The 70,166-nt window shown below is 52.9% G+C and overlaps 2 protein-coding genes across 2 annotated transcripts; both read left to right on the plus strand.

The window, feature by feature from the left end:
- Positions 1-2,720: 2,720 nt before the first annotated feature.
- Positions 2,721-27,187, plus strand: TTLL6 (tubulin tyrosine ligase like 6). Its single transcript, XM_041000973.1, is given in 15 exon segments — positions 2,721-2,768; positions 10,073-10,299; positions 11,062-11,102; positions 12,169-12,287; positions 12,415-12,545; positions 14,564-14,720; positions 15,873-16,016; positions 16,560-16,645; positions 19,439-19,664; positions 20,837-21,012; positions 21,372-21,560; positions 22,351-22,525; positions 23,426-23,707; positions 26,010-26,394; positions 26,934-27,187. Coding segments are annotated over 15 exon segments (2,640 nt in total).
- A 28,597-nt stretch (positions 27,188-55,784) lies between these two features.
- On the plus strand, positions 55,785-57,752 carry HOXB13 (homeobox B13). Its single transcript, XM_041001293.1, has 2 exons — positions 55,785-56,487; positions 57,360-57,752. The coding sequence occupies exons 1-2, from the start codon at positions 55,887-55,889 to the stop codon at positions 57,611-57,613; spliced, it is 855 nt and encodes a 284-aa protein (XP_040857227.1). The 5' UTR covers positions 55,785-55,886; the 3' UTR covers positions 57,614-57,752.
- Positions 57,753-70,166: the final 12,414 nt, after the last annotated feature.

Raw genomic sequence — 70,166 nt, forward strand, 5'->3', positions numbered from 1 at the left:
AGGACATCCCTCGGTACTGGTCGTGTAGGTTTTACTGTTTCAGATCTGCCTGCCACAGCTCTCTGTCTAGGATTTCCTGTCACTATCCTGCAGCCCCACAGAGGGTGAAGCCTGTTTTACTCTTTAGTGTGTTGTAGGGACTGGTGGAGGAGCGAGCGAGGGGAAGCTGGGGGCGGGGTGAGGGACAGGGAGAGCAGCTTTCTGGTATACCCTTGCCCTGCTCTTGTCATTACCCCTGAAAAGGCAGTGCTGCCAGGTTCTGGCCTGTTAGCTCCTGGGCCAGCAGCCCGCTCTCCTCTCATAAATAACCAGTTGTCAGGGATTTTAATGGAAGCCGTAAATTTTGCTACTCCTTCTGCCTCTTCTCCCTTATTTGCATCATAATATCACTCCAGAGGGATTCCTGCGTGGACTGGAGCCTGGCAGAACAGATTGTTAGGACGCTAGGGGAAAGAAAGAGGCGGGGAGGTGGGGAGAGGAGCAGTTTTGGGACAGTTGGTCTTAGGAAGCATCTGCCGGGTGGCCGGTGGACAGTGGTCACCTGGGCCCTGAGGACCTTGGAGAGGAGGAGGGGCCATCAGAGGCACAGAGAACTAGGTAACACGGAGAGGTTTCTGGAAAAGTGGCAGATGGGCTGCCAGCTCCTCCTTAGACCCCAGAGTGAACACACGCACCTCACCAGCCAAGGTTTCTAGCACCTGCTAGGGGCCACCCAGCTACAGCCTCCAGCCTCGAGCAGCAGGCTTCGGTTTCCGCTGTTGGAGGACCCCAGGTGGGAAAGGTGACAAAGATTATTTACATGGATATCTGATACTTAATAGTGAGAGCTCACTAAACAGCAGGGGTGGGGGAGGGGACAAAGGTTTACACTTTATAAGGATGCAGGTGGGGGAGGGGGCTAAGGCTGCAAAGGGTTCACACAATATTTAAAGGATGCTGACAGAGACTCTCTGACCTTCCCAGAGACTGAGAGACCTTCCCCGGGGGACAGAAGGTTTGGGGCTACTGCTTTATTCAAGTCAGGGCAGCTCAGATAAGACCTCTCCCTGCACCTGCTACAGACATTCTCATTTTGACTTCACCGTCCCTGTTGAGCCGTCCCGCTCACAGCTTCTGTTTTTGTGACTGGCCTCCCCAGGATCATGCTGATCAATACTAGTACTTTCTTCCACAATGACTTCTTTGTGTCTCTAGGGCGACATCCTGAGAGCACATTTATTAGCACTGTTTGGTGGGAAAACCCTGATATTAGTAACACCTGCTTATCTACTTCTTTTTAAAGATTTACTTATTTTGAAGTGGGAGTTACAGAGAGAGGGAGGGAGAAAGAGAGAGTGAAGTGAGAAGTGTTCCATCGGCTTGTTTACTCCTAAAATAGTCACAAGGGTCAGGCCTGACCAGGAGCTTCCTCTGGGTCTCCCACACAGGTGGCAGGAGCCACAGCACTTAAGCCATTTTCCATTGCTTTGCCAGTAGGCACAAAAGCTGCCATCCCTATAGGATGCTGACATGTCAGGCTGCAGCTTTATCTGCAGCAACACCAGCTCCAGTGGAGTCTACTTTCACCTTGGAAAAAAGAAAAGTTCTCCCTTTGAAGTAACCTTTGTACTGCCCTGCTGGCGTTTTGCCTCCTAGACCCGCCACTTGGCATGTCCTTGATATCCATCACAGCTCAGCATGAAGTCCTGAGCACACGGATGGGCTAAACTCTTCGCGGAGGCCTCTTCTGCTCTCCACTGCAGGTTTCTCCTGCTGGTATACCTCCCCCTGCTTGCCCTGGAAAGCGCCCTGTTCTGCCTGAACAGTAGGGGTTTTCTTGTCTCTTGGAGACAGAACCATCCCTTCACAGGAGCTATGTGTGGGGTCCTCAGACTTGAAGATGGACACGTTGCGTCCTCTCCATTGGAATATATATATATGGTTCTCAGCTGAAAATGGACTCCTTGTTAGGTCTTTTCACCAAATTCTATATTAACCTATGAAAGAAACATGCTCTGCCTGCTAGTCCTTTTCCTGTAGTCTGGCAGGCAGAAGTCTGGGCAGAGACAAGTGCGAAGGGAAATTCCTGGAATCCGATTATTACCACCATTCCCTGAGAACAATCAAATGTTGGAGAAATCAACTCTCTTTCCCCTTAAGCCTTACTGACTCTTCAGTGGGTCTGGGCGGTCCTCTCATACTGGCTCGTGACTCAGTGAGCCAGCGAGGACCACCCAAGCTTCTGAGAGTCCAGGAAGGCCCAGCCGGCTTACCCAGGCAATTATACATCTGAGATCCCAAAGCAATCCAATGGCCTCACACTGCGCCTTCTGCTTCTGCTTTTGGATATTTACGCTCCCCCATGGTCTAAATTCCAGGCGCTCCACCTGTCCCGCAGCCCGAGCTGGGAGCCAGGCGTTGCGGATGCGCCCCGAAGGTCGGGGCCCGGGCAGCACCTCCCCAGCCCCGGGCGCACGGGGCAGGGCGGGGACCCGCAGCGGCCGAGCCCCTCGCGCCGGGAGCGCAGCAGGCGCGTCCCTCGCGTCTCCAGGGACAACCTGGAGCGCGGCCCTCGGCCGGCACTGGGGCGGTTAATCGGGTTCGGGGGCGGAGGGAAGGGGGCGCGGCCACCCGCTGCAGGGCCCAATCGAAGGCCTTGGCGCTCCTTTATGCAAATGTGAAGGCCGGCGGACCCCAAGTTAGGAGGAGCACGGGTTGGGTTAGGGGTTGCGTGGCAGCCAATGGGAGCGTGTGTCCTTAATCTGTCGACGAGGGGGTCCGCAGGTGTAGTCGCGGGGGAGACCGGGGACTAGGAATCGCGGGTAAGAGCGCCCCCAAACCTGGTATGACCCCAGCCCGAGGCCTCCTGGGACCCCCGAGAACCTGGCTCGACGCGTCCCCTTAGGCTACCTGGGAACGGATTCCCCAGGGCTGCCCTCTGCTCCCGCGGTGGCATTCCAAGTCATCAGCCCTTCACCCTTTTTGCGCCCGGGCCGCGTAGACCCCCGTTCTCCTCTGGACTTCTTTTTCACACTTCCCATCCTCCTCTCTAGCCAGCTGTCCCTTTCACATCAGCCGACTCTGGGACTCACACACAAACCCTCTCTTTCCCCCATCTTCGGGTCCTTCTCCCATCGCTTCTCTTTCTGGATCTGGACATGCCTTCCTGATAAGAAATTTCCCATTTTTCCCGGTCGCCTCTGCCGATGTCCTGCTCACTTCCAGCTTGTTGACCCGTCTGCTTTCTATTGTTTCTCAGCCCTCCGAAAGAACACACTTCTCAAAGTGTGTTTGGATTTTTGGATTTGGGATTTGGATCTGAGGTTATGTTTGGAAAAGGGAGTGACACAGGTGCTAAAGTTTATGAAGCATCTGCCTATGCCTGGCACTCCAAAACATATTCAGTATCTATACCGATCCTACCATTATATTTTTGTTTTATAAAAATGGCCTTTATTTTGATCCAAGTATTGCTTTTAGAACCTTAGAAATGTCAACTCTTTTTAATCTTTATTTGCTTGAAAGTTACACATAAAATGGGAGAGAGATCTTTTATCCTTTGGTTCACTCCCTAGATGGTTGTAAGGCCCTGGTTGGGCCAGGCTAAAGCTAGGAGCTTCATCCCGGGCCTCCCATGGGGGTGCAGGGGCTCAAGCAGGGAGGTTGTCTCCACTGCTTTCCTAGACACATTAGCAGGGAGCCGGATCAGAATATGAACCAGCTGATGTTGCAGGATCCAGCTTTATCTGCCCTTTCTTTAAACTTTAAAACAACCCCGTGAGATGAATGTTACTTAAGATGATTTTACTTAAGAAGAAACAGGTGCAGGGAGGCTAGGCCTCTCTGATTGCCTTCTGGAAAGTACTAGAGCGGGGCCTTGGCTGTGGACCCATCTGTCTTCGTTAGTAACGCACTGAGTGTTGCGGAGAATGGCTGGGCATGGGTCTGCCTTGAAAATGGCATCTTTCGATCTTACAGACTCGCTCGGTTTCTAGCAGGCTTAAGAGACAGCAAAATGAGTCTGAGTCAGCAAACATGCTTATTGTGCGCAGTAAATGCAGGCTCAGCGCTGCCTCTGGGCAGAGAACTTGCTCCAGGTGATGCCCCAGCCCCTCCTTGTGAATTCGTATTTGGCAAAGGACCCTGACAGGCCCTGTGCTGAATTCGAAGGCTTGTTAGAATGAACAACCAAAAGACCAGAAAGAGGAAATCTTCCTTTAATCCTGCACCAGCGCCATTTCTCTAAGACAAGAAGCTTTTATCCTCCTGATGGGAGAATGAGGAAGACAATAATTACCTGCCTTCCTTATTTACCTATATATTTAATTCATTTATTTGAAAGGTAGAGAGGTAGAGATCTTGGGCTCACTGATGCACTGATGCACTCTCCAAATACCCGCGGTAGCCAGAGCTGGATCAGACCAGAGCCAGGCACCAGACACTCAATGAAAGTCTCCTATGTACTGGAGCCATGACCTGTCGCCTCCCCAGGTTCACATTAGTAGGAAACTGGAACCGAGAACAGGGCAGGAACTTGAACCTGGGTCCTTGGATGTGGGATGTGGGTGCCTGCCCTTTGACTACCAGGTGTCTCAAGCCACACGGAGTCAGAGGGGCAAAGCTGAAAGCTAGTGCCAGAGGGCTGAGGGCCACAGCCACCTGGAACGTTTCCAAGAGCAAGCACTGGGGCGAGATGTGGACCAGAAGACTGAGAGGGGCGTGTGCGAAGGATATTTGTGAAAAGAGAAGGAAATGAAAGGCGGATGTGGTGGGAAAGCCCTTCAGAGCCAAGTACGCGCCTGGAGACTGGAAGCAAAGACAGCCGCGAAGGCCAAGGGTGAAAAAACTTGCCTAAAACTTACACTATGTTCCCTTATGATTCTTAATCAATCCTCAAATCATTCTTGCCTGTTATTTATGGGACACCTGTACTGATTCACTCTGTTTCCCACCCTCTGCCACCCCTCCTAGGGGAGGAGGGAGCTGTGTCATCCTTGTAAGAGTCCCTCTGACTTCCCAGGGGACCTGCTTCGAGTCCCCAGGGATCCTCCTGGGGCGGGTGCCTTCCATTGGGGTGGCCAGAGAAGGGCATGGTCAAGCTGAGGATCCGGGGCACAGAATATCTCAAGAGCAAACCTCACCTATGTTTCCCTGCTTCTCAGTGAAGGAAATGCTTCACGTGTAAGAAAATCCAAAGGTGCTTCTCACTGCATTGGTTACGGTTACATGGGTGGTACAACCTTACCTTAAAAAAACCAAAAACCCGACACCTTTGGGTAAATTTGTATTTATTAGTTTTGAAAGACAGAGTGACAGAGGAAGAGAGAGGAGAGAGGCTTTCATCTGCTAGTTCACCCCTAAATACATGTGAGAGCTGGAGCTGGGCTAGGCCCAAGCCAGGAGGCAGAAGCTCTGTCTGGGTCTCTGACATGGGTAGCAGGGACTGAAATACTGGCGCTTGCACTGGCTGCCACACTGGTGTGATAGTAGGAAGCAGGGTAGCTGGGACTCGAACCAGGCACTTTGATCATGGGGAGTAGATGTCCCAAGTCATGGCTTAATCTACTGTTCCACAGTGCACCCCCCACCCTTTGGCCCCCTCCCTTTAGTTTGAGAAACAGAGACCAACGGAGAAGGACAGATAAGGAGAACATTCCCATCCATCGGTCCACTTCTCAAGTCCTACAGTGGCTGGGGTTGGGCTGGGACCAGTCGCTCAGTCCCCCGTGTAGATGACAAGGACCCAACCACTTGAGCCATCACCTGCCACTGTCTGGGATATGTATTAGCAGAAAGCTGGTTTGAGGAGCCCAGCTGGGACAAAGTGTCAACACTACAGGATCAAACACCTGCCTCTTCTCTACTTTTTTAAACTCTCTAAATCACGTAGTACACTTCGCTTGCCCTCTAATCTTGAATCATGGGGAGATTACTCGGGGGCATGGGACTAGGAGGGTCCTGGCTGGGTGCACATCCTGCTTGTTCTCTGGTTGTGTGCATGTTCCTTCCCCTAGTCCAGCCCCTTGGGGCTGGGGTTGCCCTGCCTCTCACATGGGAGATCTGGATTGAGTTTTTGGCTCTGGCTTCTGGCTCTGGCTTGGCCTATCCAGCTGGGGCAATGGGTCAGCGGATGGTAGATCTCTCTGTCTCTCTCTTTCAAATAAAAGAAAATAAGAAATAAATAAATAAAATAGGGAAGCTCTGCTCATTGCTGACATAAAGGAACAAAGACCCATTTTTTTTTTTTCCAGAAGAAATAAAAACATCTGGACTTTTATGAGAAATCTGCATTTTCTAGTTACTGGCAGAGACTTGTATTGGACAACTGCCACAATAATAGTCCAGTGCTGGGGCCCCAGGGAAGGGCTCAGCAGGGTGGATTCAGGAAGCAGGCCACCCCTGGGAGAGGGAATTCTCCCTCGGGAGCCTGTGTGTGCTGGGCAGGTGGGTGGGGTGCGAGGTGGGGCGGGGAAGCCAGCGGGGATTCAGCACTGGGATTAAACAGGGAGGAGAGAGCTGGGGGAGAAGAAAGCAAGAGGACCCCAAAATGAAAGTAGTCGCCTGTGGCAAGGGCTATGGTCTGCCTTCAGGTGCCACCCAAGTGGTGCTCGTGTCCTGCGTGGCCCAGCGGAATACAGGAGAACTTGGGCAGAAATGACATGGCCAACCGATCCCTCTGAGGCCACGGATTCCTGCTCCTTGTGGCCGGGGCCCTCTCACACAAGCCTAACAGATTTTGACCGTGTTGTTTTTTGTTTTCTCTTTGAGGCAGATGAATATAAAGCAGCCATGACTCATTCTTACCATTTGGGCAAGGACTCGGAAAAGGGCAGAGACAACCTACAACTCGCAACTCCAGAGGTCAAGTTCAGGGTCAGTTTCTCCCCCAAGTTAACATTAACCTTTAGGTAAACCGTGCCACTCCTCCTTGAGGGTTTGGTAAACAGGAGCCATTGTGGAGGGCTGGGGGAGTGGAGCTGGTCGTTCACCTGCCAGGCAGAGAGCATTCCAAGGTCAAAATTTCACAGACCTTAGTTCTCCTGCACTTTGCCAAGAATATGCACGATTGCTTGGGGATGATCTACTCACCAGGCCCTGGTGTTCTCAGGTCACAGGGAGTGCAACTCCTTCTCCCTGCTGAACCGCCACTGCTGTGCAGGGACCTGGCTGTGTGCAGTCGCTCTCCCTGGCCAACCAAGCAATTCTGCCCTCCCTTTTGGGGAGCGGCTGCGAGTGAGCATTTGAGAGGAGCACATATGTGAACATTCTTTGAAGAGCTGGACTGTACCTGCACAAGAGCATGTAATTTTTTGTTTGAAAGACAGAGAGAGGAGAGAGATCTTCCATCTGCTGGTTCATTCCCCAAACGACCACAATGGCCAGGACTGGGCCACACTGCAGCCAGGCGCTTCGAGCTTGTTCTGGGTCTCCTATGTGGGTTCAAGGGCTCAGCTTCTTGAGCCATCTTCCATTGCCTGCCCAGGTTCATTAGCAGGGAGCTGGGTAGGAAGTGGGGTAGTCAGGACTCCAACCAGTGCCAAATGAGATGTCAACACTGCAGCTGGGGCTTAATCCCTCTGCCAGCCCAGGTTCATTAGCAGGGAGCTGGGTAGGAAGTGGGGTAGTCAGGACTCCAACCAGTGCCAAATGAGATGTCAACACTGCAGCTGGGGCTTAATCCCTCTGCCACAGTGGAGCCACCAGGGCCTGCTGTGAAGTTAGCTGTACGTAGCTCCAGAGTTGGAGGACACCATCACTACCAAATGTGGTTTGGGAAAGGGACAGATTGCTGGGGGGAGGGTACAGTGATGTTATAGACATGACTGTGGGGTTGTCTGGAATCAGCAAGTTTGAGTGAGGCGGAGAGGGCATCCATGAAGGTGCTGCAGCTCTGGGGAGCCTGCTACACTCACATATTGCTGGCAATAGTTGGTTCAAGTGGCTAGAATCCCTCTGGGAAGCAACTGAATGATCCTACACACACACAAGCAGAAGTTGTATAATTGTCATAGTCATTAGCCCTGTAATCCCCAAGGATTAAAAAAAGAAGAAGTAAAAACCCCTCTCCACATGAAAATGCATGTTCTAGAACTACGGATGTCACTCCAAATTGGAAGCCACTTACATTTCCAACAATAAGGGAACATTCAGTTATAATACTGGTATGTTCAGTGAAATATTACAGTCATTATCATCAAAAGAGGTTTATGACATGCTACGTGGGCCAAAGAGACAGAACGGACTTACAATCATTTAAGAAAAATTATGCTTAGAAATGAGTAGGAGAGAAATATATAAGTCAGTCAAAGCTGCTATGTGAAGCCAAGAGAGCTGATTCCACATGCTACCCCATCCTGAATGCTGCTTCTCCTGACGGTACTTTATTTTAATAATGATAAATTGCCATACAGAGAATGTATTTTAAAAATCCAAAGTTGTGAGGGAGGGACAGAGTATAAGCAGCAAGAAACCCAGAGGTACCAGAGGGGAAGGGTTTGTTTGATGTGGGGAGGAGGTTGGCAGGATGTCAGGAAAGAAGTCACCTGCCGATCATGGGGGCCTTGCGTGTGGGGAGGCTCAGAGAAGTTAAGTGGGCCTGACAGTGCTGGGCTACCCGAAGGCCAACTAAGCATGCTCCGTAACAAGTTGAGTGAAGCAGGGCCATGACCATTCATTTTTTTTTTCCAGTTATATTTTATTACTTATTTTATCACTTGTTTGACAGAAAAAGGGATGGAGAAATCTCCCATCTACTAGTTTGTTCCCCACATGCCCCCAACGGCAGCAGCTGGGATAGACTGAAGCTGGGAGTTGGGGACTCAGTCCCCGGCTCCCACGTGGGTGCCAGGGACCCAGTCACTGGAGTGGGATCTGCTCCTCCCACCCCCGGGTGTGCCCTGGCAGGACAAGCAGAGTGGGGAGCTGCAAGTGGGCAGGCATTGTATGTAGGCATCTCAGTCTGTCCATGCCTATGTGGGTTTCATTTTGTAAAATGACATGTAATATTTGCATTTATTTTGGGGGAGGGAATCCAGGATTATAGCTTGACATATGTGTATAACCTATGCTGATCCAAGCGGGATAATTAGCATTTCCATCTGCTCAAGTGTTAGTTTTGTGTGTTGGAGAACCTTCAAACTCCTCTCCTCTAGCTATGCAGACTTGTATAATGAGCTGAACCAGACCGCGATCAGCTCCAGTGCTGCAGAAACTTAGCACGAATTGCCTCCATCTAATCCTGTTTTGGTTTTCAGTATCCCCTCTCTTTTCCTTTCACCTTAATATTGATTTTTTCCCCCCACGCTGATATTTGAAATTGTAAGCAAGCATCAAGTCTCTTGGGGCTGTGGAGATTTGAACTTTACCAGACTTCCTTCCACGTTTTTTTGTGATCCAGTCTTGTGTTTATTTCAGAGTAGGTGTGGGGTGGGATCTCACAAAACCTGCACCTGGCCCTGGGCTCGACTCGGACACGTCAGTCAACTGCAGGCCAGTCCCATCCTGGCTGTGGTCCTGAACAGGCATGCTGTGTGCGAGGGCTGGTGCGGTGCTGAAGCAGTTAACCGACTTGCTCAGCACACCTCCACCTGCACCCTCTGGGACTGCTCCGTAGGCAAGGAGCTTGGTTCTGAGACTGCCTCTCCAGGCATCCACTCACCCTAACAATTAGACTGTTTACCAGGGAGCGCAGAGCACAGCATTTCAGCTAGCTCCTGAAATCCCCGCGGAAGGGGGTTAGGGGGAACCAAGGCCAGGATTGGCTGAGTGAGTCCCCAGCGTCCCAGCCAATGGCAAAAGGCAAAGTCACGCTCTTCCCTGAGCTTTCATCCACCGGTAAATGGGCAAGTTAGCCATCATAAACCCCTTGCTGAATTGGGAAGCAATGAGTACACCCAATTCTCCCTAAACCTCGATCCTTCCACCCTGATCCACCATGTAATCATTATAAAAAGATAAAAATTATTAAAAAAACAAAAACATAACAACGTGTTGCTGGGTCTTGGAACCCTGGTTCACTACACAGATGCGCAAGGGAGGGGGTCCCCCTACAGGTTGGTCCCCGTAACTGCGACTACCTCTGTCCTCTCTCTAGGGGAGCTGGTATTTCCCCAGGGCCTGCACCCTGACCAGGGAGATGTTGCATTGCCTGACTTCTGAACGGGAGCCAGTGACCCAATCTGAGGACCGAGAGCAGAAGCCCATGGAAGATCCTAAAGACATCATCACCCTGGCTTTTGTGAGAGAGAACACTGGGGTGTCAAACGGACCTCGGAACGCCCAGCACCAAGGCAAGAAGAAGAAGAAGAGGAAGAAAAAGAGGTTAGGATTGGAGGAGAAACGGGGATCTGTACCGGCAAGAACGGGAGGGGGCTGGAGCAAACAGGACCTTGGCAGACAATCAGAGAGCCAAGGACGATGAAAGGCAGTCCACACACTGGAAAAGAATCCACTTCCAGTGACCTGTTTTGTAGGACCCAGCAGGGGTGTGTGTATCCCAAAGCCACACTAGGTTCTAACTAAGCTTCATGCTGGTGATGTGTAGAAATGGCTTTGCCACACACATGCTCACACACACACACGCAAACAGGTGAGAAGATCTTGCAGTGGAGTGAGAAGGATGTAAATAGGAGAGACTGCTGCCTTGTCCTGGCCATTCGGGATGCTTTCAATGCAGACCCAAACTGACTGGTTAGAATTTGACCACAGCTTGTCCATCCTCATTCCCTTAGGCTTACTGGAGTTTGATTGTCCAGCTGCCCTGGTTGGGGCAGGAGGGAAAAGAGAATGAGATAAGATTTTTCACTTCCCATCCCAGTTGGGAGGAGAGGGGTTAAGGTGATGATGGTGGTGAGAAGCTACATGTAAAATTAGCCACGACTGGGACACAGAATGTCTGCGGCGATGTGCTCAGAGGCCACGTCTGCTGCCCCCTCTGTCCATGTTCAGATCCACAGCCTCGGGGCGCAGGGCAGACCTGGCTCTGTGTGGCAGCTCAGACGGCATGCTGCACTGCTAGGCATGGGTGTCCCTGCAAGGGTGCCTGCCTCTGCCTTGCTTTCCTTTTCCTCTTCTTTTTCCCAGATGATTGGTGATCAATCTATCCAGCTGCCGGTATGAGAGCGGTGAGTATTTTGCAGCGGATCCCCTACCTTTTCCCGGGAAGGGGCACTCCCGTGTGTGCCCAAGGATGCAAAGACCTGGTCCTCCCAGTCCAGTGAACTCTTTGAGGGAGTTGGGTATCTCGCTGTCGGAACCGTAGGTTCTGAGCACCATGTGTCTGATCATAGTGACATGGGGGGGTCTCATCCCAGAAGAGGCAGCTGTTGCTGCAGCCAGTGGCTCACTTTTATTTTTATTTGCTTTTAGAGATTTATTTATTTACAAGGCAGTTGCAGAGAGGGAAAGGCAGAAGCAAAGAGAGAGAAAGAGATCTTCCATCCATGGGGTCACTCCCCAAATGGCTGTAATGGTCAGAGCTGGGCCAGGACAAAATCAGGATCTTCTGAGTCTCCCACAGGCATACAAGGGCCCAAGGACTTGGGCTATCTTCCACTACTTTTCCAGATGCAAGGAGCTGGAGTGGAAGTGGAGCAGCTGGGACTTGAACCTGCAAGTAGCGCTGTTTTAGAACATAGGCTACGGCTGACCCGGCCTGCAGGCTGACTTCATGCCACAGAGCACAGACTTGTTGTTGTGCTGTTTGAAGTTCAAATCCAGTTGCCTGCAGCCGGTCTTGGCCTCAGCCTGTGACTGCCAACCCTTCTCGCTTTCCGGAGCTTGAAGGCATCAACTCCCAGCTCTTCACGCTAATGGGCAGAAGAACGTGAGGGCCACTCGAAGCTTTGGTTTTTCTGCTGATTTGTTCACTGGGTCAGTGTGGCTCTGGTTGATGTCAGGGACTGGCTTTATTCCCCGAGCCCAAAGAGCTTGAGAAAAAGTCAGAGGTGTGCTTTCCAACTGGAGGAAGCCAGGGCAGGCAACAAATTCATTCCGGCTCACTGCCATGGGAATTCCCAAGCACGGACATCAGCTTCCACAGCTTCAACCTCCCTGCATTTCCCTTTCTTGGAAGTGGTGTACTTGGACAGGGCGATCTGGCCTCCAACCCTGAGACATGAACCCCTTTACCCCACACTCCTTACCCACCTCCTGGGCTAACCTCCCATCCCTTCTTTCATGCCCGGGTAGTGCGCAGGGCAGCCGAGGAGTACGGGCTCAGGGAGGGAGGCGAAAATGATGACTGGACCCTCTACTGGACAGACTATGCCGTGTCGCTGGAACGGGTGATGGAAATGAAAAGCTACCAGGTAGCTCCCTCAACCCTCGAGCTGTGCACCTGCTGGGAGGAGGACGCCCCATTTCTGTCACTGTCCCCTAGGGGGAGCTCATCGCATTCCCCAGTCCTTTCTACCGCCCCGGCTTACTTCTCTGCAGAAAATCAACCATTTTCCTGGGATGAGTGAAATCTGCCGCAAGGACCTGCTGGCCAGGAACATGAGTCGCATGCTGAAGATGTTCCCAAAAGATTTCCACTTTTTCCCCAGGACCTGGTGTCTTCCTGCTGAGTGAGCGTCTCCCCTACCCAACCCTACCCCAACCCCGTTGTTACCCTGCCTCTGCTCCTGATTCTTGGTTGCAACCCTCCCTTCCCACATGGCCTCCCATCTCTCCCCTCTGTTCAGGAAGAGGAGGGATGAAGGGTGTGTCCAAGGTTGAGAAAACACAAGGCTCTCCCTATAAAATTAGATGACAATTAGGGGCTGGGTGTCCTGGAGGCTGCGCCTGCAGTCGGGGTGAGAGTTTGTTCTGACCCTGAAAACTGTTGATTTTGAACTTGTTCCAACCATTCAACTGTGCAGTCTCTGAATCTGTAAGGACCCTGAGTGGCTCCAGAGAGTGCTGGGTGCTGGTTGGAGCTCAGGGGAGGAGCGGGGACTGATGTCCCGACTCTGTCTCATGTGGTCAGTCCTTACTTTTTTCCGTACTCGCAGTTACCCCTCTCAGATGCATACACAACTCGCCAGTGTATAAAAGTGCTCCCTGGGCTATGCTGCCCAGAAGCAGGAGAAGTGAAATGTCACACGAACACGACTCCTCAGGGTTGAGGCAGGTGTGGGGTGTGGGAAAGAAATTACACCCTCTGAGTTACACTCATGGTAAGGGCATCAGGGGATCGCCCTCCGCTGTCCACTTAGGGCTTCTGGGTCCCCGGACTGTCCTTAGCATGTCTGGAACAGCTTTCAGGGCTTAGCAGCCACCCAGAAGGGTAAGAGTTTGCTGCTCACTCAGAGGAGTCTCCGACCTTCATGTTCCCTGGGCAACTCTGCAAATCAGTGACTTCTCCAATGGCTACAGAGTCCTTCCAGGTGAAAACCAGACCCACAAACATGACCAGTGTGAGACACAAAATCTGTTCATTCGATTCCCACTCTGTCTTCCTTCTGAAATACACCTGCTTCAAAGGTCTTGTCTGCATTCTCCTCCTCTGGCTGAGCTAGGGGGATCACAGCCGGCACACTGAAGCCCACTGTGTGGAACAGGTTGTTTGATCCATTGCTCGTGAGACCTTGGGCTGAATCCGAGACTTCAGGTCATCTCTCTGCAAACCTAGAAGGTCACCCTCCCAGGCCACAGCCACTGTGGTGGGGACATGGCACACCCATGCATTGCTGCTGACCCCAGTGGATGGGACAGGTTTCCTCATCCTTGTGAAGTTGAGGTTTAGTGAAGTGAGTTTTTGCAAATCATTACACAGCTGCCCAGGGGTGTTGCCTCCTTCCAAAACCCAGGCTCCCTGTGCACTGCACATGCTCTGCTGCTTCCTTCACGGCCAGCCCAGGGCTTTGCCACTCTTTATCATCATCAAGCGCTAGTTTTGGTGCACGCATTGGTGCAGGGGTTAAGATGCCAACATCCTGCATCAGAGGGCCTGGGTTTGATGCTGAACTCTATTTCTTCTTTTTTTTTTTTTTTAAGATTTATTTATTTTTGTTGCAAATTTAGATGTACAGAGGGGAGGAGAGACAGAAAGGAACATCTTCCTTCTGATGGTTCACTCTCCAGCTGACTGCAATGGCTGGAACTGAGCTGATCTGAAGCCAGGAGCCTCTTCTGGGTCTCCCATGTGGGTGCAGGGTCCCAAGGCTTTGGGCTATCCTTGACTGCTTTCCCAGGCCACAAGCAGGGAGCTGGATGGGAAGCGGGGCTGCCAGGTTTAGAACTGGCACACAAATGGGATCCTGGCGCATTCAAGGTAAGGACTTTAACGGCTAAGCTATCACACCGGGCCCCTATGCTGAGCTCTATTTCTGATACCAATGTCCTGCAAAGGAAGTCTCCAGGAGGCAGCAGCGATGGCTCAAGTAACTGGGTTCCTGCCATCCATGGTGGAGACCTGGATTGTGTCCCCAGATGCTGGCTTTGGCCCTGTCCCCACCCCACCTATTTGGGGCTTTTGCAGAGTGAACCGGTTGGGTGAGAGCCTGCCCTGTGTGTCTCTATCACTTTCTTCGTCTTTCTGATCAGTAAAGCCAGCCTCCTTTCACAGAGGTGCCTAACTCGTATTCCCTCCCGGCTCTGGCAGCTGGGGTGACTTGCAGGCCTACAGCAGGCTGAGAAAGAACAAGACATTCATTTGTAAGCCAGACTCAGGCTGCCAAGGGAGAGGAATATTTGTCACACGGACGGTGAAGGAGATCAAGCCGGGGGAGGACATGATCTGCCAGCTGTATATCTCAAAGGTACTTCCTCATTGCCATGCTTTTCCTGGGGCTCACAGCAAGCCAGCCTGTGCCTCCCACTGGACAGAAGGTGCAGCGGTGCCAAGGAGGGCAGAGGTGGGGTGGGGCGAGGGGGCACGCCAGGCTGTTCTCTGCCTTGGACTTTGTCAGAGACCAAACCTCTGATCAGGGGTGCTGCCATGGCCCTGGGCCAGAGTGGCCTCCACCCTTGCACCCTGGTTGCTCCATCTGGTCCCTCGTGTCCAACAGAGGAGAACCGCAGAGTGCCTGTGGCTTGGGGAGGGCCCACCTCACTCGGTGATAAACTGTTGTCCCTCCACGGCTAGAGCTCAGGGGTCCCAGTGCTGTGGCCCACCATGGGGCAGGGGAAGCCTCGGCCTGGCTAGGACAAAGTGGCCAGGAGGTAGCAGAGCAACTCACAGAGTTGCAAATGCAGTGTAATCCCACACAGAGACCCTGAGTCCTCTCCTTGGACAACTTTGTTTTATTGTTCTGTTCTTCAGACTCACTTTGCTTATCTGATGGGCAGAGTTACAGAGAGAAGGAAAGATGGAGGGAAATTTTCTATCAGCAGGTTCACTCCCTAAATGGCCACCATAGCTGAGGCTGGGTGAGATTGAAACCAGGAGCCAGGAGCTTCACACACGTCTTCCCTACTTGGTTGCAGGGGCTCAATCATTTGTGCAATCCTCAAATGCTTCCACAGTTGCATTTACAGGGAGCCGGTTTGGAAATAGAGCTGCTGGGATTTGAACTGGCACCCATCCAGGATACTGGCAGTGCAGGCAGAGGCTTAATTTGCTATACCACAGCTTCAGCCCCCACAGGACTCTTTAATGCAACCTGTTTTTGTCTCCAAGACCTCTCTTGGAGGTGATTCTTTGTGCCAATTGACAGGCCAGAAAACCAAGACGTGTTGTGGCTTAGTGACCTCCTGAAGCTCACCCTTTGGGTCACAAAGCAGCTCTAGTCTCTTATCAGCACCCCTCACTCCCAGCCCACAGACTCCTGGCCTGCCTGTCTACTCTAACCCGAGGCTGTGTGAGAGCTGACCCTGCAGTGGGGAGGGAGGGAGTGGGCAGAGATTTTCCAGCATGAAGTTGTCCTTCTTGGCCACCTCCGCCTGTGTGACTCCTGTCTGCCTCCTCCCAGCCCTTTATCATCGACGGGTTCAAGTTCGACCTGCGCATCTACGTGCTGATAACATCCTGTGACCCTCTTAGGATTTTCGTATACAATGAAGGGTTGGCCCGCTTTGCCACCACCTGCTACTCTCACCCTTGCATGGACAACCTGGTGAGCTAAGGGGAGATGCTTCCTCCCGCCATCCCCCTTCGCACCACCTAGACCCCTGAGTAAATCCAACTTCTCTATATGACCATCAGGGGCTGTGGCCAGGAGAGTTGAGCCCTCTGACCTAGGCAGCATTGTCCTCATGTTCCAGAAAAGACTGAAACCCGAGGGTACAGCAGACATAGACAAGGTCACATAGATAGGAAAAATGAGTCTGACTCCCCTGGTCAAATCCGCCCAGTGCCAAAGCCACACCAGGCTTGAGGGGGATCCAGGTGCTTGAGGGGGATCCAGGCCCATGTGAACCACCCCCAGGTCTGTCTTCTCTGCCCACCCACACACGTTGGAGGTTTACTGCAGGCAGCCTGGGTACCGGTACCCACGGCCCAACCTTTGGGGGAGTTGTGGGATAGCCCTTCTGACTCCCTGTTTTTGTTCCAAAGCCTCGCTTTTCTCTTCCATGCCCTTCAGTCCCAGGGGCCACGGGAGGTTGCAGAGTCAGGGATACTCCAGCCTGACCCCACAGCTCTCCTACCTCTTCCGCAGGATGATATCTGTATGCACCTGACTAATTACTCCATCAATAAGCACAGTTCAAATTTCATTGAAGATGCCCACTCAGGCAGCAAGAGGTAAGCAAGCAGCCTCACTTTTCTTCTTCCTGTGTCCCTGTCAGCCTCAGAGCCACCCTCACAGCTTCCTCCTGGATCCTGTGTGTGGGAGGGGTTGGGGGGGGCGGGGATGGCCATCTTGGGTCCCGTGATCTCAGCAGCGACCTCCTTGCCTCTCACCTTAGAGGAGACTCCATGGCCCTTGGGACTGTTAATCATTAAAAGGAGCTACATCGTAAACCCCCGGGAGGCTGGGAGGAAAAGAGATAAACAGGACCGGTTACCCCAGCACCCTACACACACCAGCACCAGCCCTGGTTGTACTTGGCCCTCTGCCTCTTCCACTGCACCAGGGGGAGGACTCGCCAGGCCCCAGTTCCTCGCCTGTGGGTCCCACCACCCCACCCTGGCTGCTGCTGTGAGAAGTGTCACCTGACCTGTGGCTCAGCTAGCTGGCTCTGGGATTCCCCAGAGAGGCGGGGAGCCATGAGAGGAATTCATGAGAGTGTCTTTACAAGCAGCTTTTTCATTCACCCTGTGTCTGGCCGGCTCTTAATTGAGGGCTGAGGAAAAAGGGAACTGAGCAATGAGTCTGCAAAGGGAAAGGAGCCAGCCAGCATTTCTGGGAGCCTGGGGTTTGTTGGTGCCAGGCCTGGTGCTCTGCTTGGACTAAAAAAAAAAAAAAAATACTACTTCTAGAGAGAGGGAGAGAGTTCCCCTATCCACTGGTTACTGTCCCAGATGCCCACAATGATTGAGATTGGGCCAGGTGGAAGCCAGGAACCAGGAGCACCATCTAGATCTCCCTCATGGGTGGCAGGAGCCAGGTTGCTTGAGGCAGCACCACCGCCTCCCAGGGTGTGTGTTAGCAGAAGCCAGAGCCAGGCATTGAACTCAGGCACCCTGAGATGGGAAGCAGGTGTCTCGAGCTGCATCTTAACTGCTGGGCTGGTCACCCTGGACAAAACATCTTCTGTTGCTAAATTTTCATGGCCGCACCAAGGCAAAAGCATCATCACCCACCCCGATGGACTACCATGAGTTAGGGGCCATCTCCACTTTATGGATTAGGATTGCCCACGGCCACGCAGCTGTAGCTGCTCGAGTGGGTGGAGAAGCTACAGTCTGCATCCCACAGTCAGTGGGCAGTCAGTGGGTCTGGCTTCCAGGCATCAGAAAGGCAGAGGGCCCTCATGGCTCCCACAGCAGCAGAATTCCAAAGGGCATGTGGAAACGCAGCAGGTTAAGGTCACGTGTGTGTGTGTGTGTGTGTGTGTGTGTGTGTGTGTGTGTGTGTGTGTGAAGATTGGGATGATTTCAGTGTCACCCCTTTGGCCACCATGTTGCCAGAAGTTCTCCCTCCTGGACTGTGAACCCCAGCTGGGCTTTTGGCATTGGTATGTGCTGAGCAACTATATTCAGGGGAGACCTGGCTCCCATCCACCCCCCACCTGCCAGTGGAGTCCGTGTGGGCAGGTTCCTTCCAGCTCTCTGTTTCTGGGTCTGTAAGATAAAGCCATTGTGAGGACCTGCTGTGCCTACCTCACAGGGTGTCTGGGAAGTTCAAGCAACCTGTAGTAGCCACACAGCCCGTGCTGCTGCCTGCTGTAATTCCTCCTGATCCTAAGGACATGGCCCAGAAGGGCCCTCATGCAAGGGCATCTGCATCCCTTGCCTTGTACCTCCCAGGCCTCCTCTCCATACTCAGGCCTGGGTAGTCATGTCAGCCTTCCCTACCTTTACCCTAACCCCAGGTGCAGCTACTGCACTTCTCCATCCTTCCGATTTCCCATCTTTAACACAGGACAGTTACAATGTGAACCCTGGGCTGGTCCACCCCACAGATGGGCCATGAAGCCCTAAAGAGATGATGTGTGCGAGTGGACCCCAGAAGCAGTAACTCCCACTGGTCTTAGGCATTCCATTAGGCACTCCACTCCACTCTTGGGTAACCCAGTGTGGCTCTCGAGTCTCTGAGCTCCTCTCACTTCTACTGTTGTCACTGCTACACTCACAGCCAACAGGCTTGCTGAGTACTTGCAGTAGAGCCCACCCTGCTCTTAGCGTCCTGTCTGCCCCACAGTGCTCTGGTCTGTGTACTTGGGAGCTGAGGCGTGAAGAAGTTAAGTGACGTGTCTGAGGTTATTGCGCTGCTGCTGGGAGCTGTCAGGGCTGGACCAGTTTATCGGAGCCTTCTCTTGGATGTGCCCTCATGAACCTCTCCACATGCCACAGGCAAACAGAATTCCTCCAAGATGCGTCTGCCTGCAGTTGAGGACTTTCTGTTCGAAAGTTGGGACAGTCCCGTCTGCCGTCCTGGGACCATTGGTGACCCTATCCGTGGAAGTGTGTCTTTGCCCTGTGGGCAGCCTGAAAACTAGATTTACGCATCTTTGATGTCCCTAGAATCCTCCACAATGGCGGAGGGGGGACCCGAGGATCAGTGTTCTTACAGGGCAACCCAGGGGCTTCTGATGACCTCTCAAGGCTAGGGGACCATTGCCGCTGAGGTCCAAGCATGACGCTAGGTGGGACTGCTTTTCCATCCACTAGCCCTATCCTGATCACTGGTGTTTTGTGGGTCACAGCGCATGTGCCCAAGTCCAGTGTGATGAGGCTGTATCTACCCACTCCAGGCCTCCAGGGTGTGACCCTGTGACTCCTGCAGGCCTCCGCCAGTACCAACACACGTCGCCTCCAACCCCCATCCCAGGTTGCCCTCGTTCCTGCTTCCCTAGAAGTTTCTGGGCCTTGCCCTTTGTGGTCAGGCCAGAGACTGGCCGCCCTGCCTCACAGCCTGTGGTTCCCTCCCAGGAAGCTCTCCACCTTCAACTTGTACATGGAAAGCCACGGCCACAACCTGAAGCAGATATGGGGGGACATTGAAGACATGATCATCAAGACGATCATCTCAGCCCACCCCATTATCAAGCATAACTACCACACGTGCTTCCCCAACCACACGCTCAACAGTGCCTGCTTTGAGATCCTGGGCTTCGACGTCCTGCTGGACCACAAACTCAAACCCTGGCTGCTGGAGGTAAGGGTGGTTAGCTTGTGGGGTCCGCTCCAACAGTATCCATCTCTTCGGGGATTCCACCTCCTGACTCACCTGGCTGGTTGAAATCAACTTCCGGTGCCCTGTCCTCCTCCTGCTCCCGGGCTTGCTGCCTGGGGCGGCTCGCTTAGCTGAGAAGTGGCCACCAGGGGGGGATAGACGGCTGGAAATGGGAGAAATCCTCGTGCCTCCCGGAGGTCTGCACAGACCGGGTTCACTGGAACCCTAGGACATCTCATCTCCCACCAAGCAGGTGCTTTTGGTCAAAGCTGGGTTGATACTTCCCACGTTAGGTAGGAGCCACCATGCCCAGCTCTCGAGGGGCGCCTGGACTACCCTGCTTCCGAGCATCCACAGACAGCTATCCCTGCTGGAAATGGGCAAGGGAGATGGGGGCGGGGGGAGGGAAGTGTTTCCTGCTTTCCCTAGAACCCCCCAACTCCCCTATCCTCTGGGGCTGGCTGCATCTGTTCCTGGTTCAGCTTGGCGTTCAGGAGTGCTCAAGCAGCCACACCATGAGGAAAAGGGGGTGCAAGGTGGGGTGAGAGTTACTCCTGCCAGTGTCAGGTTTGGGGGTGCGGTGGGGAGTTTCCTGGGGCCCTGCCCTCCCTGCATCCCCATCCCAGGCTCTCAGGGTGGGTGGGAAGGAAAAGACTGGCTGCTGTGAGCCAGCCCCAAAGAGCAGAAGGAACAGTGGGAGCAAGGCTTTGGAAGCTACCCAAAAATCTGCAAATTGCCTCTGGGTGAAACAGACATCTAGCGGAGTGGGTAAGGTGTGGGTCCTCTCCTTCCCCCCACCTGTTACCCCTCAACCTTGGCCAGGCTATAGCCCAAGGCCATCGCTCTTGCAAGCTCGTCCTTCCCCCATCCTCTGCCTATATGAGGGCAAACCAAGGCCACCCCTCAAGATTCTTCAACAGAGACTGAGGGGAAAACTGGTTAGACCAGAGGGGATTCCACTTCCTTCTCTCCTTACTGGGCTCTGGCCCAGACCCTCTCTCACGTCCCCTCCCCCAGGCCGCGTGCCAGGTCCTGAAAGTGGGTTGAGCTGGAGATGGCATCTCATGTGCCCTCTCCCCCACCCCAATACACACATCCCAAGCTCACTGAGGGGTGGTCCTGTTCCCAGCTGCCGTTTTTTTCTGCTCTCCCAGGTCAACCACTCTCCGAGCTTCTCCACCGACTCCAGGTTGGACAAAGAAGTGAAGGACAGTCTGCTGTACGACACCTTGGTCCTGATCAACTTGGGCAGCTGTGACAAGAAGAAGGTCCTGCAGGAGGAGAGGCAACGGGGGCGTTTCCTGCAGCAATGCCGGTCGCGGGAGATCAGGTAATCAGATACCTGGAGTGGAGGGGTCTGCTCTTCCAGCTCTTCCTGCCCGGCAGCCTGTGCAGGTCCAAGCCAGCAGCCCGCAGCTTACAAAGCCTTTGCATTGCTTCTCTGAGCCTGAGGGGTCCAGCCGTGACATGCACCTGATGGTTCTCCAGCTTATAATGATGAGAGGAGTGGAGCAGTTTGGGAGGGAGGATTAGATGAGGTGAGGCATGATCAGAGGAGAGGCCCAGTCCTGTGCTCAGCAGCCACTCTCCTGCCCAGGGCCTCCATGTGGCTGGCGATGCCATCCTGCTTAGGCGTGGTCCCCTCCAAGACAGCAACTAACCGTAGTCCTGTGTCCTGCTTCCCACTAGGATGGAGGAAGCCCGAAGCTTCCAAGCCATAAGGCTGGCAAAGACAGAGAAATACGAGAGGGAGAACCATGGTGGGTTCCGGCTGATCTACCCCAGTCTGAATTCGGAGAAGTATGAGAAGTTTTTCCAGGACAACAGCTCGCTTTTCCAGAATACTGTAGCTTCCAGGGCACGGGAGGTGTATGCCCGGTACGAGGGTGTTCTCCCCCGCCCCCCCCCCCGGACCCCTGCAACAGGTGGTGGGTACTTTAGGAATGCTCCTCGACCCTGCTGGGAGGGAGCACCTCTGAGTGGCAGCCCCGCCCCCAACTCGGAAGTTGTTGGAGGAACATTTGCTCTGCACTGCCTTCCCATGTAAGGTGCAAGAGCTGGAAGGTGACCTAGGGTGGAGCATTAGTAAACTGATGGGTGGCTGTTCCTGGAAACACAACCCTGAGACGGGCACCCCCACTGCACTCCCCAGTGCCTGTGGAGGTATGCAGGTATGAAGTCTAAGAGCTGGGTTCATCCCACAGAGCCCAATCCGTCCCGTCCATCCCCACCTCAGCTTATAGGAGGGCTCATGGAGATGATGACAGGAGGGAGGGGTGAGAGAGGGCCCAACTCCCTCTTGAGACTGAGTTGTTACCGCACAATTATGCCACTTTTATGCCACCTTCCGTCCATGTCTGGGACCCACTGGCCAGAGAGCCCCTGCAGAAGAGATGATCTAAAGGGGGAGCCCCGGGCTTTACCCTCCCACCCAGACCCTCTTCCCTGTACCTGCTAGGGACTGGGGAGGAGAGAGGATGTGTTGTTGAGGGACTAAGCATCCCTACTTGGAAGATGTACTGGAAGGATGATGGTCCTCACCATCCTGCCCTTGACCTTCAGTTCCTACTGAAGACATAGGGGGAGGTGAGTCTTGTGCATCCTTCAAGGACAGTATCTGCCTCTACAGTCTATTTCTAACCTCTGGAGACACGCCTTTGTTCCTCAGGCAGCTGATCCAGGAGCTGAGGCTGAAACAGGAGAGCAAAACTTTCCCACGGAAAGAGAAGAAGGTGGAGATGCAGGGGGAGTCAGCGGATGAACACACGAGGGGCAAGGGCACCAGGATATGGCAACAGAGACAGCCCTGGAAGTGCAAGACCACCCCTTGTGCCTCCAAACAAGTAAACCCTAAGGATGGGAGGGGAGCGTACGTGAGCACCCTGCCCTCGCTGGATCCCATCCGTGGTGGGAGAAGGGTGCTGCGAAAACCGCTGCTCCGAGCCCAGACCCACTGAGGGGGCTGCATGGAGGGCTGGGCCACAGAATGGGGAGCCCTGAAGACATACGGAACCCACCATCCATCAGACAGGGCCCCCTTTGCACTGGCAGGAGAGGGTCCTCACTAGCCCCATCTCATTGCTGCAGAAGGAAAGCAGCGGTGCTGTGCTGGTCCTTGTCTTACCCTCCAGGACTAAGGTCCTGATTGTCCTCAACCCCAGTCTTGGTGGGACTTCCCCTCTCTGCAGCAGGCCGCTGGCCGAAACTTGAAAGAGAGAGAGAGAGAAAGAAAGAGAGAGAGGCTGCTCAAAACATCATCTACAGGAGACTGGCCATGGCTCTTACGAATGGCCCAGCTCTGCACCTCTTCGCTCTGCAACAAGTGGGGGATTGGTGTCCCCATGTTCTGTATTCTAATCTTTGACTCTCTGGGTCCTGTGCTCTCTCCAAGCTCAGTGGAACAAATCTGTGGACTGTTCAATCCCTGTTTCTGTCCTGGAAGACACACAGGCAGGGGTGGGGTTGGAGCAGCTTTCTATTTGTTCACTGTTTCAGTCTGTTAGGGTCAGAGACCCTTTACGAATTGGATAACATCACACTTTTCAAATGGCAGCTTCAAATGGCTCAAAGGCACCTTGGTATGGGTCATGACAAGGCCCCAGGGTCCCAGCCTCAGGTTAGACTTAGGGAGACCTAATGTGCTCCTTCTCCCCTTCTTTGCACCCACCCTTGGGAGCACATGAGGCTGCAGGTGGACAGAGCTGGGTCCCCACGGGCTGTGTGTTTGATTTCTTCCTTCCTAGTCCTTCCAGCCTTTGTCGCTGGGGTCCTGTATCCCTGACCTGCTCTTGAATGTCGGAGATGTCAAGACAAACGAGCCAGACAGTGGTTCTCACGAGAAGACTCCCAAGAAGAAAGTTGGCCCTGCTGCCCACAAACCTACGTGTGCCCGGCACTACAGCTCCGTGCCCGACCTCAGGAATTCCAGTCTCAGCTGCTCTGGCCTGGAGCTTGATAAACCCAACAGTAGAACCAAGAAGGCCAAGTCTACTCCTGCCTTCGTGTGCATATTCCCGGGTACCAGAGTAAGTGGAGGACCACGCTTCAGGGCAGCGGGGGAGGGGAGGGGTGGAGTCTTGGCTCCTGCCCTCTTCTGTGGCCTTTGACTCAGCCCCTGGGGTTGCAACTTGTGGTGCCCAGGGTGTGGAATGATATACCTGCCATATATATGTTTCCAGAAAAGCAGAGATGTCTCCCATCTGTTTGTTCATTCCCTAAATGCCCGCAACAACTGAGACTGGGACAGACTGAAGCCATGAAGCAGGAATTCAAGTCAGGTCTCCAACCCAGGTGCTCCAATAAGACATGCAAGCCTCCTCAGCAGTGTCTTTGTCACTGTACCAAATGCCCATCCCATGGAATAATATTAGAAAGGCCATCCTAGGGGCCAGTGTAGTAATTCACAGGCTAATATTTTGCTTTCAGCACCAGCATCCCTTATAGGCGCTGAATCTAGTCCCAGCTGCTTCACTTCCCATTCAGCTCTCTGATGATGGCCTGGGAAAGCAGCAGAGGATGGCTCAAAGCCTTGGGCCTACTCCACTTCTGATCCAGCTCTTCTGCTTATGGCTTAGGAGAAGTAGCAGAGGACCGCCCAAGAGCTTGGCCTGCTGCTACCCACACAGGAGACCCAGATAAGGCTCTAGGCTATGAGCTTTGACCTGGATCAGTGCTGGCCATTGCAGCCATCTAAAGAGTGAACTAGCAGATGATTTTCTCTGACTTTGTACTTTCGTTCTTTTTTGTCTCTGACTTTCAAAATAAATACCTAAATCTTCATTAGAAATTTATGGTAAGGACCCGGTGCAGCAGTCTAGTGACTAAAATCCTTACCTTGCATGTGCTGGGATCCCATAGGGGCACCAGTTCATATCTCAGTTGCTCCACTTCCCTTTTAGCTTCTTATTGTGGCCTGGGAAAGCAGTAGAGGCTGGCCCAAAGCCTTGGGACCCTGCACCATGTGGGAGACCTGGAAGAGGCTCCTAGCTCCTGGCTTTGGATCGACTCAGCTCTGGCTGTGGTGGCCACTTGGGAAGTGACTCATTGGACGGAAGACCTTCCTCTCTGTGTCTTCTGCTCTCTGTATATCTGCCTTTCAAATTAAAAAAAAAAAAAAGAAAGAAGTGGGAGAGAATGAACAAATTACCAATATTAGGAGTAAAAGAAAGCCTGTCCCTATATACTCTGCAGATGTTAAACAAAAACTAGGAGATTCACATAAATATCATATGGATGTGACTCCTACTCCAGTGAAGTGGACCCACCCTCACAAGCTGAAATGCACCAAAACTCACTCAAGATGAAACCAGTGATCTATGTAGTCTTATTTATGGCTGTTACATAAGCTTTATTTGTATTCTAAAACATTCGGAAAAAGAGGAGTGAGCAGTTGGCACAGCAGTTAAGATGCCAAGTGGGGTGCCCAGGTCTCCTATCGGAGCGCCTGGGTTGAAGTGTCCGACTCTGCTTCCGAAGCAGTCTTCCGCTAACAGGCAGCAGATCGTGGCTCCAGGACTTGGATCCCTGCCACGCGTGTAGGAGACCTGGGTTGGGTTCCAGGGCCTGACTTCAGCCTGGCCCAGCCCCAGCTCCTGCAGGCGTCGGGGCACCAAACTCAGGCATCAGAATACAGCCTACGGGTGTCCCGACAGACGTATTAACTGCCGAGCCAAATGCCAACTTGTTTTCTGTTCTTTGACGCTGGACATGCTAACGAGTCTGAAATGATGTCTTGTGGTTCTGTTTTGCCTGTCCCTGGTAATTAATGAGGTTGAGCACCTTTGTCCATTTGTCAGCCATTTGTGAATCTTTAGACAAATATCCATTCGTGTCCTTTGCCCATTTGTAATGGAGTTATTTGGCTTTTGTAAAGTTGTTGTTCTTCATATTGTTTTTAAAAATTCATTTATGTTAAAGGCAGAGTTAAGAGAAAAATTGATTTTCCATTTGCTGGTTCAAAAAGAATAGAATGTGGGCCCAGCGCGGTGGCCTAGCAGCTAAAGTCCTTGCCTTGAATGCCCCCGGATCCCATATGGGTGCTGGTTTTAATCCTGGCAGCTCCACTTCCTGTCCAGCTCCCGGCTTGTGGCCTGAGAAAGCAGTCAAGGACGGCCCAAAGCCTTGGGACCCTGCGTCCGTGTGGGAGACCCAGAAAAGGCTCCATGGACAGATCTTCCTCTCTGTCTTTCCTCTTCTCTGTATATCTGACTTTGCAATAAAAATAAATAATAAATCTTTAAAATATATATATATATATTTTTTTAAGAATAGCATAGGAAAGACCTTTTTGCTGTGCACCTTCTCAGTATGGACTGTTCTCTCTTGCAGCCCCTAACCTCTGTAGAAACCTCACCAGAGCCCACTACCCCAGGCTCCACTTCCTCGGAATCTCTGGCCAACCTGACCTTGACCACCAGTTCTGAGTGCAGCAGCCCGGAGACAGTCAGGGCGATCTTCCAGAAAGACAAGCCACCACGCCACCACATCTCCCTGCCACTCCCCCAGGAGAAAACACCAAAACCTGTGCCAGCCACGAAACTTCACAGCTCCTCCAAGAATCAGGGCCCTAGCTGGTCTTGGCTGAAGCATGACCCAGAGAAGCAGCAACAGCAGCGCCTGAAGTGGGAGCTGTGTACCAAGGCTCCGCCCAGGAGGAAGCGCTTCTCAGGCCCAGCTCACCGCAACACCATGCTGGTGCTGGGCGCCCAGTCACGTGAGTGCCTTGAGGGACCAGGAGCTGAGGGGATGCAGGAACCTCACCCCCCGCCATCCCAGAGCCAGGCGTCCTCACAGCCCCTGCCCTCCCTGAGGCTGATGGAGATGAGTCTGAGCTCTTTAGGCATCTCTGGTCTGCTTGGGAAGAGAGTCTGAACTAGTAGGTGGGGAAGGGAAACGGAAAGGAGAGGCAATGATGCTTTGTTCATTTACTTTTTGAGATTGATTTATTTTTATTCGAAAGGCAGATATACACAGAGAAAAAGAGAAATAGAGAAAAAGATCTTCTTTCTGCTGGTTCACTCCCCAGATGGCCACAATGGCTGGAGCTAAGCCAATCCAAAGCCAGGAGCTTCTTCCGGGCCTCCCACACAGGCATGCAGGGTCCCAAGGCTTTGGAACGTCCCCGTTTGTCACAAGCAGGTCTTGCTGATGCTGCTTAAGGGCATCCCATCCAGTCAGGTCCTGGAACCCGAGTGGGAGGTGACCTCCGCCAGGCATTAGTGCTGACATTGCGCATGGCTGTTGCCTTTCCAGAAAACTCCTCCTGGTCCAGGGAGTGCCACTCCCACAGCAGCCGCAGCTCTGGAAAGAAGAAGCAGCTGGATACCTGCGCCCTCCCCTCCCTGCAGGGTCCTCAGAGTGACCTACGGGTAATCGCCACCCCAGCCCGACTAGATCCCAGGCCTGGACGAATCCATGCAAATGCTGTGAGGGACACATGTGTACAGGACCAGGAAGTGTGTAGTCCCTGCCTGGCCTCTGGTGTGAGAGGATGTGAGAAGAACTAGGTAGGTCAATCCACATATTGAGGTGTCACCAGGGGGCTCTTGGTTTTTCTGGAATGCTCTTCAGGTGAGAGGACAAGTGGATTCACAAAGTTACACAGGTAAGTTGGCAACTAGGAGGCCTCAGTCAAAACAGGACTCATCCAGTCCCACCTCAAGGAACACTTTGCCTTGTCTGGATGACTACAGCTGTGACCATAGTTAATGCAGGTCCTGGAGGCAGAACCATGGTTGGTTTTTACACCATTCAAGCTATGCCTATAGAGCTTAGGCATGTATCACTTGCCCCAAAAGCTGACTTTGTCATGGAACATACCAAAACAACAGCACCACGGAGCATGAGATGATTTGGAACCAAAGACTGTGGAGAGCCATGATTACACGGTGGAGGAAGGACATGATAACAGGAAAAAGGTCCTATCAGAAGCCCCTGGCACTGCCTGGTGGAAGGGCAGGAGCAAAACCCTAGCTAGGGCAACTCCCATGGAGTAGGGGGTATCTAGGGAGGCAAATCCCCCAGCCCCACTGCCTGAAGCAGGCTGTGCGCAGACACCATAGCTGAGTCCTTGGTGACCAGTGACTCGCTGGACGGGAGGACATCTCCTGGGGAGCTTGTAAAAATGCAGATTCCAGGGCCAGGGTACACTCCCAGGATTTTTGCCTCAGTGGAATGGGGACCTAGGAATCTGTGTAATATGAAGCTCTCACACTCAGGGAAGAGGTAGATCTGAGTGTTTCCTCAAGTTGCCCAGGGGGAAGGATGATGTGGGCGACCCTGCGAGGTCACACCCTTGGAGACTCAGACACGAGAGGGCCCCAGGAGGTTCATCTTTCGAATGTGCCTCTCGTGTGGGCAGGAAGGACTGTCTTACAGGAAGGATGAGATGTCAGCTTAGAATAGAAATGTTTATTCCTTAAACTTGTTGGAATAGAATAATGATCAGAAACCCCACCAAGAAAGGGAAGCTGGTGACACTGAGGATGTGAAAAAGGCCTTCTTGGATTGACTTTTGACCTTGGGTCTGAACCCTAGCAGAGAAGGCCAACCAAAGCACTTTGGGTTCTTTTTTTTTTTTTTCTGTCCCTTCAACCCCCCAATATATTCCCTTAATAATCTGTTTTGTCCCTGTAAACTCTGGCACTCACGTGATTGGGTGTCCAACCCCACCCTGGGGTGATAGTCTGCTGGCCACGAGGAATGCTGCTCCCAGCGGAACCTTGGTGACCAGTTACTGTTTTTCTTTTATCTCACAATTTTTTTTTTTAATCTGAAAGTCACAGTTACAGAGAGGAAAAGTCAGAAAGAGAGATCTTCCATCCATTGTTTTACTCCCTAGATGATCACAATGGCCACAGCTGGCTAATCCAAAGCTGGAAGCCAGGAGCTTCTTCCAGGTCTCCTATATGAGTGTAGGGAACCATCCTCCACTGGTTTCCCAGGCCACAACATCTCACAACATCTCAGACCAATTGAACCGATGCTACACTACTGAGCTGGTCTGTCTTTTCATTTCTTCCTTCCTTCCTCCCTCCTTCTCTCCCTTCTTTCCTTCCTATCTTCCTCCCTCCCTTCATTCCTCCTCCTTTCTTCCCTCCTTTACTTCCCTCCCTCCTTCTCTCCATTCTTCCTTCTTTTTAAAATATTTATTTATCTGAAAACAAGGGTTACAGAGAGAAGGGAAGGACAGAAAAAGATCTTCCATCATCTGGTTCACTCTCCACATAGCCTCAACAGCTAGGGCTGTGCCATGCTGAAGCCAGGAGCTAGAAGTTTTATCCAAGTTTCCCATGTAGGTCCATGGGCCCAGGCACCTAGACCACCCTCCTTTGCCTTCCTGGATGCATTAGCAGGGATCTGGATCGAAAGCAGAACAGTCAGGACTCAAACCATGTGCCCATATGGGATGCCAGTGTTAAAGGCAATGGCTTAACACCTTCACACAACTCCAGTCCCTTCCCTCCCCTTCCCTTCCCTTCCCTTCCCTCCCTTTCCCTTCCCTTCCCTTCCCTTCCCTTCCCTTCCCTTCCCTTCTTCTCCTCACCTCCTCTTCTCTTCTACTCTCCTCTCTCTCCTCTCCTTCCCTCCCCTCCCCTCTCCTTCCTAGTCTCCTTCCTTCTCCCCTCTCCTCTTTTTTTTTTTTTTTTTTTGAAGAAGGCAGAAAGAGAAATAATAGAGCTAGATGATAGAGAGCATTCTTCCATTGGCTCACTCCCCCAAGTACCTGCAGGGAACCCAGTTGTTCTCCCAGGCAGATAGCAGTGACCCAGTTACTGAAGCCATCGCTGTCAGCTCCCTTCAGCTCCCTAGATCCATGTTAATAGGAAGCTGGAATTAGGAACAGAGCCCAAACTCAACCCCAAGATGCTGACATGCGATGCAGGCATCCCAGGTGGTGTGCTAAATGCTACAGCAATACCTGATCTTATCTGAGAGAGAGAGAATCTTGTATCTGCTGGTTCACTCCCCCAAGTGACTGAAGCCAGGAGCCAGGAGCTCCTTCTAGTTCTTCCACATGAGTGCTGAGACCTAAGTAGTTGAGCCTTCACCTGCTGCCTCCCAGGGTGCCCACTAATAGGAAACTGGATGGAACATGGAGGTGGGGCTGAAGCTCAGACACTCCAGCGTGGGATAGTTGCTGCACCACAGCACTTGCTTGCAGTTATATATATATATTTTTTTCTAATTTAGTGCTAATCACAATAGTGCACTTTAGCAAAAGACAAAACAGAAGCTCAATGAACACAAAAGCACACATTCAGAAGCTTCCACTGGGTATGATTGGCAGAGCAAGGATTCATGTGAGATGTTGTGGACTGTCAAGCCCATGAGGCCCTGCTCCCAGACTCCCTGTGTACTGGGCTTGAGTAACAGCCCCAAGCAGTAAACCTGGCTCTTGGCCAAAGGTGCTCGTGTGCACAGCAGAGCCAGCAGAGACCATGCACGACCTAGAGTCTGGTATAGGGGACAGGGGTGTCTCTGGATTCCAGAGCTGGCCCCTGAGGGCTGCAAGCCAAATAATGCCTCCTAAAACTTCTCTCCAAGCCACAAAGGACTGACATAGAAGAAAGAAAGCTCAAAGGAGAAATTATACACAAGAGACTGCCCCGCTGTCAACACGTAGCTCCGCAGTTAGAGCAGGGTGCTGGGGGAGAACAGCTCTGTGTGTTGTGTGGCAAAGGATGATTGAGCAAAAGAAGGCAAGAACAGGACAGAGGCCCACGCCATGTGAACGTTCCTGCAGCGGGTTCTGGTAGTGGGACCTCCTGTACTTGGGGTCTGTACACCACATGTCATGGAATCCCCGCCGTGAGGCTGTGAGGCTGGCGAGGCCACGCCTGACCTCTCACAGGTGACAGACTCTGGTCACAGAGCCCAGCGTACATTCCTTGCTTCTCCTTTGCCAGGAAGGGGAGTCCTGCCAGAGTTCCCCAGCTGGCCTGCTGATGTCCCTGTAGTCCCCTGAGCCTTGCCATAGCCCCACCAGCTGCTGAGGCCAGGGTGCACATCTGAGTTCTGGAGAGTCCTAAAGATGGCTGAGGCCTGGTCAAGCGCAGGGGAGGCGGACCTAGCTTCTTGGGATGGTAGTAATGAGCCCCCCAGTGCACCCCTGACCAGGAGCTGGACCAAGACTTACTGGTGGGCACCGTGAGCTTCCCATACCTTAGCTCAGCCTGAGGGCACCTTTGTTCAAATAAGGACAGCAAAGCTTGTGCAAGGCACAAGGCTTCTTAACCACTTCCACCTGTTCTCCCAAGCCTGTCATCCTGGTTGCTCTGCAGTGATCAGCAACATGTGTTTGGGACCATAAGATTGCGGAGCTGAATGCTGGGAAAGGCAAAAGGAGTTTCACCCCAGAACTTCCTGACCCCATGTGTAGGAATAGTGATGATGATGTTGATGGTGTTGGTGGTGGTGATAATGAAGGTGATTTAATTGACTAACAGACTGGAGGCCGTTTTCAAGGAAAATCTTTTAAAAATCATTTTGTGTTTCAGAATCAGCCATTGCTGCTTCTGACTCCTAGGAAATGATCTCTGTCGCCCACAATTTCCACAGCAAGAAGTGGGAGTCTCATTTCCTCATCAACACCCTGGTCTGATAAATGCCCTCCTGTTGAGGGCAACAGTTGTACCCTCGCCGCCAGCCTGCTTAGCTCACAGTGCTACGAGCCCATGACATCCAGGACTCCATCGGTGGTGCTGTCCCAGGGGGCACACCCCAGCGGCCCTCCTCCAGAGCGCTGCCCAGAGTGAGCAACTGACAGGAACATGTGTTTCCAAGGCAACTCACATTTGTCAGGAGCCAGGGTCATCCCAGTCCCCGTCCTGACCTGTGTCAGCCATTCTTCCTTTCTAAAGATATAAGACGGGGGCAAGGCTGGGCAAGAGGGAGACCTCGCAGCCCTGGGTTAAGAGAACTGGGGCAGTTACAACTTCACCAGAAAACCAGAAAACCATCATACCTCTTTCCTGGCCCAGCCAGCCCAAAGCACCCCACCCCTGATTCCTGGGAGCCCACACTTCTCCTTGTCCTGCCCAACTCAACCTCATCAATGAAGACAGAGGTAAGGTGATGATGCCCAGCCTGCATGTGTCTTTTCTGTTGGCCTGCAGGAAGTCCACCCCTTCCCTTCTGGTGTACACTGATGAAATAAATTGCTATGTTCAAAGCCAGAAGAAGCCTTACTCAGAGAGAGAGGAAGGGAGATGGGAGAGACAGTTTCCCTGACAGCCCATCACTAAGACAGCTCCAAGCCTACCAACCATGCATCAGAGCCTCTGCAGAATGTCTTAGGGTAATTGGCCCTCAGTAAACCCTGCAGTCCTCACGGGGGGGGGGGGGGACCTGGTCCCTCTGGAACCCTGTGCCCAGCATGAGGCCCCAGCGGAGTTCTGGGTTAGCATTTTGTAGTTTCTACTAGGCCCCTCTCTGTGCTTTCCTGGGATGTGACCTCCGATTTGAGCGTCACTTGCCCACCCTGAGTTGATTGGTTGGATCCTTGGAGCGGGACGGGGTGGGGGGTGTTGGGGGAGGAGCATGGCAGGGCAAGCACCTGCTTCACAATGTTGACCAATTGGGCCCTTTGGGTTCCAGGACAATGAATGTCTGGCCTCAAGGATGCCGGAGGAGTCTGAGATCCTTGAACCTTACAGGACCTCTGTGGCAATAGACCTGCACTACCCATGGTATTGGATACACAAGCCCCTTGTGTGTAGCTGGAACACACACACATTTCTGGACCCGGTCTCTAGCATTCTGTGTGGAATGGTTTGCAGAAGGTGAAGTCTCAGTTACTGTGGACAGACCAAAAAAGCTTTAGTGCCCCCTTCATGCACGTTCCCCAGTTTCTTCCTGATGCTGCCCAGACCAGATTTCCCCCTAAATCTCCGTGGTTATCAGCTGCCACAGATGACCACCCAAAGATGTAAGACTGGCCCATTCATAGCTTTGTGGCAGCTCTACATCCCACTTATTTTCTCCCCTACTCACTAGTGCCAGCTGGTCAAGGATCATGAGCTAATAAAAAGGAAGTTTCGACGTACAGTGATGTCCAGGGCAGCCTGTGTGTGTGCAGGGGTTAGGTGACTGATTGCGATGACCATGTCCCACACCATCTGCTGGCATCCAGGATCTGCTAGAGCAGGAACAGGATTCTTGCTGTTGGATGCAGGTGTCCTCGCCAGGCTTTTCTTCTCGAGGCTGAAGCACCTGCTCCAGAAACAGTGTTAAAGATGTAAAGCCTGAGAAGCACAATGAGACCTCCCCATCTGCTGGTTCACTGCCCAAAGACCTGCAACAGCCAGGGCTGGACCCAGCTGAAGCTGGGAGACACAACTCAGTCTGGGTGTCCCTTGGGAGAGGCAGGGCTCCCTTCACCTATCACCTGTTGCCTTCTACAGTGATCCCCAACAAGGCACTGGAATCAGAAGGAATGGTGAAGTATTTCTTGTTTCTCTCTCTCCCTCTCTCTCCCTCTCTCTCTCTCTCTCTCTCTCTCTTTCTCTCTCTCTTTTAAGGTGGTAGGGAGTGGGTTGCTGATGCTGTGGCATGCAGATTAAGCCACCACCTGTGCAGCACCTGCATTCCATATAGGCATCACTTTAAGTTCCAGCTGCTCCTTTTCCAATTCACTTTTAAGTTCCAGCTGCTCCTTTTCTCTGCTAATGCACCTGGGAAAGCAGCAGAGGATGACCCAACCTGCACCCACATGGAAGACCCAAATAAAGTTCCTGGCACCTGGCTTCAATCCGGCCCATCCCTGGCTGTTGTGGTCGTTTGGGGGAGTGAACCAGCAGATGGAAGACTTTTCTCTCTGTAATTCTATGTTTCAGATAAATAGATACATCTTTAAAAAAAAAAAATCAGAAGGGCCTGGTGGCGTGGCCTAGCGGCTGGGGTCCTCACCCTGACCACTCCAGGATCCCATATGGGCACCAGTTCTAATCCCGACAGCTCCACTTCCCATCTGGCTCCCTGCTTGTGGCCTGGGAAAGCAGTTGAGGATGGCCCAAAGCCTTGGGACCCTGCACCTGCGTGGGAGACTCTGAGGAAGTTCCTGGATCCTGGCTTCGGATTGGCACAGCACCGGCCGTTGCAGTCACTTGGGGAGTGAGCCATCGGACAGAAGATCTTCCTCTCTGTCTCTCCTCCTCCTCTCTGTATATCTGACTTTCCAATAAAAATAAATAAATCTTTTTTAAAAAAATAGAAGTAAAAGGTCTGTATGAGGAACTGGCTTATGGCAAAATTTTGGAGCTGAATATCTGGTTGCTTTACCCTGGACACTGCACCCCTCCTCAAACAGACCAGTAACTCTTACTATCCTTAAATGGGTGATTTCAGTTTCCAGTCCCTTCCCACCCTGGCAGGGAGTGTGACTCAGGCAGATTTGCAGCTGTTGCAAGTCTCCGCCCCTGCACCCATGCAGCCTGATTACATAAGCCGCATGTAATGATTCACAGCCCGGTCTTTGCAGCTGGCCTGTCACTTAGCTTAATTACAGCACACAGTAGCATTTCAACTCAAGGAATCTAAATGAAGCAATAAAATGGGTTTTGCAAATTGTTAGGAAGGCCATGAAGACCTTGAAACTGCAATTTAGGAAGTGTTGCTATCAATTATTTTTGGCTTCTCTAGCCATGACTCCTAAGTTATTAACCAGCAGCCTGGGAAAGCCAAGTGGGCAACGTGTCATGCGCAGGCGCTTTGTGTGCCCTGAATGCAGACTGTGCCCTGGGAGTTCCCTGGCGCGGAGTGGAAGTGGATGAGGTAGTTCTCTGCACCCCTTCTTCTCACCAGGCACCTGCCAGTCCTACTCCCACCATCTGATCCCAACCCCAGGCTCTGATCACATTTATCTGAGGGGGCTTTCAGCAAGAGAGCCCCTTCCCCTTCCTCCCCAATATCCACTCCGAGCCCCAGAAAGCAGGGGGAGAAACGTGGGAGAAGGAAACATCAGGATGGGTCCCTCCTTTCTCTGGTTTATTTCTCTTTCCAGCTTGCTTCCTGATTCCTCTTTGACATGGGGGTATGTCTTCCTGGGGGTAGCAGCCATGTTAAAGCTTTTGCAAGCCAAGCATGGGGTAATGCCGAGAGACCCCATCCACCTGAGACCAGGGAAGGGAGGGGGCACAGAAGCAGCCGGAGGCCAGCAAGAGTGGGCCACGCTGACATGGCTTCCCTGTGCCAGGAACCACATTTGCCGGCATCAGGAGCAGAGTGCCAGCTGCCTGGGCTGCCATGCCAGGCGGGAGAGCAAACACTGAAATCCTGTTGGCAAAGTCAGTGAGGCCATCGCAGCACAGCCAAAGCAAACAGAGGCTGAGACAGGCCCCACTGCAGCAGACTCCCACTTCCCCCTGATTCTGGCCGGCATTGTGGCTGAGCCAGCCAAGCCCACGTGCCAGGGCATCCAAGTAGCCTGGGGCTGCTCCTTCCCGGCCCAGCCGAGCCCAAGCTGCACTCCTACCTTGCCTATTACGGTCTCCTTTCCCCCTGGCCAAGGAAAGTCCAATAATGATAGAGCATTTTCACATAGGTTGTCTCATTTATTCTTTTTTTTCAAAAAAGATTTATTTATTTTTATTGAAAGGCAGATATACAGAGAGGAGAAGAGACAGAGAGGAAGATCTTCTGTCCAATGATTCATTCCCCAAGCAGGCACAACAGCCAGAGCTGAGCTGATCCGAAGCCAGGAGCCAGAGCTCTTCCGGGTCTCCCACGCGGATACAGGGTCCCAAGACTTTGGGCTGTCCTCAACTGCTTTTCCAGGCCACAGGCACGGAGCTGGATGGAAAGTGGAGCAGCCGGGATTAGAACCGGCGCCCATTTGGGATCCCAGCACATGCAAGATGAGGATTTTAGGCAGTATGCTATCGCACCAGCCCTCGTTTATTCTTCGTGGCAGTTCTGTGAGATCAACATTATCCCCAGGTTCCCACCGTGGGACATCGGAACAATGAGAGCACACAGTACAGTCTCATTCCAAGCTGACCGTGTTCCCACTCCCTCCATCTTTCCATCTCTGCACCCCAAATGCTGCCATGTCAGTTCCCAGGCCCTTGGTAGGCAAAGTTCCCACAATCGAAACTGAACTGAACTTCTCAATTTTTTTAAAAACAGAAACTCAGAAAAGGGATGGGGAGCAATTATTTATAGCATTGTAAAACTAACAAACAGCTACTCACACCCTGATTCCATGGCAGTGCTAACATAAACCGGGACAAGAATATACTAATTTTTTAAAAGATGTATTCATTTTAATTGGATAGGCAGATTTACAGAGAGGAGGAGAGACAGAGAAAGATATTCCATTGAATGGTTCACTCTCCAAGTGCCACAATCGCCAGAGCTGAGCTGATCTGAAGCCAGAAGCCAGGAGCTTACTCCAGGTCTCCCATGCGAGTGCAGGGTCCCAAAGCTTTGGGCCATTCTCTACTGCCTTCCCATGCCACAAGCAGGGAGCTGGATGGAAAGTGGAGCAGACAGGACATGAACTGGATGCAAGGCAAGGATTTAGCAACTAGACTATCAAACCGGGCCCTATACTGAATACTGTCACATTTTCAATTATTGGAATTTTTCAACAGAGGTTGCCCTTCCCCTCCAACACCATCTCCACCCCCCTCCCCCATGTAAACAGGCGATTTTCCTGAGATTTACCTGGCCCTGTGTATGGACACAGCCTGAATCGGCACCCTTGGGGCTCCAGAGTCAGGTGCACCTGGGGATATCTGTACTCCCTGGGGTCCAGCTGTTACATTTCCCGGATGTACAGTATCTGGTGAAAGGACTGAGCTTCTGCTGAGACGGAAAAAAAAAAACAGCAGCTAAGACGTTCCCTTCCGGGTCTCCAGTTCTCAGAAGGACAGCAGGAGAGACGAAGTGAGGAAGGGGACTGGGAGCCAACTCGCCTCTGATTTTCCCCAGCTTTGTCCTTTGCTCAGGAGAACCCTGAAGGAAGCCAAGGTCCTAGCGGCCGGGGGAAGGCGCAGTAGGGTGAAGCGTGTGAGTGGAGCGCGGCTGGTTCGCTGAAGACGGGACCTAAGAGGGCGGCGGCGTGGGTGCGGGTGAGAGAAGCCAAGTCCCAGGCTGACTGGAGGCTGTGGTGGAGAAGGCACGCTGTCCCTGGTGTAAACTCGCCGAGAACTAGAGATCCGGACGCCCAGAGAAGTAAACCCTACCGTCCAGGCCCAATCGCTTTGCCTCGGTCCAAGATCCCGGGCTGTCCGTCCGATCACTCCCGGAGCGACTATTCCAGACGACGCCTCGCCGGCTGTGGCGCATCCCGCCTCGGGCGCCGGATCCTCGGCCGCGGGCAGCGGGGGGCCAAAGGGCTCCCCGTCCCGGCCAGTCCTGCCTTCGCCCCAGCGGGATCTCAGGGGCACCGCCCTAGCCTGGAAGAAGCTAGACAGAGGATCCAATAGAAGTTTACACGGGGCAAGGCACGGCTACCGCGGTTTCCAAGCGCTCCCCTCTCGCTCCTGCGCCCCCTCTTCGTCCTGAGAGCTTCGGCTCAGAGGCCCCTACAGCAGCCAAGGTGAAATCGGTTCCTGAGTCCAGCATCTCCTTAAGAAAGCGGGATCCTGCTGCTTGAGCCAGAGAGCGCGTACAGTGCGCAAGCGCTGGGGCAAAGCCCCTTCCCAATTTTGTGATCCTCCCCTCACAGCCTCATGTGGGGCACCGGAGCCCCATTCCCTGGTGCCAAAGCAGGATCCCAGAGGCTGCAAACCAGCAGGCGCGGCAGGCCCGGGGACGGACTCCTGTCAGGGACTGTACAGTCGCTGGACGGACTTGGGGTGGCCGTCCCGGCGGGTCACTTCTAGGTCTTCTTTGCCTTTTGGCTGGGACTGGAGAGAGGCCTGACTTGAGTTTCTCTGGGGAACAAGCAACTGGGTCTCTGAAAGGATGCCGAGGCACGCAGTGTGTTTTCTTGGACATCATTGCTGGCTCAGACACTGCATTGCCTTGACCTGATTCCAGTTTCAACTTCGCAGTTACTGCTAAGGGCGCGGGGAAGGAGAATGGCTTCGGTGCTTGGTCTCCTGCCACTCACGTGAGAGCCCCGATGGAGTGATGGAGTTCCAGGCTCCGGAGCTCGGGATGTGGGATTGGGAGCGGGGCGGGGGGTCTGTGCTGGCTTCTCCATGAACCTCACAGTTTGCTCTGCTCAGTCCATGACCCCAGAACCTGGAAATGAGAGTCTAACCCCCCACCGCCCACTACCACCACCACCAAACATGCCATCTTCAACATCATTTTCTTGAAGCTCTATAACTTTTCCTGAAAATAAGCAGGTCTCTTCTCCTGTCCTTAGGGAAGTTGCCAGCAGGACCCGTAACCCTTCACAGATCTGGGGGAGGGGAATCCTGCACAAGTGGGTAGCCAGGGCATGTCCAGTCTCTCCACTACCCCTCCTTCTCCCAACACCACATTCACACACACACACACACACACACACACACACAATGTTGCCGCTTAGGAAAACAAAACAAACCAAACCAACAAAACAAGGATGCTAATTCCTTGGGCATAAAGCAGGTGGTAGCTTAATTGCCTCCTTGGAAGACCCTCTAGCTCCCTGACCAGAGAGAGGCAGGATTTCAGAATCTCCCCTCCTCCCTCACACCCTCCCCCCTCGACTTTCTTGTCCCACCAGTTTCCGAAGTGCAAAGGATGTTTACTTGGTGACCTGGGAGGCTGGGATGTGGGATGGCACTGAGCTCAGAGCCTGATTCAGGCCAGGGAGGCAACATGCCCAGCCTGCTCCCCATCAGCCCTGGGCTCTGCCAAGGATGAGCAGGTGGGGGCTTGGCCACCCCACCCACCAGGCTAAGAGATGCCTCTGGGCTCCCAGCATCCCCACTGCTGTGGGGCTCAACCACACAGGGGCCCTGGGTGCTTCTCAACTCTGTATCACTAACGACACAGCCACTGCCACAGAGTGAGGTTGAGGACTGAGGAGGTGGTGTCCCCTGCCACCTGCTCATCCCATCCGCAATTCAAGAAAGCTCCTGGGATAATCCATGCTGGTTGACCAACCCCAAGTCATGCAGTGTAGCAGCTACACTCTCTTCTCACGCCCATTCTCCAAGAACCCCATGGGAGGTGATATTTTACCATTCATCCCTTCCTCTCCTTTCCCCCTGGGGCTTTGACAAGGTTCCTCGGGGGCCCAGCTGCCACAACTGTCCCTGCTGGGTTTGAGGAGCAGGCTAGCGTGCAGGAGCCCCTCCTGACCCGCACCCACCCACCCACACCCTGGCTGGCTGGCTGACGGCGGCCGCTGCCTGAGCCGTCACCTCGCCCCTTGCTTGACCCTGTCGCACTGATAAGTCCCCAGACGGCCAAACATCGTTAACTTCTTTGCTTTTCTAGGCTTCTCTGCCTGTCCTGTTTCCGACCTCCGGGCTGGGGTCTCCTGGGGGCGTACCTGCCCTTCCCTAGGCAGCTAAACCATGCTTCAGCTCTGCTTTTTGTTACACCCCTCTGTGCTTCCCCCAGGCTCCCAACCCCACCTCCTCCTGGAGACTGGGGCCAGGGAGTCAGTTTTTTGGTGATGTCCACCTGACCTCAGAGCACCCCCAACCTTCCGAGCTGCTTCTGCTGGTATTGCCCAAGCAGGCACTGTTCCAGGAAACAGTAGCAAACCGAAGCAAGAGAAGGGGAAATGGATGTGGGGGCGTGTCAACAGTGACTTTAGATGTGGGGGGCTTAAAATTCCTCCCTCCTCCTTCGGCTCAGTCCTGACTGTGGTGGAGGAAGGCAGGACCTGACCGCCTATGCAGATCGAAGTGCTCAGCCAAGAACTCCACTTCTCATCTTCCCTTTCTAGTTCTTGCTTACAAATGGATCACAGAGGAAAGGGACAGTGAAACACCAGGACGACCCAGGTTTCCCTTGGTGTCTGGGGTTTAGACGAAGTTTGGGTTAGGTTTGGAGACCATCTGTCTAGCGGGGCAGGAGCCACCAATAGAGATGTGGTCTTCGTGCCTCCCTCCATCATTAACCTCTGTGACTCTGTGTCCAGTCTTGGTTCCTCTGTCAACTCTTCTCCCATCCTTTCTCCCAGGCAAGGGAAGGTTCCAGAAAGAACCAACCTCTGCCAGGCAGACTCTGCCCAGAGAGGCAGGGTGGGGTTAAGGAAGTGGCACCCAGCGGGAAAGGCAGAAGGGTCCCAGGGGTGGGAATAGGGTGCATTCTGTAGACCAGGGCAGATGTCTGAAGTCCAAATGTGTGCACCTAGCGCTAACTCACGCACGCGCTTGGACTGTTTGGAACATTCTCTCGCTGTGAAACTATACAATTAAATGCCATCTGGTCAGCAATCAAGTGGGGAAGACCCTCAGACCACTCCTGGGAGGAGTCTGTTGAGATTTAAAAAAAATTTTTTTTTTTAGTAAGTCATGATCTGAATAAGTGACAAAAGTTTTAAACTATTTGCCAAGTTTATACCCGCTTTCCGCACTTCCAAGGCAAAGAACAGTCCTGGGACCTCAGCCACTGCCAACATGGGCTTAAAGCAGACAGAGCCCCCACCTTGGAGGTGGTGAGCTGGATCCTGGCACGGCATAGTAGGTGCTCAGGAAATGCCGGCGCTTTCCTCTCCTCTGTCTCCTAACCGCGGAGCTGCGTGAAGCCAGAGAGGTCTTCCTCGGTTCTGGGGGCGCCCACCGAGCACACGGAGCCACGGTGTTGGGGCGCGTCTCAGGCTCCCATCTCCTGCCTTGCAGCCTCATCTCAGCTCCTTCGATGACAGCACTCACCAGGTCCCGGAGAAGACAGGAGCCCGAAAAGATACACTTCTCTTTCTGCCCAAGTCTCAACCAAAAACAAACAAACCAAAAAACCTGCCAGATGCCTGGAGGGTCTGTATCTTGGCCCCTGGCCCCGTCCCAAGCTGAATTCCCTTCCAGCTCTTTCTTCTGAGGCTCTGGCCCGCGGAGGGTCTGGCGCCCCGCCGACCGGCGAATGCCGAAGGCGGAGATTTAGCCCGTAGGAAGCGGGGGAGTGGGGTGCAGGGGTCGAAATCTGGGTGCGACAGGCGCTGATGAGTTTCCCATCACATCCGGACCAAAAACTGCCGCTCCGGTCTTGTAACCATAGAGAGCGAAGGCCGGGAGATTTAAGAAACAACAACAAAAAAAGTCCTCTCCCCATTTTTTTTTTCAATAATCAGAATTCAAAGGTTAAAAAAAAAAATCTGAGTGAGCAATGGTCTTCATTCCACCCTCCCTTTTTTCCCTTCCATCTCCAAGAAACAGGTGTTGGAAACGTGCCTTAGAGAAAGATGGGAAACTCCCCCCACCCCCCTTTTTGTGTGTGTGAAAACCAAACTGTAAAATCAGTTCGTAGGAAATTAGATCAGCCAGCTGCGATGGAAAAATGGGAGGGAGGGGAAGGACAGATCCCTGAGCAAGGGCGCCAGCGTCAACCAGCAACCCCAACCAGCAAGAACCAACGTGAACCTCTGAAAACGAACAACCCCAACCCGCAAGTCCTTCCCTGCCAAGTTTGCTCAGACTCCGTCACCTAGCTCTCTTGCCTGTAAGCACCACACAGCCTGCGTGTGTGGGCCAGCAGAAGAAAGCGGAGCGGCTGGAAATGCAGCAACCCCTAACTCAACAGGTTATGGCGCATCCATACAACAAAGGAAGTCTTAGCAACCACGAAGCTATACGTTCTTGAGGATTTGTTGAGACCGCAAGTGTTGTGTGGGATCCGGCCACGGGTGCTGTCTGCATCCACAAAGCATCTCCCTGTGGGAGAAGGAACCCAGGAAAGAGGTGGAGGAAGCCCCACTTTGCTTTCTAATGTGCGTCCTGTTCTAACTTCTAACTCCCTTCCTTTTGCGTCTATTTCCTTTCAAAAAAAAAAAAAACTAAGAAGTTTTCTTTTTCTTAGTGGTGTTTATTTTAATTTGTTTAGGTCATAAAAACATACTTCAAACGACCTTGAAATAATAAAAAAATTTTTTCAGTGATGTTCTGTTTCTGTTTGTGGAGGTCTGGCCCATGTGCTTTTTGTAACAAGAACATGGACTTTTCTCAACGAATCACAGTGAACACAAACCAGATCAACTGCTTGATAATCGGTTTTTTTCCCCAAAAAACAAGTTAAAGTGTTTTTTGGGGGGGAGCAAATCTGCAGAGCTTAAATCGAGAAGACCAATGCCCAAGTACCTCTTGAGCTGGTAGTCCAGGTTAAAAAGATTTCAATTGGATGGAGAGCAGAAATACGAAAACTTTTTTTGTTTAAATTCTGGATACGTCTGCACAGCTGAGATCCCAAACAAACCCTCTTTTGCCCTCTTGACAGCGAAACGTCGGCCAGACGCTAAGGACTTTGGAACCTTTATCTGGGGTTTCCTCCAGCCCCTTCCGTCCCTGGGGACCCCGGGTTTCGATGACGACTTGTTCACTGGAGTCTAGGGATCCCGGCGGCGTTCGCCATCCCTGCGAGAAGAAACTCTCTCTGGAGGCGATGCCCTCTGTGCCCCTACCCACTCCAGGCGTGAGCTGAAGGCCCCAGAGGCTGCTGCGGCCGGGGCGAGCGGTTCCACGCCAAAGCCCGGCCTCAGGGGCCGGCTGCCCGCGGATGCGCGGAGGGAACCGGTGGGTCGTGGGGCTCATGGGGAGGGGAGACCACTCCCCCACGCCCAGCTGTGAGACTATTTCCCCTGGTTACTCTCCAGCTTACTCCGGACCACGGTGCCTGCAGCTCGCTCCCCACAGCCTCACCTAGACTAGACACGGCTGCCTGTGGAGTGGTTGGTGGAGAACTGGGGCACCCCGGGTAGGGAGCCTCTTGGGGCTCTTGAGAGGCGGACAGGCAGGAGAAGGTGGCTAGCGTGGATGCGAGGCGGGCATCTGTTCCTGGAGAGGGGCTGCGATGGTGGTGGACCTGTTACCCCTTTTTCCTGGAGCCCCAAAGGCAGGTCCGGGGAGGAGGCTCTGACTGGAGGAGCTGTGAGTGAGCCTCGTTAGAAGTGCAAAGAGCAACCAGGGGACTGGTAACTGGCGGATTTACCCCGCCAACGGCGGCGGGCAATCTCCTTTCTCCCATCACCTCTCTTCCTGGGAACGCTGCTTCCCCGGCAGATTGCCTAGAGACTGCAGAAGGAGGAAGAGCTGAGCCAGCCCCTTCGGGTTCTAGGTGTCCCCTCTCCCACCTTCCCGGACTCCCCTTGGCCATAGCTGTGCCTAAATTCCTGGTGAGCTGCTTTTCCATCTGAATATTCTGTCCCCAACGCACCCGCTTTCATATAAATGAAAACGAAATACAAATAAAAGCTGTTGGCCATTTAGGACTTCTAAGCGATGGGTGAGGGTCTGGGCTTGATCTGACAGTGGAAACCCTTAGAATCGCTCCTGGTTCTGTTTGGTTCTGTTTAGAAGCAATAAATCACACTTTGACTGTGACACTGTGCCTGCACTGGTTGGCACCAGGGGAGAGAATTCCCCACAGAAGCTCAGGGACTTTGGTGGGGATGGCTGGCAGTGTCCTCCTCTAGTTGAGGAGCCCAGAGCAGCTCCCTGCCAGCGCTAATAGCTCAGGAAAAGTGAACATTCCAGCCAGTCAACTCTTGGTGGAAGAGAATCCAAATACTGACTCTGGCTGATTGCTCCCCGGGCTTGGATGGGGGCTGGCCGGTGACTTTAGCCTTGGGGAAGGCCAGCCTTCCGGTGCAGAGCCCTGGCGGTCTGTAAGTGCATCAAAGCCAGGTGGACACAGTCCCAGCCACTCCAGCCACCACCGCCACCCCGCTATCCCGCTGGTGTGGACGTGTCCCCGGGTTCTGTGTGTCCTGGGATTGCTGTGCCTGTTTTACTCGGGTTTCCCTTCCTGCCATTGGTCTCCCGGTGTAGCCAGGCATCTGCCTTTCTAAGGTGGTTTCTTGGGATCCAGTGCCTCCAGTCAGGGGAGAGGAAATGGTAGCTATTGCTGGTCTAGGGCTGGAGCTCACGGTGGTCAGCCCGTGGAGGCGAGCAGTGGCTCCGGCTGCGGTGGTGGGCGCTGTTTTCAATGCCTTGTGGAGCAAATACATTTGTCTTCCAAGGGGAGAGGGCACTCTCACCACCTGCATTTGTAGAGTCCCACAGGTTTTGAAACTGCATCAGATTTCTCTCTTCCTGAAGCGGAAAATTCAAGTCAGCCAGAAAGAGAGACCATTTTATTGCATTTTGGTTTGGCGTCTCCACAGCCTGGGTAAGAAAAAAAAAAAACCGAAGCACAGAACTGCAGACTTGGAGGGGCGCCGAGAGCCCACCTGCAGGTGTCGATGGAAGGAGGGGACCTCAGGGAGCAGCTGGGACAGGGAGCCGAGAGCGGTGAAGAATCTAGATTTTGTTTTTCTCAAAGTCATTCCCTAGCCATCAGATCTAGCTTCCAGGCCAAGGAAGCTAAAGGAGGTAAAGGGGTAAGGTAAATTGAAAAGAATGAAAGAGAAGGCACAGAGCTTGCAAAAGCCAGCTCGAGCCCTAAGCACCACCAGGCCAGGGTTGCTTCCTGTACCCCTCAGTTTTTCCCCCTCCCTTCTCCTCTGGGACTGGGGGGGGGGGTTGGGGGAGTGGGGCAGGGGTCTCCTACTCCTTTTCTGAGTGAACCTCACTCTTCCTGGATCCTTTTCCCTCCTCCCTTGCTCTCCCACCCTCTTGCTTACCCAACCCCATGCCCGCTGGGCATTGCCTTGGTCTGCGTCTGGAACCTGGCACACGGGCAGTCGTGCCCAGACTTGCCAGCCATCTCCTTCTGTGTTTCCAGATTCTGCCTAAATGAACTCCAGCACCTTCCTGATGCCCTGGACCACAGGACCTGCTGCTGATGCTAACAATCTCCTGCCCATTTGGGACAGAAGCCTATTTTGTAGATGTGGGGCCTGAGCTGTCTTGAAAGAGCTTTTCAAGTTAGACAGGAGTACAAATCCCAGACAAAAACCATCCCACACCACATCACCGAGCCCGAGATGGGAGGCCCACCTGGGTCCTGGGTGGTAAAGAGAATTTCAGAGGAAAATAGGAAGAGCTTGAGCTGCGGCGCTCAAGCCCAACTGTTCACAAATATCTACTTTGCGGTGGCTTGGCTGCGTGTGTCCTCTGTGAGTACCACAAGAGGAGTGATGAAAATACATATACAGTCTGGTACTCCAAAGACCTTGTAGGGAAAGCATTAGTTCATTTTGAGGCAAACAGTTTGAAATGCACACATCCATGGACTTCCAGGGGCACACGGACTTCAAATTTTTTTCCATCAAAATTCCTAATTTTTTGGTTCAATTTTTTTTTTCTTGAGGTGCCCCCGTATGCATGACAGCAGATTCTTTGAGAAAGCTTGCCAAGCCAGCAGTGGAGGAGACAAGATCCAATCTGTTACTACCCTGAGTCACTTGGGTGAGTACTCCTTAAACCAAAGTCACACTAACATGTCACCCCAGGGCAAATGTTAAGTGCGGCTCTGGAGAAGCCAACAAGCAGCCCTTCGCTCAGTACGGGTCAGGTGACACTGTTTACAGTGCTAATTACACTTCACTCATGAGTCATCTCGAATAATCCTGTAATTAATTAAAACCGTGTCCCCTCAGGGGAGATTTATTACATTCTCTGGCTTTTTATGAGCTGGGTGGAGTTTGAAAATGCATAACGTGAAGATTCCTCAGTGATACCAGGATGCCGACGGCACTCACCCAGTTTTGGGAGAGCAAAGTAGGAGCGAGCTGGAGCAGGTGGAGCAGACAGGTGAAAGCCCATTTGGTCCCCTTTTAGCCTCTGCAACTGCGGTCACTGTTGCCTCTAGCAGCTCTTCTTGGAGAGAGAAGTTAGGGCTGCAGTGTGGCCCATGCAATATAGCTGGGAGTCCTCCAAAGAAGGAAGAGGTACGGGCAGTGGCAGAAGGAGGACTCAGGGACCAGATACACTGGGGCGCCAGGCTCCTGGGTATTTCCTGGGAAAGGGGAGGGTGCATGTATCCTGACACCCTTGTCCATGCTAGGAGATCACAGCTTCCCTGGCAGGTGCCATCCAGGCCAGGTCATCTCCTAGCTTTGCCGAGGGCAGCAGAGCTCTCTCATTTCTCCTTACAGGGGAGGTCAGAATAAGGTTGCCAGCCAGTCCTGCTTCCACTAGCAGAATCTTCTGCCTAGATTTTGCCAACTATAGGAGAAACAAGCTGTAGTTATATAGATAGTGTATTCATGGCCCATGGGAGCATCTGCCCTTCTTTCTTTTTGTTTACCTCTAAGCAGCCCTTGGAGGAAGTCTGGGCAGAGCCAGTGAGAGGATCAAGGGTCTGAGAGGAGCTGGCTGGTCCAGAGACAGAGAGAGCTAGTCACACAACCCAGGTCAGGGACAGAGATCCAAGCTCTCCGCCTCAGAGATTCCCTGGGGGCAGGAAGGAGAGGGAGGTGGTGCAGCCTGGCTGGCCACCCCAGCCCAGAAACATCCCATGGCTGCTCCTGGGTTCCCTCCTGGGGACCTCTGGGGACATCCTCCAGGCAACCATTGGCCAATCCTGCCGGCACAGCAGCCATCTTGCCTCTGGATGTGGAACTGTCTTTGACATCTACATAAATCCAAGATCCAGCAAAGATCCTCATTCTTGGCTGCCTAGACGGGGGAGTGTATGGGAGGGTTCCCCAGTCCCTGAACCACAAGGGAACCCAAGGGAGTCTGGCAGGGACCTGGAGAGGTGTGGAGGGCACTGCCTGATCCACTGCACTTTCTTCAGAAGGGCTGGAGGGAAGTGTGTAGCTGTCCCGACCATACCACACCTGGGGGGCTCCAGGACAAGGGGGTGCTGAATTCTAAAAGAAGAAATGGCCTGAGAGAACATAAAACTTCAAACTTTGGGGACTTGAATTGACCCAGGATTTTATATAAATAAATAGCATGAAAGGGGAGGAGGGAGTTCTTGTAGGCTATCAGAAAATTAAAAGATTGGCCAAACGGAATGTGTGGGCTTTAGATCTTGATTGAACTAAATTGTAAAAAGACATTTTTTAAGCCCTTGGGGAAATTCAAATATAGATAATATTAAGGGGGGTTATTGTTCATTTTTTTTAATATGTGCTGGTCAAGTGGAAGTTAGGTTAAAACAAACAAAATTTGTTACAGATTCAAGCTGAAGTATTTCGGGGATGATAACAGCTGGAATTACCTTAAAATCGCCCCAGGAAAAAAACAAACAAGGGATGAGGTGAGGAGGAGCTGCCCTTTAAAACTGGATTGTCGGCATGAGAAATCTTCCAAAAGTCCTTGGAAATGCGCCTTGTGAAAAATCAAGCCTGGAATTAAAAAGTACTTTGCATCGAAATAAACTTGCCTTTTGAATCCTTTGCACAAACATATTGACATACTTGCATACTTATGTAAAAAATTGGCCACTATGGGCCCGCCGCAGTGGCGCAAGTGGCTAAGGTCCTCACCTTGCACGCCCGGGATCCCATATGGGCGCCGGTTCTAATCCCGGCAGCCCCGCTTCCCTTCCAGCTCCCTGCTTGTGGCCTGGGAAAGCAGTCGAGGACGGCCCAAAGCCTTGGGACCCGTGGGAGTCCTGGCTTCGGATCGGCATAGTATCGGCCCGTTGCGCTCACTTGGGGAGTGAATCATCGGACGGAAGATCTTCCTCTCTGTCTCTCCTCTCTGTATATCCGCCTTTCCAATAAAAAAATAATAAAAATAAATCTTAAAAAAATTGGCCACTAGATAACCAATCAAGTTGCGGGTCTGCGGCCCAGAAATCCACACGGGCACATGCACTTTCACCATCTCTTGCAAGCAGAGGGCCGTTGACAGCCACTATGGAGTCAACCTCAGAATCGCCTGCCGTTCAGCCCTCATCCTCACCCTCCCCTTGGCCCCCAGAAGACAGAACTGGAAGGTGTTCTGGCACCTGGCAGATCCAACCAAGACTCTGTGCTCTGCCATGCATGCAGTAGGTGTGCGCCCAGAGCTAGCAGAAGCGTTTGAATCTCCCAGGACACAACCTTAGGTGCAGGTTTTCCAGGCTCAGTTCAAGGGTGCAGGGTGGAAGGGTGGGTAGCTGTGCTGGAAGCTGTGCGGACACTGCTCTGCAATTGGTGTTTATTTTACAGTCAGAGTTTTCACTTCCCTTCCATCCCTTTACTTCCCACCTTTCTCTGTAACAATTTCCCAACAATTTCTCACTGTTGTTGATACACATTTGAGAAACTACAAGAAATTTATTGGTGATTTTAAAGTTGGCAGGGACTTTGGGCGGGACAGATTGCCAAAGACTCGTGGTGGAATCCGGGCTGTACCGTGTGCTGGCCCCTGGGAACTGGGCAGATTCATTCCTTAACTTCTTTTCTCATCTACAGTAGGTAGAAGGTAACAGTTATCCCCTTCCCTACCCAATTCCATCGTGAGGATGAAATGAAAGGTACAAAAGAGAAACTTACAGCGTGAGGCAGGCGCACAATGAGGACCTGAGTACGAAAGAGGACTCCGTAGGAGAGCTGGATCCCAGGTCAGGCAAGCGGCTGTCAACCGCGCGCAGGCGCTGCCCTGGGCCGCACTAAGCGGGTTTTGCTCCAACTTGGATTTCCTTTTTGACGTGGAACTCTCTGTGTGGGTGGGCAGCCGCAGAAAGCAGGTGCACCGACCTGATAGGGACCATCTCCTGTGAGAGAACAGGCTGACAGGAGGCTCTCCCACTGCGCAGCGGGTTCTTACAAACCTCACCCTCGCGCCAAGGGGGAGGGGCGCAAACCCCCCGCAGGGCGCGCTGAGTTGAATCCTATTATTGTGAACTCTGCCCCCACACCGGGTGTTCCCGGACGGATGTGGGTGGGAGATAAGAAGCCTCTTGGATAAAGGGGGCAAACACGCACAGATCCCGAACATCGCTGGGCGGCCTCCAAACTTGGTGTAGGGGAAGCCGGCAGATTCCCCTTGGTACCCATGAACCTAACAGGCAGGACCCTGGACTATACAGGGCCTGGGATGTGGCGCTGGCCTGCCCACCTTCTGTGTCCCCCCCCCCCAAGTCCATAATTCCTGAGGTCAAGAAATCCCTAGGATGGGAACAAAGGACACAGAACCTGCAGGGAGAACCTTAAAGGGGTTCCTTTTCCAGGACAGAAAGCACCCCCATCCCTGTCTGTCCCACCCCCACTCCATGAGGACAGCAGGAAATCTGACATGCTTCTGAGCCCCATGGGGTTATTGCGAGGGTGTTTTCCCCTCTAAGCTCCTGGGGCTGAGCCCCATTTCCAGGTATGGTCTGACCTCAGGAGTAGGCAGCTGGAAGTCCTGGCCTTGTCCCATAGATGTGGCCTGTCCAAACCAGTAGTGTCTACACCGGGGAGGGGCTGCCCATGACCCTCTTTGAACTCCTTTTGTGGCCAGGGAAGCTGGGACAGAAACCCATCCTGCACTGGTGAACTTCCGCCTCTTGCATCTTATTCTGCCCCACTTTGTGGATGCTCCTGGGGGTAGGTGCCAAGGACCATTGGGGGCATGGCTGGAAGATCCAAATTGCATCGAGCTGCCCTAGCTGCTGTATCGCTTATGCCCCTTCCCCAGTCCCACTCCCCAACAGCAGTTCTAAGCTGCCTGAAATCAGTTCCTACTGACTTGGACCACACAGTTGAATGCCCTGGCACCTGCCACAGCCACTCCAAACACCAAGCAAGGAATGTAGAGCTTCCTGTCCCATGAAAGAAGAGAGGGGGAACGCCGCTGAGCCAGCCCTAAAGAAGGACTTCCATTGGAAGAAGTATTGCTGTCCTTGGACATTTCTGGATCCGGAGGCCCTGGTGATTGATTGTGCCACAGGCGCCTCCAAGGCTGGGCTCTCCTCCCAAGCCCCACCCCTGCCATCCAAGCAACAAACGGGAGGGGAGAGCAAAGATCTTTGAGTCTTTGAGGACAGATTGCAGGTATGAAGAGCCAACTGTGGTTACATTCCCTTCCATCATGGACAAAGCTACAGACTGTGCAGGAACTGAATAGACAAAAAGAAAAAAGAGTGGGGTGTTTGCTGAGTGACTTAGCTGTTACGGTGAAGGGTGTTTCACCTGCACTCTCAGGTGCCTGGCACTCTCAGGTGCAAGGGCTACAGACCCAGTGAAGCCCAAGCGATCCCCAGCCAAGGTGGTTGAAACCCACAGTCCCTCTTGTCAGCAGGGGGGCCTTTTGTGTGGTCACTACCAGCTCTGGACTGGTAGGGTCAGAGAAGACAGGTTGCAGACAATCAGCCAAACTCCTTCAGTCTCCGGATGTGTTAGACTCTAGGGTAAATGACTGGCCCAGGACTTGGGGGAACCTGGCAAAGATGGACTTTCCCCAGTTCAGAATTCTCGGGGCAAACACCAGGAACTGAGTTTCAGGCTGGAGAGCGGGGATGGATGGCTAGGGACAGAGAGGAAAAAGGCTGACCACAGGATGGCCAAGTTCTGGCCCTTTGAAATGGTACCAGGACTTTCGCTCTGGAGCATCCGAAATTCAGCACAAGAATCCAGATCTTCTGAAGTATTTGATACCTAAGTCTCAAATCTTTGGCTCTGCTTCAAGCTAAATGTGTGGGATTGGGACTGGAGGGGTCCAGGCCTTGGTGCTTAATTTCAGAAGTGACAACTGTATTTCCAGCAGCTTCTGCAGTAGCTGCCCTGAGAAACACTATCATTTGTGAGAGTAGAGGAGGTGGTCTGTGTCAGTTTGGCATCCTCTCACGCTTTGCTGTGTTTCACTCTTCGGGGCTGAGGCTTGAGTCAGCCCAAAACAGATACTTCACAAGCTGGGCTGGGGGCTGGGTTCCTCAAGTCCCCCAATAGCTGAATTCCATCCTAGACCTCTATGGGAAGGAAGATCGGTGACCCCCCCCCCGCCCCCTCCCTCACCGAGGACCTCTGTGTGGCTTTCAGGCCTGGGTGCACTTCCGTTGTCTGGTTGTCTGCTGCCTACCCTTCCCTTTCTGGCTCTCCAGGAAGCCAGGAGTGACTTGGAGGGCAGCCTGTGCAGCTCCCCTTGCTCACGCAGCACAGAGAAGGGGCATGGCTCCCCAAGCCCAGCAGGATAGAGACTTCATGCTGCACTGCCACTTGCCAGACCCAAAAATCCAACAGATTTGGGTCAGATCTGGGCGAACTTGTTTGGATTCCATGCCAGGGCTGGCTGGCCAGGATTCCACTCCCCAGGAAAGTTGGGGGAGGGGCTGGGCACTCAGTGTTCTGGTTGGTTCTGCACTGACACAGGTACCACACTGTTTGTTCCTGGCTGGCTCCCCTTCTCTACCTCTCCCCTCTCCACGCCCCAGAGCTGCAGGACAAGAGGGCCAGTGGCTCTTGGTTTCTGTTTAGGTGATCCTCAGCTATGGCCCCAGCTTGCTCCCCACTCTCCTCTCTCCCTCCCTCCTTCCTCTGCAGACCCCACTCATGGATTCTCTGGACTTGGCTAGGCACACTCCTAGGCTCCTCCAGTTCCACAGGTTATTGGGATCAGGAAGGTAGCAGCCAGCCAGGGGCTTGCCTCATGGGAAGAAGCCTCTCCCAGTAGCCTGTTCTCTGGTTTCTCCCCAGACCTGTTACTTCCTATCAGCTCTAATTTTGTGACCAGTTCTTCCAACCCTGGCCTCTGAGGCACTAAGGCTTGTGCTGGGAGAGTCCCAGTTCTGAGCCACTTGGCACAGCTGCCCAGGTTGGTGACAGACACTGCAGGTGACCACCGTGCCTCTGGCCTCTGGGCTCTTGCAGCTACTGGGTTCCCTGCTCCCTTTCACCCCTACTGCCATCAAATTATACAAAATTTTTTTCCTCTAACTTGGAGGAGGCCCCATCTGAGTTTATTTCAGAGAACAGAGCCCAAAGCACCCATCACCCCCTGCAAGGCTTGCCTGCACGCTGGTGCTCTGGGCTGCCAACTGCAAGGACTTTGTTGTCAGCAAGGCAAGGCCCTTTCCAGACCCCCTCCCCACCCCGGAGAAACAGTAGGAAATTGTGTGAGTTGAGCTATAAAGGGAAAACAAGTATGGTGGGGTGGGGTGGGGAGCATCAGGGGAGAAAGCAAAATCGAATGGGGAGGAAAAAAAGAGAGAGGAAAGAAATGACCGAAAAAGGAAGAGAAAACGAAAAAAAAATGCGAGGAAGAAAAAGCCAACACGAGAAAAGTTAGTGGGACACTTTCTCCTTATTCAGAAAAGAAGTAAAGGGAAAATAAAGTGCAAAAAGTGGCAAAGCCGGAAAGCAAACGATGGGGAGAAGAAGAAAGAAATCAAGATGGAACACACCACACTGAGGTCTCTGAAACGGGAGCAAAGATGGGCTGCAATCAAGAGAGAAGTATAGAAAGACCAGACGTACCACCGAGAGGCGACGAAGAAAACAGGCGACAGAAAAGAAGAGCGGGAGAAAAGGGCGCTCTCCGCTGAAGCTATTTCATAAAACCGAGGGAAAGGAGGGGACCTGAGCCCTTTGGCGAGCCAGGCCGGCGCGCACGAGGGTGCGACCTTTCGGAAGAAGCGTTCTTCTTACCCGGCGCAAAAAAAAAAAAAACCTTCTTACCCGGCGCGGCCGGCCTGGGGGACGTGGCAGTCGCCGCTTGTATTTTTCCAATTGGGAGAAGCAAGGCAGCGGGGTCTCCCCGTACATAAAATAGACCAAGATCCAACGAATGCTTCCCCTCCCTCTCCCCCACATACACTCCCCGCAGCGGTGCAGGTGGGCGCCTCTTGTCCCTTCTCCCCTTCTTGGAGGTTCGGAGCCGGGGAGGGGCGGGAGGCTGACACGGAGGTGCCAAGTCCCCTTGGCCGGAACCCCCCGGGGGTGCGGTGGCCGCACTCAAAGGCTGGGCTGTAAAGGTCGCAGGCGGTCTGCAGGGCCGTGCTAATGGGCTCCCGGAGGTAAACAGACTCTTAACTTTCAACTTGGCCTTGACCTTCCTGGAGGTGTCTGGCGGATATGTAAAGGAGCACGCTAAGGCTTTCAGCTGTTTGGCTGGCTCAGTCAAGAGGGTTGGGGGAGGCTGCTCTAGCTTGGTGTGCCTGGGGGTCTCCCAGCAGGACACAAAGAAGTCCAAAGAGCTGGGGAGAAGGGGCGGAGAAGGGCCGGCGGGAGCCGCCTGTGGAGACACTTGGGTGGCGCTGGGATTTCAGTTCTCAGTTCAGTCTCAGTATACATGGGAACTAGGGTGGCAATCTTAAGGGCAACTGCCCTTTCCTTTTCAAATAAAAGCAGGGAGCTGCATTAGAAGTAGACACACATCAAGGAACACGAAGAGAACTCACATTTGGTTTACAAAATGAATTCATGTACACAAACCTTGTTAAGTCATCAGGATGGGCATTCCTGCAAGGTAGGAATTGTCATGCCATTCTGCCGATGAAGAAACTTAATTCTAGCTTACCTGATCCGTCACAGACACACGCATTAGCCCATGTCCAGGGCACACAGCCACCTCTTGACAAATGTGACATCCAGAACTGTTCCCTGCAAACTGGCTGGTACTAAAGAAAGTGCACAGTAAACCAAACCGACATCAGTGCTTCTGTCTTGTGATGTGTTTGCCTAGGAGTCTGCACCACAGCCGGCAGCAAGTTCTCTGGGACCATTTCTGCATTGCACACCTGGAGCACTTAGCTGCTTCATTCTGGCAACCTGGGTGAGGATAGTTTATATCCAAAATGCTCAGAATGCTACATATTTCAAGAGTTCAGTAGTAAGCATGGTTGCTAGCAAATGTTTAAAGTTTTGATTTTCATTGTTTTTCCTTTTGAAAGTTGAGATGTAAGTTATGTGCATAAATTCCCAGTGTGCAGCTTATGAAGTTTCACAATGGACACACACCCACAGCACACACACCCATGCCATGCACACTTGTGCCACGCATACCCACACCACGCACACCCATATTGAAACCGAGAGGGTACGTAGCACCCCAGTTCAACTTCTGGGTGTACACTCCCTCTTAACAGACCCCTCCCAGAACAATTCCTATTCAAGAAAGTTCAATTCTAGAGCCACTTGTTTTTGCTTGTTCTTCCGTGGCAGGAAAATGAAATCAGCAAAAGCAAAAGTGACTAGGAAGTGAAAATCTGCTAATCTAGTTCATTATTTACTTACTTTAATTTTTAATTTAAAAATGCTTGAGATTTATTTCTTCAAAGTCAGAGCTACACACACAGAGAGAGAGAGAGAGAGAGAGAGAGAATCTTCCGTGTTTCGGATCTTCATCCTCCAAATGTCACAACGGTCAAGGCTGAGCTGATCTGCAGTAAGGAGCCAGAGGCTTCTGTGTTTCCCATGTGAGGCCCCAAATGATTCTTTCGTATCTGGTTCTTTCACCTCTGTATCTATATTGTGGTCGCTGTAGTTTGCTGTGCAGTCATCCAGCTTTAGTCATTTGGCTGTTGGTGGACATTTTGGCTGTTTCTGGTTTTGAGCTATTATGGATACAGGTCCTGTGTGCCCTCCGTACATGTCTTGTTTGGGGGACACTAATATTTCCTTTCCTGTTGGGTTTATGGCCAAGAATGGAATTGCTGTGTCTTAGGCTATGCCGTGATTATTATTTTTTAAATTTGAAATCTACTAACAGTAAAAACAAAAAGTTTTAGTGTTAAAATCCGGGCATATTTGCTTTTCATAATTGAACCAACAAGAGGTTCTGATGAGAACATATTGGACAGACATCATCTTCTTTTCCTTTGATGAAAAGTGAGGATTCTAGCTGGTTGTCCCAAATGGAGAGCACTCTGCCTTCGCCACCACAGCTCTGCTCTTTGAGGTGTTCCAGCTCTGCATGGGCCTTCTCCCACAAGGCAACTCTAGTTCGGATTGGTGAGAGAACAGGGGCTGAATTCACACATTGCCTAGTGTAAAGCAGAAAAGTTCCTGTCCTCTTTGGGGTCAAAAGGGGGGTGGGGAGGGGCCTAGGAAAAACTCACACAAGGGTTTGATTTGGGAATCGTGATGAAAGGAAACAGAAAACCACTAAAAACGGATTTGTGAAATAAACTTAGTTTTCTGACTTCTATTCCACAATAGGCCCCAACCTGGAGCAACTAGCGGCTGGAGCAACTCTGCCAGCGCCAGCCCTGGGGCACCCTCTGCCCCCCCCCTTTTTTTTTCCTTTATGCAAACTGAAATCTCAGAAGGGGCAGTGGGAGTCCCGGGCATTCTGGCATTTCGGTCACTCTGCCTGGTGGCATGGATGCTGGTGCCAGGGACAGTCGCCCAGGGCCTCCAACCATAGGGAAAGACCAGCCTCTGCACGGAGGCCAGGCCGTGGTGCAGCACTGGTGGGGCCTCGCATCGCTGCTGCCGCTGGTTGCCAGCCAACTCTCTTCAGGCCTGACTTCTCCAGTCGGCTGCAGATTCCAGAAATGGGGCACAAAGGGATTCAGGATTTTATAAGATTCTGTCCCATTGCCTACTTCAACCTTCTTTCCCTCTTCATGCTGCAGTTCCTGAATCGTCCCTCTCTGGGGGACCACCTTGCTGCTCCTTAGGTCCCTGTGCCTCTTTCTTCACCTTTAAATCCAGACCTCCTTTTCCAGGCCGCATCTAGAGGTTCCATTTCCCCTTGCTGGCCACTGGTTCCAGATCTCACTCCTGCTAGATCCCCGTTTGTCTCCTGCCCTCCCACTCCCCGCTCAGCCTTGCCGCAGTGAGACCTCCTGAATCAGGGGCTTCCTGGGCACTTCCCTGGGTCCCAGAGCAATGCATCTTGGAAGAACTTGGGACAAACTGTGTCCCCCATTTCCCACCTTCCTCTTTCTCAGGCAGGTTCCCAGCTTATCCTCGGTGTAAGGGAACGGCCTCCTAGCCCCACTCTCCTCCCCGCCCCCCCCCCCAGATGGACACTTTATAGGGAGAGGTTTTTGTTCTCTCGTTAAACCTGCCAAAGCGCAGGAGACAGGGAGAGAAAGAGAGAGGGAGAGAGAGAGAGAGATTGAGAGAGAGAGGGAGGCAAAGGAGGTGGGGCCCGGCTCCTTGTTCCCTGGCTCTCTGCAATTTCGACCCAGAGGGTTTTATGAGCGTCTCTCCCCCAAGGCGGCAGCCAATCAGCGCGCGTGCCCAGGTCCCAGCGTCGGCTGCGTCAGGACCGCCAGGCCCAGCGAAAGCTAGCGCCTGGCGAGCTGGGATCGATTTAAAACGCTTTAGATTCCCCGGGCCTGGGTGGGGAGAGCGTGCTGGGTACCCCCTAGATTCCCCGCCCCCCAGCATCCCATGAGCCGCCCCTCGGCCCAATGGAGCCCGGCAATTATGCCACCTTGGACGGGGCCAAGGATATCGAAGGCTTGCTGGGAGCGGGAGGGGGTCGGAATCTAGTGGCCCACTCCCCGCTGAGCAGCCACCCAACAACGCCCGCGCTGGTGCCGGCTGCCAACTATGCGCCTCTGGATCTGCCGGGCTCGGCGGAACCGCCGAAGCAGTGCCATCCGTGTCCCGGGATGCCCCAGGGGGCGTCCCCAGCTCCCGTGCCTTACGGCTACTTTGGAGGCGGGTACTACTCCTGCAGAGTGTCCCGGAGCTCGCTGAAGCCCTGCGCCCAGGCACCCAGCCTGACCGCCTACCCCGCGGAGACGCCTGCAGCCGGAGAGGAGTACCCCAGCCGCCCCGCCGAATTCGCCTTCTATCCGGGGTACCCGGGACCCTACCAGCCTGTGGCCAGTTACCTGGATGTGTCGGTGGTGCAGACCCTGGGCGCCCCTGGGGAGCCTCGCCACGATCCCCTGCTGCCCGTGGACAGTTACCAACCCTGGGCCCTTGCCGGAGGCTGGAACAGCCAGATGTGTTGCCAGGGAGAACAGAACCCGCCGGGACCCTTCTGGAAGACCGCATTTGCAGGTAACCGTGTTTCCCCCTGGACCTCTCGAAGCTCTGGTGCTCGAAGAAAGCTTTGTCCTTGCCTGGGAGTAGGAGTTGGGAGGGGGGGAGACTTGGGCCTGCCAAGGAGGGGCTCGATTGCTCCTAACTTGCCGAGTAGGGCGCTTGATAGGGGGCAGAAGCTGCGAGAGGTGGGTGCTATTTGAAGCGGGAGGGCTGCCAGTCTCCCTCACTTCCCAGGGAGGCACCCGGGGCCAGTCTAGCATTTCTGCTCCAAGGTGGGGGAATCAGTAAAAGGCCCTATGTGGATTCTATACAAAGGCTGTTTTATCCTCAATTCAGTGAGCACGGTGGTGAAAATGGAACTATCGGGTTTTTCTGTAAATAATGCAACCCCTTAGTTTTTTTGGCTAAATGTTTCCATTTTCCAGGGAAATTGAGCCTGTGCGTTGGTGTGTGTGTGTGTGTGTGTGTGTGTGTGTGTGTGTGTGTCCGCGTGTCGGGAGTGGGGGCAGCAGCAGCAGTTTCCTCCCGTACACAAGGTGTTGACTGTCATGGTGGCCAGCAGTCTATAACACGTATGGGGGTGGACGATTGTGATAGTGGGCAAAAGCCTGGTCGTGTGTGTGGTTTTGACCCAAGGATGAGGGAACAGTGATCCCTGGGGATGATCTACAGGACCCCAAGGCAAGTACTGATTAGCAATCCAGCTGGAAACTGGAGCGTCCCTTTGCTGGGGGGGGAGGGGGGCAGTTTGCTGGGAGCGCAAACCTGGGCGGGTGGGGTGAGCCAGGTGTGCTTGAGAGAGAGCGCCCGGCCTGGGTCTGCACTTGGGTTTGCGGGTTGGGGAGGTCTCAGCGCTCCTTTTTCTCTTTCCGTTTGCTACCGCGCAGACGCCGGTGCGCAGCACCCACCTGACGGCTGCGCTTTCCGCCGGGGCCGCAAGAAGCGCATTCCCTACAGCAAGGGGCAGCTGCGGGAGCTGGAGCGCGAGTACGCGGCCAACAAGTTCATCACCAAGGACAAGAGGCGCAAGATCTCGGCGGCCACCAGCCTCTCTGAGCGTCAGATTACCATCTGGTTTCAGAACCGGCGGGTCAAGGAGAAGAAGGTTCTGGCCAAGGTCAAGACCAGTGCTACCCCGTGAGGGATCTCCCTGGTTGGATAGGGACGGGGGAGGGGAAAGGAGGGTGTCTTGGGGAGACCAGGGGCCCACCAGGGCTAGGATGGGGCCCAAGGACTCTACTGAGGGGATCCCCAGAGGTGACACCTTTCCCATGCCACTGATTCACGGACTTATCTTCAGGGGCACCTGTTGTACCCCGAAAACGCCTGGAGAGCACCACCTGGAGTTTCAGCCCACTCTGCCATGGGTCCCCCAACCCGACCGAATCATAAGCACTCGTCCTAACATTGGGAAGTAATCACAAAAACCAGTTGTAGTTGCCGTAATAATTAGTATCATATTTTCTATCTGGAGCTCTGTAGAGCATTTTAGAAAGCGCTTTCAGGAATTAAGCTGATTATAAATAAACTTGGACGATCCCTCAGTGGGGCAGCTTCCTTCCTCTCAGAGCCCCTACCACGTGCATCCCCCTCACTGAAACAGCAGCGGAGAGGAGCAAAAGGCCACCTGGTCTTCCTCACTGGGGGTACCCACTTGATATTTTTTCTGGGCGGGATGGACCGGGCTAGGGGGGTACCTTCGCAACCATCCCCAGCCACCCTAGCTCTCTCAGGCTGTCCCCTCCGAGCGTCCCCATCCCTACTTCAGATTTTACTCTGGTGTGATCCAAAGCCAGTGGGCTGTTCTGGGTTCTCCTTCTTCGTTCCTGGGAAGCAGAGCTTGAGAAACCACTTGGGTGGACAACATGTCTCCCCACCCCCACTGCTCCAGGTCTCCGAGTTCCAGGTGGTTCTGACCTGCAGGCCTGGGGGGTGCTGAACATGCTGGAGGCAGCCTGGTGACAGAATTCACTGTGGCTTTACCCACAGGGCTTCTCGCAAGGGAGAGAACAGTGTCCCACGCTGCCCGTAAGCGGGGCCAAGAAATGGCCCCCTTGCCATCATTGCTTCTTCTGGCCTCCTCCCCTCCACCAGACCCCAAGGAGCGTGTGGGCCTCTGAGCCCACAGGCCGTAGCTGTTTGTGAAACACTAGCTGTTGGTGGAAGCACAAAGTCCCAGAGGCTCAAAGTGGGGCAGCCCCTGGGCTGGGGAGAAGGTGGCTGCAGACTTGGCCCCTTGGCGCCACGTAGGACCCGTAGACGCCGATTCCTGGGTGGGCACACGGATGCGGGAGCGCCAACTCTTGGGTTCGCGATCCACGCGATCCACGTAGACGGAGATCCGGAGAGATCCGTAGTGCGGGATTCCGGGAAGCCAGGACCCTGGGAGGGACACTTCCTGCTGTCGTGTCCTTTGGGCCCGTGCCCACGGGGCCTGCCGCCTGTGCAGTGCAGCCAAGTCTGCGCAATGGCTTGGTGCGGGCCTGAAGCCTGCACGGAGGCCGAGCCCGGCCCAACGTGCAGCTCGCAGCCCGCAGAAGCGGCTACTTGGGCAGCGAGAGCTGCTGCCCGGCAGGACTGGCTGGCAGGCAGGCCCCGGCCATGCCGTCATGGCAGCCTCCTTGGACCACGGCATAGGCTTGTGGTTCTCCAGGAAACCGGGGAGATCCCAGCGCGCTCGCTCGGGCGCGATTCCAGCCCTGGCTCCTCTCCCAGGAGAAAAACAAAACACAAAGTACAATCCTGGGAAGGGAAGCGACCCCAAGACGCTTCCAAACTCTTCCCCATGCGGAGCCCGAGATGGAGAGAACAAGGCTGGCTGGAGGGTGGGCGGCCTCGGGCCAGGGCGTCCCGGGTGCGGGAGAGCCGGGCAGGGGGCTGACCGGAGGAGGCCTTCCGAGCTCGGAGGCCGGCGGGATGTCCCTCGGCCCGGGACTGGCCCGGGGAGGCCGCTTCTGGCAGCCGTGCTCGCCCAGCCAGCGAGCACGAGCGAGGCCCACAGGGCCGGCTTTCGCCCACACGTTCTCAGCTCCAAGGAGAAAGTCAGCGACCCTCTCCATCGCCGCCTGTGGGACTGGCACGTGAAAAGCGGGGGTCCAGCGTTAAGGTGCGGACTCCTCACGTGGGAAGGGACATATTTCGATGATAAAAGGAGATTATGGGAGATGGTCCAGGTAAAGGCCTGGCAGGAGGGGCAGGGGCAAGGTTGGCCGTCATGGAGGCGCCCGGGAGTTCCCAGGGCTGTACTTTCTCCACTGCTTTCTCTCTCAGGGCTGAAAGTTGCGGGGCTCCCTCTTGGTTTTCGTTCGCCAGAATTTCTGAGCAAAACAAAAGATCTGGGGTTTTAGGAATTTAATTGGGTTACTAGTGTGCTCGGAACTATTAAAAAGACGGGGGCGCCCCCTTCCGGCAGAGGCTCGCCACATCAGGGCCTCCTCAGGGTCGCGGTTCGCGCCGCCTCAGCTCACCGGGCCGCCGGCCGCGGGGTGCCAGGCCGCGTGGCTCAGGGGGACCCCAGGACCCCGAGTCGCCTGGGATTCGGTCCGGGCGCCGGCTGCCTCCGACAGCCCCAGGAGGAAAGCGGAGAGCGCCGCTCGGGCCGGCTCCAGGGGAAGAAGAGCCGCGCGCTCGGAGCCGGACGCCATCTGGCCTCGGGCCGCGGCTGTGTTCTACGAAAGCGAAGTTTCCGTGCCCGCAACAGTGCGCCGCGGACTCGCCACTTCCTTCTTTCTTTTCGTTATTCTTGATTTAATTATCTGGATACTGTCCCCACACATTAATTTCGTTTTGGATTAAACCCCTTTAGTTGACCGAACCTGCGGTGAATTGCACCTTCTTATCCCCCAAGCGACCGCATGGAAATAGCTCAGGTTTGGGGCAAAAAAACACCTTTGCACACACCGACTCGACTGCCGCAGTTCGGCGAAAAGAATTCAAAAGAGCGTTGACAAATAGGCTAATCCAGACCGCAGCCCCACGGACAAAGACGTGCGGGGGGGCACACATGCAGCCCACCCCCCCAAACTGAAGCGGTGACCCCGTCCCTAAAGAGGAGCCCTTTCCCTCTTTCGAGGCCAAACCGCCCCCTCCCACCCCAAGATAGACGGGCTCCGAGGGTCTCGTCCACGCGGCCTGCAGGGCAGAAACCACTTCCAACCCCAAAGCAGGTAGATTTAGCAGAGCCGTGGTGGAGTGCGTAGACGTGGCTTCTGGACGCTGAGTCGGCTGCTGCCAGGGCTCCGTCGTCTTTAGGATCTTTCTCACTTGCCTGGCAAACGCTTCCAGCCGCCCCGGACCGGCCAGGCCTCGGCGGACCCCGGCTCTGCCCAGGGCCCGGAGCGGCCCCCTCCTCGCTCCAGCCCCACCCCGGCTCCCCTCTTCCAACCCCAACTTCCCGCTCCCCCCTCCAGCCTTTTCAGGAAAGTTTTGTTCAAGGCCCCAAGGGCTGGAGCGTTCGTTTCAGGGGAAGTTCTCCGTGCTTCACCCATTCTAACCGCGATTTCAATTAACTACGCGACTATGAACTTGGAAGCCACGCAGAGGCTGCCGGGGGTAGGGGGCAGCGGAGGCGCTGTCACTTTGGAAAAAATTTACTCCACGTTTTCATCCGTGACGGAGGGGACTGCGCTGCAGCCGGCCTCCTCCGGTCGCCGGCTGGGGCGGGCACGGAGAGATGCCCAAAGCTTCCCCGGGCAACCTGCGCCAGCCCTTTCTCCTCTCTGCCAGCCATTCCCTATTGGCCTGGGGTGGCGGACGGAAAGGCCAGAGGGAAAGAGAATTCCACCATTAACATTCCTCCTCTTCCCCAAGTTGGGAGGGGAACTTCAGGTCGTCCGGGAAAGGTCGGGAGGCCCAGGGGCAGGTGGGGGTGTGGCAGCAGGAACCCGAGATCCGGGCTGTGGCTACCTGGTGGGGGAGTCCCGATCCCCGGGCGCCGCCCCAGAATTTTGCCGGGAGGTGGGCGGGCGGTGCTGCACCCCAGGCGTCCCTTTCCGAGGCCGCCGTGTGTCCGGCTCAGCGCGGAGCTGGATTCCTCTGGTCCCCGCATTGGCCAAACGGATGGGAGCATTACGCACCCATTTCTCAGACTGTGGACCGAGGCGTTAGAGGCCTCTCAGTCCTCGAGCTGCCTCACGGGTGGTGTCTCCTGGGAACCTGAGAAGGAAATGGCCTTTGGCAGGTTTCGATAGGGGCCGTCTGGTGGAGCCAACTTTTCACTGTTTAACACGGCCTCGGTGGACAGAAAGGGACAAAGGAAACGCTTCGCAACACGCGGGGCGGGGCGGTGGGAGCCGGGGACGGGTGGCTAGACTGCTCTCATTTCCTGCAGTTCGTGTTGAGCCGAGGTCCCGGCACAGGCGAAATGCATATGGTTCGTGATATTTAAAGAATATGATTTTTTTTCTTAAAATGCCTAACATTTTACTGAACACTTGGACAACTGCTCCCAAATGAACTGGGGAGATTTGCAAACTCATCCGTTCAGGAAGGGAAGTGCTTGGGCTCTTTCAAGGAGTCTGTGTGCTGCTTTCTCAGAGCCCCGCGCTCCGGCCCCTCTTCCTGGGTCCTCCCACAGCTCCTGGGGCTCCATTCCTACGCCAATCCGAGGATCTGCAGGCGGGAAGGCCTAGGAATAACGCCTTCCTGGGTCGCTGCTGGGCAAGAACGGAAGCAGTCAGGGGCCCGCAGCCCAGCGTCCCCGCTGGTTGGGGAAGGGAGGGGACAAGAGCGCGACTCAACCCGGAAACACACCCAGGACCCAACCCCCGCCCAAGCCGGCTCCTCCAGAGGACCCTCGAATCTTGCCTCCACACCCACAAAACCTACGTACTACCAAGTGACACAGTGGGAAGCCCAGCCTCTCTCAACCCCAACAAACCTTTCCCTACAAGCTCCCCCCAGACACTAACAAACACCCAGTTCCCACCAGAGCCATCCAGCGCAGGTCGCCCAGGTGCACCCAAGTGCCCTAGCCCAGCCCCTCCATGGGCGCAACACACAGGAGATGAAATCAAGGTAGAAATTCAGTTCAACCAACTACCCCTTTATAGAGTGACGGCTGCAGGTGAACCTTTCCATTGTAGGGAGAGGTCGGAGCAACTCTGGGAACAGTGTCCCTTCTGTCCCCTGGCAAGGTGCACCTGCAGCCTTGGGACCTGGGGGTAGGGTTGGTGACCTAGCGCGGGCGTGGAGGTGTAGGGAGGCAAGGCTGCAGACCACAGTAGTCAAAGCCAGCACACTCACACCCAGGAAGTTGCCCTGGGGAGGCTGGGTCAGAGAGACCCCTGGCAAGATGCTCCAGTTGGCAAATCTGGGCAGGAAGCTGGGAGAAAAACTCCGGAGAAGGCAGAGAGACGCAGGCGGATGGTGGGGGAGCAGCTGTGGATCCTGGCACCCAAGCAGGAGGGCTGGTCAGGAGGGGGCTGGGGCAGCAGGCACCTCACCCAGTGCTAGAAGGCAGGGCGAAGCTTGGACGGCCATCAGATTCTTAGGGTCCCACCCCACTGGTGGGATCGGCTTAGTGGAGCAGTCTGCCACATGCCTCCGAGCCCCCCCACCCCCCGCAGAAGGTTCCATATCCAGGCACCCACCCTCAGCTCAGCCCATCCGCAGCTCTGGCTCTGCTTCCAGCCTTTGTCTGGGTGAAGGTTGGAGTTTGCTGCCCCTCCCCCTCCAGGCAGGGTTTTGTCATTGAACTTGAGTCCGGCCATAAACATTCTTTTACTCCTCCGGGAGCCAGGCTGGAGGGGTGGAGGCGCAGGGGGCCGAAGGGGCTACGGAAGGACCCGGAAAGCTGGAAGCTGGGGCCTCTCACACCCAAGTTAGCATTGCTTTAGCAAAGAGCTTCTGATCTTTACCTTCCTGGGAAACTCGCAGGAGGGCTGTATTTAAAAATCCAATGATTATGAGATCTGGCTCAGCAAGTATTTTAGTCAAAATCAACATGATGTGTGACTTTTTCATTCTCATTCGTCTTTTATGGGAGCTTACCTTATTTAAACTTATTTCTTTTTAAGACTCAAGATAAACTAAAATGCAAGAATCATTAAGAGCATGTTGGAGTATGTTATCCCTAGGCTGGCGGAAGCCTCTGCTGTGTGAAAATTCTATTTCGTGTCTGGAAAGTTTAAAAATAATACTAATAAGTGGAAGCGCCCCTCCCTGGCTGGGTAACCGTCCTGGGCCGACCCGGAGCGAGGGCAGAGTCCCACGGGCCTCCTGGTCTCCTTCTCTGGGTCTGGGGTTTGAAATCCTGTTCCTGGGGTGGCTCCCCGATTCCAAGGCTGGCTCAGGGAATCGTGGCCCAGCCCGAGATTCCAGAGCGCCGGTCTCTGCGCCTAAGACGCTTTCAGCAGGATTTTGTTTGCCTTTCCGTGTTTTTTGGTTTGTTTTGCTAAACATTCAAATTCCTGGAGCACGGAATTCCTGGGCGCCTGGGTCAAGATCAGAAGCCGGGTCCTGGGGTTTGGTTCAGACTCAGGGGCATCCGATGGCAGCTGCACTGGACGCGTCCGCGCGGTTCCGTGTTATGCGCTGCGCGCGCGGGGTCTCGGATCACTCCCACTACCTTTCCGGGAGGCCCCCGCGACTCGGCGACCGGCTAAGCTGACTTCAATCTCCCGCAAACCAACAGAAAACTCCCCGCTAAGGGCAATCGAGTCCTCGCCGCTGCCCCCAAGTGTCTTTTACATGCCCCAAGCCTCCTTCGGGGTTTGCTATTTTATCCTCCTTCCGACCTCCAGTCTCCAGGCCTTGCCCCTGCAGAAGAGTCCAGCCAATCCGTCTTCCTTTGTCTGACCTTTAGGGAAAAGAGGCGTGGGCGCCTGGGTCAAGTTCAAGAACCTGGCCGGCAACGTGTAGTCCAAGTAGAGTCACGGTTTCTACTCGGATACGGGAGCCGTAAAGTGCCCGGAGTGCGGGCTGCGGAGCCGAGACGCTGCGAGAAAGGGCTTTTTCCTTTCCATTGCGGATCCCTTCTCCGTCCCCGGCGTTGTGGAGCGGAAAGAATCCCATCCGGGAAGGAAGCCGTTGGTAAAAATGAATGAGAAAGGCGCATCTCAGAAGCAGTTTTAAGTCTTTGTCTCTGGGTTAGCAAAGTTAAGGCTTTATAGTACTCAGATCAACGGATCCGGTGGAATGTAATCTAGGGCGAAAGATGCCACATCTACTTCGTTCCCGAAGTGCTTCCTGCGGCACAGGGTTAAATAATTTCCACAAATATTTTTACTTCTTAAAAACGAACCGTCTCTGCAGAAAATAGAATTTAGGGCTAAAACTACACGTTTTGAAAACATTTCAAGAACAACATTCTATTTAACAAAAAATTTTTTTTTCAATTCCTGTGTCTGGGAAATTGCCACCTCTGCCTTGAGTTACTTTGTTTTTTTCTCGTCCCTGACAGAATTATCTATATCTTCACTCGGTTTTAAGACAACACGTATTTACTATGTCATAAACAAATCCTTGGTTACTGCCGCCTTCTAAATGCCATCTTTAAGTTTTGTCAGATGCCATTGCGTGGTCGCTCACTTAGGAAATGTATTTCCCTAAAGCCGATCGTTTGAGCGGTTCTTGTGCCTAAAAAAAAAGCAACCCTTTTCCCTAGTTAGAAATGTAGAATATTCTCATTTTAGACTGCTGTGAAGAAAATAAAATTCCTGCCTTCTTAGCACCAGCATTTATCAAAGGGAAAGGTTTTGCTATATTTTAGCTTCTCTTGCACGTACTTATATTTGGAAATTGAGATTCTCCAGCCTGTTTTTTTTTTTTTTTTTTTTTTTGTATCTTGCTTCTGTTTTAATACTAGATTACCAACATTTCCTAGGATCATTAAGTAACCTTAAAAGATTGATTTTAAGGATTGTATAGTAGCCAACTCACCAGCTGTACCACTAAAAAGCATTTCTTTAGTTATGGATCATTTAGCTTGTGTCTGTGTGAGAGTGGTTTATGGTAGAAATTCTGAGATCTCCGAGTGTGTTTGATGGGCAATGCAGTTAAATCCCCCCAGAATGGAATGGTTCGGGAGTGTTCAGAAGTCTCCCCTTCTTAGTATTCACTGGGAGCTAGCAAACAGGGGACTCTGTTTGCTGACCAAAAAATGGGTGTCTGTGGGTGCACACGTGGATACAGCCATTAAGCAGAATGTGGGAGACTCATGCACTTATTAGGTTTTAATTTAAAACACTGTGCTCCTTCCCAGAAAGAGGTGGAGGAAGTGAAGCCAAGCCGAAGGGGTTCACTCCTTTGGGAAGGGGGTGTATTATATTATATCCAGACTCATAGAGACCAAAATATTTACCGAAAGTAAATATTTACAGTTAGTGACGGAGGACTGGGGGGAAATACTCCCCTGGCCCAGTGTTAACCTTTGTTGGACAAAGAGGATTTTTCCTGGTAGAGTTCAGCTCTGTGAATTTCTCTAGTGAGAAGAAAAGGAATAAAAGCAGGGTAGAAAAAATCTGGGAAGAGACTTACAATGCACAAATAGTCAATTCATCTATCATTGTCATATGAAATTCAACTAAGAGGTTTTATATGTAATAGAAAGATGATTTTTTAAAAAAATTCAGGTAGACTGTACTTTCGTTTCAAGGTCTAGTTCGTAACCTACTTTCACAGGCGCCCTCTGGGACAAAAGAACTTGGAGGGAGCAGACAGCGGCCTGGTGCGTGGGTTCAGCCATGGGGACATTGTCTCCAGAGGCACGTAGGCTGTGTGCCAACTGCCACATGTAATCCTTGGGATGCTGGGGGCAAGGACAAGCCCTGCACGTTGTTTGGCCCGAATCTTTTTTCTTGCTTATGCTTCAGATAGGAGACTGCTGCAACCATTTCCCATCACAGTATTTACTGGTGATTTTTTTTTGTTAATATCATCATTGCATTATTTTTTCATTTAGAATTAGGATAAAATTGGATTTTAAATATTTTACAACAAAGATATCTCTCTGTGTCAAAGTATATATATATATATAAAACACCAATAAAATATATAATGGGTGTTTATTATTATTATTATTTTATTATGCAGTTCCATAAGTTTGGGGATGGTTTTTTTTTTTTTTAAGATGTAATTATTTTTATTGGACAGGCAGATGTACAGAGAGGAAAATCTTCTGTCCGATGGTTCACTCCCTGAGTGGCCGCAATGGCTGGAGCTGAGCCAATCCGAAGCCAGGATCCAGGAGCCCCCTCCAGGTCTCCCATGTGGGTGCAGAGTCCCAAAGCTTTGGGCCATCCTCGACTGCTTTCCCAGGCCACAAGCAGGGAACTGGATGGGAAGTGGAGCTGTCTGGATTAGAACAAGCACCCATATGGGATCCTGGCATGTTCCAGGCAAGGACTTTACCCACTACGCTACTGGATATTTTGTTTTTTTAAAAAATAAAAACATGTCCCATTTGGGGCATATAACATATGCAATAAAGTACTTCAATTAACCTCAAGTGTCTGGCTTGATGAATATTTACTCACGGAACTGCCATTCAGAACAAGATGTGGTATTTTCCTTCCACCCCTGGTGCCTCCCTCCTGTCCTTTTCAGTGTAATATTCCAGAGGTCATTGCCGTTCTGATTTCTGTTGACGTTGACCTCGTTTTCCTGGTTTCGAATTTGTGTACTCTTTGGAGCCTGTTTTCTTCTGTTCAACAAAATACTTGTGAGATTCATCCACATTGCTGTTATTATTACATTGCTGTAATTTATTCTTGATTACTCTATGCTACTGCATTGTACCACGTTTAGTCACTCATCAGAAGATACTTCACTGAATTGTCTCCATTTTTGACCGCTTAAGAATAAAGCTGCTATGAGTACTCCTGAACTAGTCTTTTGGTAAGCAAGTGGCTATTAGAACCTCTGCATTATAGGGTAGGTATATGTTAACTTTGGGAGCTTTGGGGTGTTTTTTAAAAAAATACTTTCAGATAAGGCTTGATTGACACTTGTAAAAGATGTTGGAATGTTTCTCCTATAAGGAACTAGAGTAATGTTACATTTTAAAAAATGAGATGCTTTATATGCCAGTCTCAGTTCTCCACAACCAGCACCAGTGCCTGGGTTCAAGAGGAAGACAGATCCAAGAGATGAGTGGATTTCATTGCAGCTGTGTGAAGGTCTGCAATGTGCTTTTCTTAAAGCTGTCATGACCTAGATCCTGGGGACAGTGGAAACGGGAATTTGTTGATAGCAGAGCATCAGGTTTCACTGCTCTGTCCAGCCCTCTCCTGCTCTAGTTGTGGGACCCTCACACCCACAAGTTATGCCTGTGTGAATCCCACCCAGCTCTCCCAAGTGCAAACCAGGACTCAACACTGTGGCTGCGGCCAATGCCATGGTCAGCAGGGACCACAGTCCAAGGGCCAAGGGCCGGAAATTGGGAGTGGTTCTCCCAAGTCTTGATTTGGAAGCTGAGCTATAATATCTCAGAATATTTATTGCCTCATGATCTTTTCACAAGAAGTGATCCATCTTCCCAGCCCGAACCTGTATTGCTGGTGACAGGTGCCTGGAGCCAGCTTATTAAAAACCATCATTTCAATTCCCAGAGGGGAAGACGCCATAGTGTCTTGGAACAGAATGTTAATTTCAGCTTCACATCATCATCTAAGACAGGCAGAGAGCACTGGGAGTTGTTTTAATATTCGAGTGGAAGGAAACTCAGAGCTATATCTGTAGCTAGATCTTGGGTCCAGCGAGTGATAAGACCTGCCTGTTTCTCGGGTCACACTGCTCCACACCAAGAGGTTAGCATGGCCCTGGCTCTCATCTCTGCCTCGCCCTGATCGTCTCTCCTGGCTTCACTATGCACAGCCGTCATGGAGGAAGGTGAGTACCACCTGGAATTGGAAACAGTGTGTTGGATTCAAGCCCTAGCTGTGACTTAAAGAGAAAACCCTCCCATGATTTTGTGTGGTTTGTAAATCCTCCAAACACCTGTGTGTATTTGCATCTTCTATCACATATGTGAACTACAGAGAGAATCATTCTACCCATTTTACAGAGAGGATAAATGAGTGCCTTGGAAACTGTTCCTTGTGTTTGGCTTTTGTCTCATTGCTGTGCAGTTGTGTGAGCAGCTTGGAGAAGTTCAGATGAGAAAAGGGGAGGGAGAGACCCAGGAGAGAAACTACACAGAGATCACTCAGGGATGGGCCAGTTTGGATGCCCCCACAGGGCTTCTCAACCTCCCTCTGACCTCCCTTGGTACCTCCCTGGCAGAACGTTCCAAATGATCTCCAAACTTGTGGTGTTAGGTTGGCTTGAGTATGCCTAGACCATGTAAAAACGAGATCTAAAGAACCAGTCTCGATAGTCTGGGCCACAGCAGTCAGATGACTGAACCAGGGCCATGTCACAGCTTGCATGGCCCAAGCTATATAGTCCTTCATAGCCCTTCTATGTTTGCCCTGGGACAGGGGTGCTGGGCATTGGGCCTAGTGACTAAGATACCTGCTACCCATATTGGAATGTCTGTCTGCCAGCTCATGCAGGCAGCCACGACCACCACCGCGCCCCCCCCCAGTGACTGGATTCCTTCCACTCACATGGCAGACCTAGACTGAGTTTCTGGCTCCTGGCTTTGGCCTAGCTCAGCTCTGGTTGACATGGGAACCTGGGAATGAATTAGCAGATGAAGATGTTTCTCCTCTTTCTGTCTCACATTTTTTAAAAAGATCTATTCATTTATTTTTATTACAAAGTCAGATATACAGAGAGGAGGAGAGACAGAGAGGAAGATCTTCCATCTGATGGTTCACTCCCCAAGTGACCGCAACCGCTGGTACTGCGCTGATCCAAAGCCAGGAGCCAGGAACCTCTTCCTGGTCTCCCACGTGGGTGCAGGGTCCCAAGGCTTTGAGCCGTCCTCAACTGCTTACCCAGGCCACAGGCAGGGAGCTGCCGGGAAGTGGAGCTGCTGGGATTAGAACTGGCGCCCTTGTGGGATCCCGGTGCATTCAAGGCGAGGACTTTAGCTGCTAGGCCACGCTGCTGGGCCCTGTCTCACATTTTAAAAAAATTCTTTCTAGTAAAAACAAAACAAAACCTTGCACTTCAGTGACTCACAAATTTAAAACATAATTTAAAAATGCTTAGAGTGGCAGTCCAGGGATTCAGATGTCGATTAGTTCAATGTGATGGTGCCAGGAGCTTCCCTAAGAGGGGAAGTTTGGGGGATTACATACAGCAACATCATAGCAAAACAGACATGATCCTCTCAATCTGTCTTCCTGGCATAATGAACAATATGCCTTTGCATAGTTGTCACATCACCTCTGATCCCCCCAGGGGTGTGGCTGGTTTCAAGTTGGTTGCCTGTGTAAACTGCCCGGGAACACTCGGTCCCTCTGGTGAGGGGCTGGGGAACATGCTGTGTCTATTTCCTTCTGAACACTTGGATGATTGACTTCAGTCTCTCAAATATCAATGCTGATTCACTTATATTTTCGGTGGTTTAACATTTTAGCAGCCTGTGTAAATGGATCCTTTGGTTCCTAATTGAATTTTTCCTCTGCATGTTTGGTGTCATGTGGTCCAAGGCACGAAAGATCCAAACACTTGATGTACCAGGGCTCATGTGGAGTGTGCATGGCAGTGATGACTACAGCAAGTGTCACTTCCTTCCTTGCTGGGCCCAGGGTACATCCGCTGCCTTTGCAGGTAGAACTGTTTCCTGTGCCTTGGATCCAAGT

The sequence above is a fragment of the Ochotona curzoniae genome, unplaced genomic scaffold, assembly GCF_017591425.1.
Source record: "Ochotona curzoniae isolate NIBS_2020 unplaced genomic scaffold, NIBS_Ocur_1.0 scaffold_2453, whole genome shotgun sequence".
Classification (NCBI taxonomy): Eukaryota; Metazoa; Chordata; class Mammalia; order Lagomorpha; family Ochotonidae; genus Ochotona; species Ochotona curzoniae.

Bases quoted from the DNA above. Each gene is read 5' to 3' on its own strand.
- HOXB13 (XM_041001293.1), top strand. From the start codon at position 55,887: ATGGAGCCCGGCAATTATGCCACCTTGGACGGGGCCAAGGATATCGAA. The intron at 56,488-57,359 runs GTAACCGTGTTT...GCTACCGCGCAG, and splicing joins CTGGAAGACCGCATTTGCAG to ACGCCGGTGCGCAGCACCCA.